This window comes from Lynx rufus, unplaced genomic scaffold (assembly GCF_022079265.1).
Source record: "Lynx rufus isolate CCGP_SWC_20201006 ecotype Redwood Valley unplaced genomic scaffold, mLynRuf1.p SCAF_6, whole genome shotgun sequence".
Classification (NCBI taxonomy): Eukaryota; Metazoa; Chordata; class Mammalia; order Carnivora; family Felidae; genus Lynx; species Lynx rufus.
Window position 1 is genome coordinate 146125499 of NW_025814878.1, and position 72089 is coordinate 146197587.

General features: G+C 40.0%; 4 protein-coding genes and 1 pseudogene across 4 annotated transcripts in view; 4 read left to right on the forward strand and 1 right to left on the reverse strand.

Annotated features, from left to right (window-relative positions):
- Positions 1-5042: 5042 nt before the first annotated feature.
- Positions 5043-5996, forward strand: LOC124529406 (olfactory receptor 12D2-like). The gene has a single exon (XM_047103308.1). The coding sequence runs from the start codon at positions 5043-5045 to the stop codon at positions 5994-5996; it is 954 nt and encodes a 317-aa protein (XP_046959264.1).
- A 14631-nt stretch (positions 5997-20627) lies between these two features.
- On the forward strand, positions 20628-21580 carry LOC124529422 (olfactory receptor 12D2-like; annotated as a pseudogene).
- A 14675-nt stretch (positions 21581-36255) lies between these two features.
- Positions 36256-37209, forward strand: LOC124529428 (olfactory receptor 12D2-like). Its single transcript, XM_047103327.1, has one exon. It carries the CDS (start codon positions 36256-36258, stop codon positions 37207-37209), a length of 954 nt encoding a protein of 317 aa, XP_046959283.1.
- A 12897-nt stretch (positions 37210-50106) lies between these two features.
- On the reverse strand, positions 50107-51054 carry LOC124528189 (olfactory receptor 11A1). Its single transcript, XM_047101623.1, has one exon. The coding sequence runs from the start codon at positions 51052-51054 to the stop codon at positions 50107-50109; it is 948 nt and encodes a 315-aa protein (XP_046957579.1).
- Positions 51055-66856: 15802 nt separating this feature from the next.
- LOC124529255 (olfactory receptor 10C1) overlaps positions 66857-72089 on the forward strand; it is a 21594-nt gene continuing 16361 nt past the window's right edge. Inside the window, 1 exon segment of the mRNA XM_053722213.1 lies at positions 66857-66894. Coding sequence (XP_053578188.1) covers positions 66857-66894 — 38 coding nt within the window.

The window sequence follows — 72089 nt, forward strand, 5'->3', positions numbered from 1 at the left end:
CCCCCAAATAGCCAAAGAAATGTTAAAAAAAGAAACCAAAGCTGGAAGCTTCACAATTCCAGACTTCAAGCTATGTTACAAAACAGTAATCATCAAAAAAGTTTGGTACTGGCACAAGAACAGACACATAGATCAATGGAACAGAATAGAGAACCCAGAAATGGACCAACAAGTATATGATCAACTTTTCTTGACAAAACAGGAAAGAATATCCAATGGAAAAAAAGACAGTCTCTACAACAAATGGTGTTGGGAAAACTAGACGTGATAGACTGAAGAATGAAACTGGACCACTTCCTTACATCATAATCAAAAGTATTTCAGAAATCCTAAAAAAACTAAAAGTGAGTCAGGAAACCACCAAAATCCTAGAGGAGAAAATATAAAGGAACTCTTTGGCATCAGCCACAACAGCTTCCTACTCGACATGTCTCCAGAGGTTGGGATCTCAGCAAGATAAAAGGCTTCTTCACAGCAAAGGAAACAATCAATAAAACTGAAAGGTAAATGATGAAATGGGAGAAGACATTTGCAAATGACCTATCAGATAAAGGGCAAGTATCCAAAATCTATAAACAACTTACCAAACTCAACACCGCCCAAAAAAACAAATAATCCAGTGAAGAAATGGGCAAAAGACATGAACAGACACGTTTCAAAGACATCCAGATGACTAACAGACACATGAAAAGATGCTCAACATCATCATCAGAGAAATACAAATCGAAACCACAATGAGATACCACCTCAAACCTGTCAGAATGGCTAAAATTAACAACTCAGGAAATGACAGATGTTGGCAAGGATGCCGAGAAAGGGGGAACACTTACGCATGTTAGTGGAAACGAAAAACGGTGAAGCCACTCTGGAAGAGAGTATGGGGCTTCCTCAAAAAATTAGAAATAGAACTACCCAGCAATTACACTGCTAGGTATTAACCCAAAGGATACAAAAATGCTGATTCAAAGGGGCCCGTGCACCCCAACATTTACAGCACCACTATTGACAATAGCCAAATTATGGAAAGAACCCAAATGTCCATCGATTTTGAATGGATAAAGAAGATGTGGTTTATATATACAATAGAATACTACTCGATGATCAAAAAGAATGAAACTTTGCCATTTGCAACAATGTGGATGAAACTGGAGTATATTATGCTAAGCAAATCAGAGAAATACATATACCATATCATCTGACTTATATGTGGAATTTAAGAAACAAAACAGGTGAGCATAGGGGAAGGAAAGGAAAAATAAGGAGGAATGCGTGGGTGGCTCACTTGATTGGGCATCCGACTTCAGCTCAGGTCATGATCTCATAGCTCCTGAGTTCAAGCCCCACATCAGAGTCTCTGCTGTCAGCACAGTCACTGCTTTGGACCCTCTGTCTCCTTCACTCTCTCTCACTCTCTCTCTCTCTCTCTCCATCTCTCTGCTGCTCCCCAGCTCATTCTCTCTCTCTCTCTCTCTCTCAAATAAATAAGTAAGTTTTAAAAAAAGAGAGAGGGAAACAATTCATAAGAGACTCTTATATACAGAAAACAAACTGAGGGTTGTTGGAAGGGAGGTTTGTAAGGGGGTTGGCTATAAAGGGTGCTGGGCATTAAGGAGGACACTTGTTGGGATGAGCACTGGATGTTGTATGTAAGTGATGAATCACTAGGTTCTACTCCTCAAACCAATACCACATTGTATGTTAACTAACTTGAATTTAAATGAATACATTAAAATACCAAAAAAAAAAACTTACTGAGAATTTCAAGATGATAAAAAAGCTTTAAATGAGGTGCACAGCCCTGTGTGGGGGCTCCAGTCACATGCACATGAAGCTGACCATATAATAAAAGAATATTGAAGACAATTTCATTTTGACTCGAGAAGAAAAATGACTTATAAACAAGACCTCAGAGAGACAAAGCATAAAGAGAAAATGTACTGGTCATGACTTCATCAAAATATCAGATTTCTAGATATCTGTGGGAACTTTAGATACAATTGAGGTGGGTGGTATTCTGAAAGGATGGAGACCACACTGCAGTTAGCTGTAGAACCGGACCCTTCGTTTGAACACGAGTCGCACAATTTATTGTAAAGCAGGAACATTCAATGGCAGTGAAATAAGCTGACAGTACACTCTGAGCATTTTCTCCACACACAGGTGTCAACAATGTGAGACAATGGAAGCATTCATAAACTGCATGGTGGTGGTCATTCCAATACATATATGGAAGTCAAATCACACTGTACACTTGAAACATATACAACTGTACTTGTCAATGATTCCTCAGTAACACTGAGGGGGAAACAGAAAATTACATAAATCCTTTGAGCTCCTGTTATGTTGAAAAGTAAATGTGATATCAGTACATCCCTCACTGAATGTCTGGAAAAATTAAATGAACATTTCATGTAAGAAACTCAAAACAATAGCTTCTACAATTAGAACATAATAAATGTTATTTCCGTTCTATTTTTAACATATGCTTGAATGAGGAATATTTTAAGTTTATTTATTTTTTTTTATATTGAGAGACAGAGAAAGAATGTGAGCACAGGAAAGGGAGAGAACGAGGAGAGAGCAAGAAGCCAAAACAGGCTTCCTGTGTGGGCCCAGAACCCAATGTCAGGCTCCATCTCACAAACCATGAGTAAGCGACCTGAGCCAAAATCAACAGTCGGCTGGTTATCTGAATGGCCCACCCAAGCACGCCCTGAAAGAGGAATTTTTATCGTGATTAATATACAATGCATTCGTGCAAAGCAACAATAACGGATCTCAACACAAAGATGGACAGGGTACACATGGTGTTTATAACTGTGATGAGAAAGTTTGCATGCATGTCAGATTGCATATATTCCTGGGATGAGGCTCACAGATTATTCTCACCTAAAGGTTGAAGCAACAAGAGAGGATACACAAGGAGAGACCAGCCTCATTCCTTAGAGAAAGATGTGAGCCTTGGGATGTCTATTTTAAACAAATGTAATGCTATTACCAGCAATGAAGAATCTAATTTGGAATAAATAAAAGCAATCCTACTTCTCCTTGTTCCTCTGTCTTGTTTTCCACAGGACCATAGTAAAAACTATGTGGAATGTTAAAGATTATCATCATCTGTACAGGTCAATGGAACATAACTGGCCTCCATTACTTACCAAACATTACCAAATTTCTTTCATTTTCTCACAAAGTTTTTCAGGGAAGTACCCGTGATGAAAAAGGAAGAAAATGTAATTGCACTAAGAAAACAGAGGAGGCCCCTGACAATTGTGCTGTCCACAATTCTGCAATTAAGGAGGAAAAAGAAAAAAGAAAAATTTAGGTCAGTGGGGGAAAAAAAAAAAAAAGATGGAACTCAAGATAGCAACACCCAAGAGGAATTGTCTTGAATCGCAAGTATGGGAAAATACCCTGTTTATTCTCACAGCGATCCTGCTCACACCCAGGGGACACTCTCTCCGTGTTTATATGTCTAAGGTCTGTGGCTCCTGAGAGGCAGGAAGAATGTCAGAAGGAGACAAAGACGTTTCTGAACATGAAGAGCTCATGCTGCAATCCCAATATGAACACTCACTTCAAATATCTTCCTGACATTCTCAGCTGTGGGGAGTGTAAACCTGCAAAGCTGGGCAGGCTGTGAATCCAACAATCAGGTAAGAGAATGCCTTAGGACTCGGGCTGAGAGGACCCCATATTTTCTGCATGCTTGTTTATATGCAACTAAGTGCCCAGATCTAGATCTGGTTTCCTATTTTATGATGGATTACTGATTCATCATTTGTGGATTGTGAAGGCTCGTCATACACTTTTATTGCCATATCTCATTCTCAACTCAGCAGGCCTGGTTCTCTAAATATTCTCCAGAGTAAATATGCAATCTCTCAGCATTAAAATTGCAGTGAAATAAATGACTGAGTAAGGACAAGTCTGATTAGAAATTGTCTTTAAATGTTAGAAAAAGGTTTCTTCCCCAAGTGAATTTTTGATCCAATTTTGTTTGGTGAGTCAGAGAACCCAAAATTATATTTGCCATAGCATTTGTATCTTACACAGGAGAGGTAGGATTAACAGTGTGCAAAACATACTGTCAAAGAAAGCTACTCTGACCTAGATGAAGCCAGCCTTTTACAGAGGTACAGCACAGATCGGGTATGTTCTCTAAATTTCCTCCAGCTCTATGGACTAGAAACCCCTTCAGGCTATGGAGAAATACTGCCTGATCAACCCACTCCTTTATTCCTCTCACATTAAATCTTTCTATTCTCCTCTCAGGGATTTCCCAGACTTAGAAAGATGTGCCTTTTTAAAAATGTTTACTTATTTTTGAGACAGAGCAGGAGGGAGACAGAGTATGAGGGACAGAGAGAGAGGGAGACACAGAATCTGAAGCAGGCTCCAGGCTTTGAGCTGTCAGCACAGAGCCCCACATGGGACTTGAACTCACAAGCCATGAGATCATTACCTGAGCCAAAGTCAGATCCCAACCAACTGAGCCACCCAGGCACCCAAGATTTGCCTTTTTACAAGAGGTAATCCCACACCTGGATTTTAATTCAGACCTCCTTGCATTGGTGTCATTCTTCCCTTGTCTATTTTTCTTAATTAGAAATCCTTCAGGTGCTTTCTTACAATGTCTGGATATAGCAATCTGGGCAAGTAGTTAATTAGAGTTCATTAGAACCCCCATTAGAGTTCATTAAGGAGATGAGAGGACACTTGTATCAGAAGGTAGATGTGCAGACCCAGAGAAGATGGTAGGTTGGCTATGTGCTCAGAGTCTCTGGGAGAAAGAAACATATTAATGATAATCAAACGAGGGGGAAAAATGGTGGACCAATGGCCCATAACCAACAGTTCACCATAATATCTAATAGTCTAATGAGGCAAATCCTATAAAAGGTCTGATGTGGGAACTGTGTAAAACAACAATGCCCTCCCTCAAAGTACCCATTGTGTAGACAGGAAAATCCTCAACTACAAAGTCTCTGATTCTCAACAGAGGTACGCTCCATAGAGTAATTCATCCTTTCTCTTAAGCGATGCTGAATCAAACCTCAGCCACTGCATTTCTCCTCCTGGGAGTCACAGACATCCAAGCACTGCAGCCTTATCTCTTCGTGGTTTTCCTTGCAATTTACGTGGTCAGTGTGGTTGGCAATGGAGCAGTCCTCCTGGTTGTCGTCTCTGATCCAAGACTCCATTTACCCATGTATTTCTTCCTGGGAAATCTGTCGTGTCTAGATATCTGCTACTCCACGGTGACACTGCCAAAGATGCTGGAGAACTTCTTCTCTACACACAAGGCAATTTCCTTCTTGGGATGCATAAGCCAGCTTCACTTCTTCCACTTCCTGGGCAGCACGGAGGCCATGCTGTTGGCCGTGATGGCCTTTGACCGCTTTGTGGCCATCTGCAGGCCACTGCATTACTCTGTCATCATGAATTACCAGCTCTGTACCCGGATGGCTGTCACGGTCTGGACCATTGGTTTTTTCCATGCCCTGTTGCACTCCATGATGACCTCTCGCTTGAACTTCTGTGGTTCTCATCAGATCCATCACTTCTTCTGTGATGTCAAGCCTTTGCTGGAGTTGGCCTGTGGGAACACGGAGCTCAACCAGTGGCTTCTCAACACGGTTACCGGGACCATTGCCATGGGCCCCTTCTTCCTAACACTTCTCTCCTACTTCTCCATAATCATCTCTCTTTTCTCCAAAACCCACTCCTGTAGTGCGCTCCGCAAAGCACTGTCCACGTGTGCCTCTCACTTCATGGTGGTCATTCTTCTCTATGTTCCTGTTATCTTCACTTACATATCTCCTACCTCAGGCAGCTCCATGGACCAGGACCAGGTCGCTGCCATCATGTACACTGTGGTCACTCCTATGCTGAACCCACTGATCTATACACTAAGGAACAAGGACGTGAAGGCTGCCTTGAGTAGTATCTTCACAAGGAGGGGCCACCTGAACACATCTAGAGCACACTTCTAAGTCAGGAATCAACAGGAGATGATAAAGTTGGTGTGTGAGCTTAGACTGCTTCTCAGATCATGTACAATATGTATAACAGGTCGAGCTGTCCAAAGAAAAGATAAATGGGAAGTCCAGCCTGATTGTGTTAACCAAAGCATTCCTAGGTAACATAATGGAAACATGAGCCCATTGGACACCAACCATGGAATCCTAATGTTCAATTTTTGTTTGGAATATCAGTTAATGAAACTTATTTTTTTTATGTATTCTTATGGATTCTCTAAAGAAGTCAGGAATAGAAATATGCCTATATTAACTGTATGTCAGTACACAAATACTACCCAGGGATGTTTATCTTTTTTTCTTTTTAAGTTTTTATTTATACATGAGAGAGAGACAGAGAGAGAGAGACACAGAGCTTGAGAATGGGAGAGGCAATGAGGCAGAGACAGAATCTGAAGCATGCTACAGGCTCTGAGTTGTCAGCACAGAGCCTGAGGCGGGGCTTGAACATAGGAACAGTGGGATCATGACCTGAGCGGAAGTCAGAGTCTTAATGGATTGAACCACCCAGGTGCCCCAGGGCTATTTATCTTTGTGGTCCTTCTCAGTTAATGTATTTAAATGTGAGCAATAAAATTCTTATGCTGTTATATTTTGAGGAGTTGAATTTAACCACTGATAATAAGAAATGGTAATTTACAAATGAGTTAAAAGGAAGTTTCAACCAGTACATCATGACTTCTTTTTTCCCTAACCTAGAGACAAGTAAGTCCTTAAAACAAATGATTTAAGCACTAACTGACAGGGAGAAAATAGACAATTGCTTATCTAAAGTGTTGTGGATCCTCTATCTCCAGAGATTTTTTAAAGTCAACTAGATAAACTGTACAGGATGGCTATTAAACATTGTTGAAAGTGGGGACAGAATGAAATTAAAATTTCTGAATCCCTCACTAGCTAATCAGTTGGCAATTTTTCCCTCAGTGTTTGCTCATGGAAAATATTGAGTTTCAAAACACTTCCTATTTTTTTTTTTTGGTTTTACTATTTCTATGACAATTTCCAGTGACTGTTATGATGCAATATGACATAATACTGATGAAATGTGCAGAATTTATCAAAATGTTGTCTTGTTTTCCTTACTTGTCACCAAACCCAAATGTAACAAAAACAACTAAGTCATAATTGCTGAGACATTTCTGGAGCTAATGTCGGGAGGCACTGTGTTCCCCATTTTCTAAATCCCAGGGGTGGTTTCTGTGCATGAGGGATGGTGGGAGAAGCATTTATGACTATTTATAGATGCAGGTGAAGACTGTGACAGGCCTTGATGAGCTCAGGGACTGACTGTTCAAATTCTCTGCATCCACTTTTGTGAACACAAACAATGTGGTTTGATCTCATCCACTGTTTTTAGTCCCCAAATTCTACTTTTGTTTATAAAAAAAAAAAATAAAATGTGTCTGTGGAGAAGACATTTCTACCCTGAACTGTCTCAGCCCCTCATTTCTGTTGATCAGAATTGTTTACAAAATCCAAGCTCCACGCAGGCCGTGAACCAGAGAAGAACACGTCATTATCTGGTTGGCTACTGCTGCCTAACACACTAGCATCCCCAAACACAGAAGCTGAAGACACCTACACCAGGAAGTTGCATTCTTCTGAGGCTCGGAATTGACAAGAACAGAGCAGGGCAGGGCTGGTTCTCCTCGATCATGTTTGTGCCGTGGCTGAGCTGACGTGAGCATCCTCGCATGGAAGAGCTGAGAGCTGGCAAAGTCTCTGTCTGGGTCTCCCTTGGTCCACTCTCTCCATGTGGCTGTTCTGTGCTTTTGCAGCATGGAGGCCTCAGGCTTGACACTCTACGTGGGGGCCAACAGACCACGGCAAAAGCTGCCAGTCATCTCTCCAACAAACCCAAGAACCAGTATTGACATCACCTGTACTATTCTCTCTTGGACAAAATGGTCACAGGTCTAACAAACTTTATAGAGAAGAAATCCCTACCTTTCATGGGAAAGAACATCAAAAAAAAATTTGTGGACATATTTAATCCACTCTAGTCCAACTCTAATAATTAACATTGTCTCCACATACAAATCACACGTACTCTCCCTCCAAATAATACTAAAATCTCATCCCGTTGCAGTATTAGTCAGAGTCTATGTCTTTTCACCTACATTGGGTCAAGGTACAGATGAGGCTTGTTGGGTCCAGTTTCTCAAGCTTCATTCCTTTTTTATCTCAAGAACTTCAAACTGATGCGTCCAATTATCTGCCCTAGGTAGACACAGACATACATTTGGGTATGTTATGGAATGTTTTTCAGTCGTGAGAAAAAAAGGAAGTCTCACCATTTGTGAGAATAAAGACAGACCTTGAAGCTCCTTGCTAAATGAAATAAGCAGAGAAAGACAAATACCATATATTTCACGTATACGTGGAATCTAAAAACAGAAAACAAAGAACTGAAACACAAACTGAAAGAGACTCATAGCCATGGAGAACAAACTGGTGGTTGCCAGAGGGCAGGAAGGTGGGTGGATGGGTGCAATAGAAGAAGGGGATTAAGGATACAAACTTCCAGTATAAAACAAATAAATCACAGAGGTTAAAAGTACAGCAGAGGGAATATAGTCAATCATATTTAATAATGTTGTATAGTGACTATACTAACTGTGGTAAACATTCCAAAATGTATATAAATGTTGAATCACAGCGTGACTCCACAGCATGAAATGAATGAGGTATGTGGAAGTGAATTGTGAAGGAGAAAAACGGCAGTGCCTTGGAAGGGAGGGAACCCATTCCATGGAGAGACAAAAGGGAGAGAAAGAGAGAGGGGTTGAGAAAGTGCAGCAGTGAGTTCACACCAGAGCAAAACCTCTCCAGACCACACACTGGGGAGCAACAAATACTGAGTGTCCCAGTTCTTTTTTGCAAACAGCTGTGGAGCTCAAATTCTGAGGTTTTTAAAGTGGGTGACTCTCAGGAGCTGAGCTGTGGTACGTGCTCCTGGGGAGAGGGGAGCTGGCCCCGGAGTGCACAGTGTGGTGTAGGGATCACCAAAGAGCACTGGGAGAGAACAGTCCCCCTCCTGGAGTTCCTGAGAAGAGGGTATGTTGCCTCCCCATGGACAAAAGACCCTGAAAGTGCTACTAAAATGTCTTTCATCAGCAGGGGACAGAGGCACATGCAGAGGGAACATAAACTTTTCTGTGTTTAGTGGTACTACACCGTAGATCCCCTGCACTGTGCAGGCGTGGAACAGTTTTCCAGGGACAAAGGACTTCGTGCAGTGAGGAGAATCTCTATTCCAGTGGAGAGAAACGGGTCTGTGCAGTGCAAGGTCCTTTAAAACTTGAAATAATGAATCCCAGCTCCACGCCAAAGAAACAACATAGGGGAATTGTGGTGCAGGGTGAACTGAAGGCTCTCGCTATTCTGTGAAGGCTTTCTGAAGGCTCTCCAGTCTAGTACCGGAGATTGGTGTGGCACCATTTTCCCCACAAAACCAAAAGGGTGGAACTTCAGAGTGCAGCACAGTAACCCCATGGAGGTAGGACCCACCTACCCAACACCACCCGTCTCCTTTCCAGGTGCCTGCTAACTGCTTATACTGTGGCAGGACTGAGTCTGAGCCAACACTGCCAGCCTCTATCTAGAATGGCACGGGCAGGACCCCACATGACCAAGTGCACTACAAATAGTGAGTCAAAATGACACCTGCAGTTATGGAGGAGATATGACCATCCTTAGCTTTTTTTCTTTCTTATTTTTTACTTTTGTAATCATGCTCATAATTTCTTGTTTGTTTGTTTTTTATTTGCTTTTCTATATTTTGTACAATGAGCCTTATTCTTTTCTATTTCTTTCTTTTTTCTTGACTTCTTTTGTTTTTTACTTTTGTTTTCTTTGGAATCAGCCTTATAATTTTCTGATTATCGGTTGGTTGTTTTCTTTAGGTTTTTCGTTGTGTGTGTGTGTGTGTTCCCTTTCTTGTTTTATTTTTTTAGGGGATGAAGGTTTCTTTATTTTTCCCTTTTTCCAGACTTATTATGAAAACCAAAGCAAAGCACATCTAGTTAAAGTTCCAAACACTCCCCACTGCAAGCAAGGAAGATCTCTGCACAAGGCTGACCAATGGGAAGGAGCAGCCAAAACACAACAGCAGAGAGCACACAGAATACACCAAGAACACTTCCTAAAGGACAGGTCCTGGACAGTGTATGATCCTTTTTACTATAATAGTACACTAGGGGAGAAAACATAACAAGCTTTTAAAACATGCAAGACAAAAACATGGCCAAAATGACAAGACAGAAGTATTCATCCCAAAACACAGGTCAAAAATAAATCACAGCAAGGGACTCGCTCAAAACAGATATAAATAATATATCTGAACAGAAATTTAGAAGAACAGTCATAAGACCACTAACTCAGCTTTAAAAAAGCATAGAAAACACCAGAGAATCCTTTGCTGCAGATCAAAGACCTAGGAATAATCAGGATGAATTTTTAAAATGCTATAACAGTATAGAGGTCCCTCAAAAAACTACAACTAGCGCTTCATAGTTTCACTTCTAGAGGAAACTGGATTTAATTTCAATTGTATTTCATTCTATTTGCAAGTCCATCTATTCATTTTTTTCCTTTTTCTTCATGAATACAGAAAAAGAAAAAAATTATTTTCTGTTTTAACAAAAAAGATTTTTTTCTCCTATATTTTTCATTTTTGTAAACTTTTAAAATTCTATTTTACTTCCATCATTTCATTTTATTCTTTCTTGTATACACTTTTTTTAAATTTTCAAACACTTTCCTTATTTTTTTTCTATCCTTTTTTTCTCTATTCGTCAAGCTTCTTTCAACAACGTGAACAAAACATATCTAAGATCTAGAATCCTTTATTTGTTTTTTGTGTTGTTATTAATTTTTATTTTCATTTTTTTACTTTTAAATTCCTTTTCTTCCTTGAAAATGATAAAATGAAGGAATTCACCCCAAAAGAAAGAAAAGGAAGCAATGACAGAAGGGGACTTAGTCAACAAAGATACAAGCCAGATGTCTGAACCAGAACTTAGAATCCAATCCAATCGTAAGAATACTAGCTGGGGTTGAAAATACAAAAGAATCCCTTTCTGCAGAAATAAAAGAAATAAAATGTAGTCAGAATGAAATAAAAAATGTTGTAACTGAGCTGCAATCTCAAATGTATGCCACAGCAGAAAGGATGACTGAGGCAGAGGAGTGAATCAAGCGACAGAGAAGACAAACTTATGGAGAAAAATGAAGCAGAAAAAAAGAGGGACACTAAGGCAAAAGAGCACAATATAAAATTAGAGAACTCAGTGATTCATTAAAAAAGGAATAACATCCAAATCATAGGGGTCCCAGGAGATGAAGAGAGAGAAAAGGGCATAGAAGGTTTATGTCAACAAAATAGAGTAGAAAACTCTCCTAACCTGGGGAAAGATACAGACATCAAAATCCAGGAAGCACACAGAACTCCCATTAGATTCAACAAAAAACGACCATCAACAAAGCATATTATACTGAAATTCACAAAATACTCAGCCTAGGAAAGAATTATAAAAGCAGGAAGGGAAAAAAAGTCCTTAAACTATAAGAGAAGACAGATCAGGTTTGCAGCAGACCTATTCCCATGAACTTGGCAAGCTAGAAAGGAGTGGCAGGATATATCCACTGTGCTAAATCAGAAAACTATGCAGCCAAGAATTCTTTATCCAGCAAGGTTATCATTCAAAATAGAAGGAGAGGTAAAAAGTTTCCCAGACAAATAAAAATTACAGGAGTTTGTGACCACTAAATCAGCCCTGCAAGAAATATTAAAGGGGGCTTTATGAGGCGACAAAAGATGAAAAAATAAAAATAAAAAAGACCAAAAGCAACAAAGACTGTAAAGGACCAGAGAACACCGCCAGAAGTTCAATCTACAGGCAACGTAATGGCAATAAATTCACACCTTTCAGGACTCATTCTAAATATCAATGGACTAAACGCTCCAATCAAAAGACATAGGATAACAGAGTGGATAAGAAAACAAGACCCATCTATATGCTGTTTACAACAGACCCATTTTAGATCTAAAGGCACCTACGGATTGAAAGTAAGGGATAGAGAACCATCTATCATGCTAATCGTCTCCAAAAGAAAGCCAGAGTAGCCATACTTTTGTCAGAAAATCTAGATTTTAAAATAAACACTGTAACAAGAGATGAGGAAGGGCATTATATCATAATTAAGGGGTCTATCCAATAAGAAGATCTAACAATTGTAAAAATTTATGCTCCAAAAGTGGCAGTGGCCAAATATTTAAATCAATTAATCACAAACATAAAGAAACTCATCAATAGTAATACCATAATAGGAGGGTATTTCAACACCCCACTTACAACAATGGACAGATCATCTAAACAGAAAATCAACAAGGAAATAATAGCTTTGAATGACACACTGGGCCACATGGACTTCACAGATATATTCAGAACATTTCATCCTAAAGCAGAATATTCTTCTCCGGTGGACATGGAACATTCTCCAAAATAGGTCACACACTGGGACACAAAACAGTCCTCAAGAAGTACCAAAGATTGAGATCATACTGTGCATATTTTCAGACCACAATGCTATGAAACTCGAAATCAAACATAAGAAAAAATTTGGAAAGAAAACAAATACTTGGAGACCAAACAACATCCTACTAAGGAATGAATGACTAACCAGGAAGTTAAAGAGGAAATTAAAAAGTACATGGAAGCCAAAGGAAATGATAACACCACAGCCTAAAACCTCTGAGATGCAGCAAAGATGGTCATAAGAGGGAAGTATATACCAATTGAGGCCATCCTAAAGAAGAAAAAAAGGTCGCAGATATACAACCTAACCATACACCTCAAACACCTGGGAAAAAAACAGCAAATAAAACCCCAAACCAGCAGAAGACATGAAATAATAAAGATTAAAGCAGAAATCAATACTATTTAAAAAAAAAAAACAGTAGAAGGGATCAATCAAACCAGGAGCTAGTTCTTTCAAAGAATTAACAAAAATTGATAAACCCCTAGCCAGTTTGATCAAAAAGAAAAAGGGAAGGACCCAAATAAATAAAATCAAGAAAGAAAGAAGAGAGATTACAACCAACACTGCAGAAACACAAACAATAATAGGAGAATATTATGAGAAATTATACACCAAAACAATTAGCAATCTGGAAGAAAGGGACAAATTCCTAGAAACATAAACTACCAAAACTGAAACAAAAAGAAATAGAAAAGTGGAACAGACCCATACCAGTAAAGGAATCGAATCAGTAATCAAAAATCTCCCAACAAGCAAGAGTCCAGGGCCAGATGGCTTTCCAGGGGAATTCTACCAAACATTTAAAGATTTAACACACCTGTTCTTTTGGGGCTGTTTCAAAAAATAGACATGGAAGGAAACTCATTCTACAAGGCCAGCATTACCTTGATTCCAAAGCCGGACAGAGACCCCACTAAAACGGATAACTACAGACCAATTTCCCTGATGAACATGGAGGAAAGAATCCTTAACAAGTTACTAGCCAACTGGATCCAACAATACATTAAAAGAATTATTCACAATGACCAAGTGGGATTTACGCCTGGGATGCAGGGCTGGTTCAATATCTGCAAAACAATCAATGTGATACATCACATTAATAAAAGAAAGGACAAGAACCACATGATCCTCTCAATAGACGCAGAGAAAGCATTGGACAAAATACAGCACCTTTTCTTGATAAAAACCCTCAAGAAAGTAGCGTTAGAAGGATCATACCTCAAGATCATAAAGCCATATATGAAAGACCCACCGCTAATATCTTCATCAAAACCTGAGAGCTTTCCCCCTAAGGTCAGGAACACGACAGGGATGCCCTCTCTCACCACTGTTATTCAACATAGTGTTGGAAATCCTAGCCTCAGCAGTCAGACAACACAAAGGAATAAAAGGCATCCAAATAGGCAAGGAGGAATTCAGACTTGCACTCTTCACAGATGACATGATACTCTATGGAAAACCCAAAAGATCCCACCAAAAAAAAAAAACTGCTAGAGTGGATCCATGAATTTAGCAAAGTCATAGGATATAAAATCAATGCACAGAAATCAGTTGCATTCCTACACACCACAATGAAGCAACAGAAAGAGAAATCAAGGAATTGACCTCATTGACAATTGAACCAAAAACCATAAAATACCTAGGAATAAATCTAACCAAAGAGGTGAAAAATCTATAAACTGAAACCTATAGAAAGCTTTGAAATAAATTGAAGACACCAAAAAATGGAAAAATATTCCATGCTCCTGGACTGTAGAACAAATTTTGTTAAAATGTCAATGCTACCGAAAATAATCTATGTACTCAATGCAATACCTATCAAAATAACACCAGCATTCTTCACAGAGCTAGAAAAAACAATCCTAAAATTTGTATCAAACTAGAAAAGACCCTGAATAGCCAAAGCAATCTTGAAAAAGAAAATGAAAGCAGGAGGCATCACAATCCTGGACGTCAAGATGTATTAGAAAGCTGCAATCAAGACAGTATGGTATTGGCAAAAAAACAGACACTCAGATCAATGGAGCAGAATAGAGAACCCAGAAATGGACCCACAAACATATGGCCAACTAATTTTGTCAAAGAAAGAAAGAATATCCAATGGAATAAAGACAGTCTCTTCAGCAAGTGGTGCTGGGAAAACTTGACAGTGACAAGCAGAAAAATGAACCTGGACCACTTTGGTACACCAGACACAAAAATAAATTCAAAATAGATGAAATGCCTAAATGTAAGACAGGAAGACATCAAAATCCAAGAAAAGAAAGCAGGCAAAAACCTCTTTGACCTTGGCTGCAGCAACTTCTTACTCAACACATCTCCAGAGGCAAGGGAAACAAAAGCAAAAATGAACTATTGGGACCTCATCAAATAAAAAGATTCTGCACAGCAAGGGAAACAATCAGCAAAATCTAAAGGCAACCAACAGAATGGGAGAAGATATTTGCAAATGACATATCAGATAAAGGGTTAGTATCCAAAATATATAAAGAACTTATCAAACTCAACTCCCAAAAAACAAATAACCCAGTTAAGAAAACGGCAGAAGACATAAATAGACACTTCTTCAAAGAAGACATCCAGATGACTAACAGACCCATGAAAAAAGATTCAACATCACTCATCATAAAGGGAAATACAAACTAAACCCACAATGAGATACCACCTCACACCAGTCAGAATGACTGAAATTAACAACTCAGGCAACAACAGATGTTGGCAAGGATGTGGAGAAAGAGGATCCCTTTTGCATTGCTGGTGAGAATGCAGTCTGGTGCATCTGCTCTGGAAAACAGTATAGAGGTTCCTCAAAAAATTAAAAATAGAACTATCCAATGACCCAGCAATTGTATTACTAGGTATTTATCAAAGGGATATAGGTGGGCTATTTCAAAGGAGCACATTCACCCCAAGGTTTTTGGCAACTCTATGGACAATAGCCAATGTGTGGAAAGAGCACAAAGCCCATCAACAGATGAATGGATAAAGAAGATGTGGTATATATACACTATGGAGTATTACTAGGCAATGAAAAAGAATGAAATCTTGCTATTTGCAGCTATATGGATGGGACTAGAGGGTATTATGCTAAATGAAATTAGTCACTCAGAGAAACACAAATATCATATGAATTCAGTCATATGAGGAATTTAAGATACAAAACAGAGGAACATAAGGGATGGGAAGCAAAAATAATATAAAAAGAGGGTGGGGGCAACACATAAGAGACTCTTACATATAGAGAACAAACAGAGGGTTGTTGGAGGAGTTGTGGGGGCGGGGGCAGGCTACATGGGTAAGGGGCATTAAGGAAGACATTTGTTGGGAGGAGCACTGGGTGTTATAAACAGAGGATGAATCACTGGAATCTACTCCTGAAATCATTGTCACACTATATGCTAACTACGTTGGATGTACATTTAATTAATTAATTAATTAATATATATATAGGTGCAGTTATAAGAATGGTACTGTCAAATTGCCTTCCATAAATATTGGAGGGCAATTCCTACCATAAATATATGAATGCCTTTGTCATTGTCTTGCCAATATGTCAACCTTTGATATTTGTCAAGCTGACAGCTGAAAAATAGTATTTAATTTTATTTTTAATTTACATTTCCCTTAGTAGGAAGTTTTAAAAATTTTCGTGTTTAAGACACATTTGTATTTTTATTTTTTGTGAATTGTTTACTCATAAATTATGTTGATTCTTAAAAAACAAACAAAAAACTACAACTAGAATGACCCTATCACCCAGCAAATGCAACACTAGGTATTCATCCTAAGGATACAAAAATGCTACTTCAATGGGGTAATTGCACCCCAATGTTTATAGCAGCACTACCAACAATAGCCAAATTATGGCAAGAACCCAAAAGTCCATCGAATGTCGAGTGAATAAAGAAGATGTGGTATATATATGCAAGGGAATATTACTTGGCGATCCAAAAGAATGAAATCTTGCCATTTGCAACAAGGTGGATGGAATTAGAGGGTATTATACTAAGCAAACTAAGTCAGAGAAAGACGAACATCATATGATTTCACTCATAAGTGGGTTTTCAGGGTAAAATGGTGACCATATGGGAAGGAAAAAAAAATAGAAAGGGAAACACACGACAAGAGACTCTTAATGATAGAGAACAAACTGAGGGTTGCTGGAGGGGAGGTTTGTGGAGGTATGGGCTAATTGGGCAAGGGGCATTAAGGACGGCACTTGTTAGGCTGAGCACTGGGTGTTGTATACAGGTGATGAATCACTAAATTCTACTCCTGAAACCATTATTACACTGTATGTTAACTAACTTCTATTTAAATAAATATAAAATAAAAATCAGAGAGGGAGGCAAACCATAAAAGACTCTTAACTACAGTAACAAACTGAGGAGGTGGGTAGGGGATGGGCTAAATGGGGGATGGGAATTAAGGAGGTTACTTGTTGGGATGAGCACCGGGTATCATATGTAAGTGATGTATCACTGGGTTCTACTCATGAAACCCATACTACACTGTATGTTAACAAACTTGAATTTAAATGAATACATTAAAATATATTAAAAAAAAAAAACAAAGTTACTGAGAATTTCAAGATGATAAGAAAAAAGCTTTAAATGTGTGGGGACTGCAGTCACATGCCCATGAAGATGACCATATAATAAAAGAATATTGAGGAAAATTTTGTTTTGACTTGAGGAGGAAAATAACTTATAAACAAGACCTCAGAGAGACAAAACATAAAGAGAAAATGTGCTAGGCATGACTTCATCAAAATATCAGATTTCTAGACATCTGTGGGAATTGTAGATAAAATTGAGGTGGGCAGTATTTTGAAAGAATGGATCGGGGCACCTGGGTGGCTCAGTCGGTTAAGCGTCTGACTTCAGCTCAGGTCACGATCTCACGGTCCGTGAGTTCAAGCCCCGCGTCGGGCTCTGGGCTGATGATGGCCCAGAGCCTGGAGCCTGCTTCCGATTCTGTGTCTCCCTCTCTCTCTGACCCTCCCCCGTTCATGCTCTGTCTCTCTCTGTCTCAAAAATAAATAAACGTTAAAAAAAAAATTAAAAAAAAAAAAAAAAGAATGGACCACACTGCAGTTAGCTGCAGAACTGGACTCTTAGTTTGAACACCAGTCACACAATTTATTACAAAGCAGGGACATTCAATGGCAGGGAAATAAGTTGACAGTACACTCTGAGCATTCTCTCCACACTCAAGTGTCAACAATGTGAGACAAAGGAAGCATTCATGATATTCATAGTGGTGGCCATCCCACCACATATATGAAAGTCAAATCACACTGTACACTTGAAACATATACAACTATACTTGTCAATGATTCCTCAGTAACATTGGGAGAAAACAGCAAAATTACTTAAATCATTTAAGCTCCCCTTTTCTTATAACGAGGAATGATTTTAGTACTTCTCATGCTGGGTGTTTGGAAGAAAAAAATGAGCTAATGCCTGTAAGGAACTCAGAAAAACGAGCACAGAGTAAGTGTTTTTTCCATTCTATTTATAGCATATACTTGAACAAGGAATATTATTTTTAAGTTTATTTGTTTATTTTGAAAGAGAGAGAAAGAACACGAGCATGGGGAGGGCAGAGAGAGAGGAGAGAGAGAGAATCGAAAGTGGGCTTTGATCTGTTAGTGTAGAGCTCAAAGCAGGGCTCCATCTCACAAACTATGAGTTAGGGACCTCAGTCAAATTCAAGAGACGATTGCTTTCACAAATACACACAGGCATTCTTTGAGCAAGGAATTTTTAATGTGTGAGTCATACAATGAATTTCTTCAAAGAAACAATAATGGATCTCAACACAAAGCCGGACAGGGTACATGGTGTTTATAACTGTTATAAGAAAGTTTGCATGGATGTCAGATTGCATATATTCCTGGGATGAGGCTCACAGAATATTCTCACTTAAAGGTTGCAGCAAGAAGTGAGGACACACAAGGAGAGACCAGCCTCATTCCTTAGAGAAAGATGTGAGCCTTGGGATGTCTATTTTAAACAAACAAATTTAACACTATTACCAGCAATGAAGAATCTAATTTGGAATAAATAAAAGCAATCCTACTTCTCCTTGTTCCTCTGTCTTGTTTTCCACAGGACCATAGTAAAAATTATGTGGAATGTTAAAGATTATCATCATCTGTACAGGTCAATGGAACATAACTGGCCTCCATTCCTTACCAAACATTGCCAAATTGTTTTCAATTTTTCACAGTTGTTTTTTTTAATTTTTTTTAATGTTTATTTATTTTTGAGACAGAGAGAGACAGAGCATGAACGGGAGAGGCTCAGAGAGAGAGGGAGATACGGAATCCCAAGCAGACTCCAGGCTCCAAGCTGTCAGCACAGAGCCCGAGGCGGGGCTCGAACTCACAGACCGCGAGATCATGACCTGAGCCGAAGTCGGATGCTTAACCGACAGAGCCACCCAGGCGCCCCTCTCACAAAGTTTTTCAGGGAAGTACCCATGATGACAAAGGAAGAAAAGGTAGTTGAACTAAGAAAACATAGAAGGCCCCTGACAATCCTGCTGTCCACGACTCTGCAAATAATGAAGAAACATAGAAAAGAAAAAGTTGGAGCAGTGGGGGCAAAAAAAAAAAAAAAATGGAACTCAAGATAGCAACACCCAAGAGGAATTGTCTTGAATCGCAAGTATGGGAAAATACCCTGTTTATTCTCACAGCGATCCTGCTCACACCCAGGGGACACTCTCTCCGTGTTTATATGTCTAAGGTCTGTGGCTCCTGAGAGGCAGGAAGAATGTCAGAAGGAGACAAAGACGTTTCTGAACATGAAGAGCTCATGCTGCAATCCCAATATGAACAGTCACTTCAAATATCTTCCTGCCATTTTCAGCTGTTGGGAGTGTAAACCTGCAAAGCTGGGCAGGCTGTGAATCCGACAATCAGGTAAGAGAATGCCTTAGGACTCGGGCTGAGAGGACCCCATATTTTCTGCATGCTTGTTTATATGCAAGTAAGCGCCCAGATCTAGAGCTGGTTTCCTATTTTATGATGGATTCCCCATTGCATTTGTGGATTGTGAAGGCTCTTTATACACTTCTTTGCCATATCTCATTCTCAACTCAGCAGGCCTGGTTCTCTAAATATTCTCCAGAGTAAATATGTAATCTCTCAGCGTTAAAATTGCAGTGAAATAAATGACTGAGTAAGGAAAAGTCTGATTAGAAATTGTCTTTAATGTTAGAAAAAGGTTTCTTCCCCAAATGAATTTTTGATCCAATTTTGTTTGGTGAGTCAGAGAACCCAAAATGATATTTGCCATAACATTTGTATCTTACATAGGAAAGGTAAGATTAACAGGGTGCAAAACATACTGTCAAAGAAAGCTACTCTGACCTGCATGAAGCCAGCCTTTTACGGAGGTACAGCACAGATCGGGTATGTTCTTTAAATTCCTTCAACTCTACGGCCTAGAATCCTCCAAGCTATGGAGAAGTACTGCCTCATTAACCCACTCCTTTATTCCTCTCACATCAAATCTTTCTATTCTCCTCTCAGGGATTTCCCAAGCTTAGAAAAAAAATTCCCCTTTTTGTAGGAGGCACCCCATGTCTGCATCTCCATTCAGATTTCCTTCCATTGTTTTCATTCTCTCCTTGTCTATATTCCTTAGTTAAAACCCTTCAGGGGCTTTCTTACAAGGTCTGGAGGTAGCAGTCTGGACACCCATTCAAGTTTTCTCAGAAGGTAGATGTGCAGACCCAGAGAAGATGGTAGGTTGGCTATGTGCTCTGAGTCTCTGGGAGAAAGAAACATATTAATGATAATCAAATGAGGGGGAAAAATGGTGGACCAATGGCCCATAACCAACAGTTCACCATAATATCTAATAGTCTAATGAGGCAAATCCTATAAAAGGTCTGATGTGGGAACTGTGTAAAACAACAATGCCCTCCCTCAAAGTACCCATTGTGTAGACAGGAAAATCCTCAACTACAAAGTCTCTGATTCTCAACAGAGGTACGCTCCATAGAGTAATTCATCCTTTCTCTTAAGTGATGCTGAATCAAACCTCAGTCACTGCATTTCTCCTCCTGGGAGTCACAGACATCCAAGCACTGCAGCCTTATCTCTTCGTGGTTTTCCTTGCAATTTACGTGGTCAGTGTGGTTGGCAATGGAGCAGTCCTCCTGGTTGTGTCTCTGATCCAAGACTCCATTTACCCATGTATTTCTTCCTGGGAAATCTGTCGTGTCTAGATATCTGCTACTCCACGGTGACACTGCCAAAGATGCTGGAGAACTTCTTCTCTACACACAAGGCAATTTCCTTCTTGGGATGCATAAGCCAGCTTCACTTCTTCCACTTCCTGGGCAGCACGGAGGCCATGCTGTTGGCCGTGATGGCCTTTGACCGCTTTGTGGCCATCTGCAGGCCACTGCATTACTCTGTCATCATGAATTACCAGCTCTGTACCCGGATGGCTGTCACGGTCTGGACCATTGGTTTTTTCCATGCCCTGTTGCACTCCATGATGACCTCTCGCTTGAACTTCTGTGGTTCTCATCAGATCCATCACTTCTTCTGTGATGTCAAGCCTTTGCTGGAGTTGGCCTGCGGGAACACGGAGCTCAACCAGTGGCTTCTCAACACGGTTACCGGGACCATTGCCATGGGCCCCTTCTTCCTAACACTTCTCTCCTACTTCTCCATAATCATCTCTCTTTTCTCCAAGACCCACTCCTGTAGTGCGCTCCGCAAAGCACTGTCCACGTGTGCCTCTCACTTCATGGTGGTCATTGTTTTCTATGCTCCTGTTATCTTCATTTACATCCGCCCAGTCTCAGGCAGCTCCATGGACCAGGACCAGGTCGCTGCCATCATGTACACTGTGGTCACTCCTATGCTGAACCCACTGATCTATACACTGAGGAACAAGGACGTGAAGGCTGCCTTGAGTAGTGTCTTCACAAGGAGGGGTGACCTGAACACATCTAGAGCACACTTCTAAGACAGGAAGCAATAGGCGATGATGAAGTTGGTGTGTGAGGTTAGACTGCTTCTCAGATCATGTACAGTATGTATAACAGGTCGAGCTGTCCAAAGAAAAAATAATGGGAAAATCTAGCCTGATTATGTTAAATAAAGCATGCCTAGGTAGCGTAATGGAAACATGAAACCATGGGACACCAGCCATAGAATCCTCATGTTCAATTTGTTTTCAGGATGTCACTTCTAAAACTGATTTATGTATTCTTATGAATTCCCTAATAAAATCAAGGATAGAAATACGTCTACATTACCCATATATTGGGTACATGACTACTACTTAGAGCTGTTTATCTGTTTAGTTCTTCTAAGTTAATGTATTTTAAGGTGAGGAATAAAATTCTTATCCTGTTGTATTTTGAGGTATTGAATTTGAACCACAGTTAATAGGATGAGCAATGGTAATTTACAAAAGAATTAAGGGAATTTTTAATCAGTATGTATCTCTCCAAGCAGGAGGCAAGTAAGTGGTTAAAACAAATGATTTAAGCACTGATAAACATGGATAAATTAGCCAATGGTTTTTCTATGAGTCTTGGAACCTCTATCTCCAGAGATGTTTTTAAGTCAACTGGACAAATGATAAAGGAATGCTCTTAAATATTTCTGAGTGTGGGAACAGACTAGAAAAAAAAACTCAGAATCCCTCTCTAGCTAATTAGTAATTTTATTTTTACCACAATCTTAGTCACAACAAAGGATGAGTTTCAAAACCCTACCTATTTTTCTATTTTCTTTTCCTATTTCTATGATTTTTTCACAGATTATAAATAATGCCGTATGATGTAATACTGGGGAAACGTTCAGAATTCATCAAAATGTTGTGTTTTCCGTACTTGTCACCAAGCCAATACATAGCAAAAGACACTAAGTCATAATTGCTGAGGCATTTCTGGAGTTAATGTTGGGAGGCACTATGTTCCCTACCTTCTAAGTCCTGGGAGCGGCCACTGGGCCTGGGGGATGGTGGGAGAAGCATTTATGACCCAGAAGCTGAAGACACCTATACCAGGAAGTTGCATGCTTCTGAGGCTCAGGAATTGGCAAGAACACAGCAGGGAAGGGCTGGTTCTCCTCGATTATGCTTGTGCCGTGGCTGAGCTGACGTGAGCATCTTCACGTGGAAGAGCTGAGAGCTGGCAAAGTCTCTGTCTGGGTCTCCCTTGGTCCACTCTCTCCATGTGGCTGTTCTGTGCTTTTGCAGCACGGAGGCCTCAGGCTTGACACTCTACGTGGGGGCCAACAGACCACCGCAAAAGCTGCCAGTCATCTCTCCAACAAACTCAAGAACCAGTATTGACATCACCTCTACCATTCTCTCTTGGACAAAATAGTCACAGGCCTAACAAATCAGGAAGAGGAAATCCCCACCTTTAACTGGAAAAAACAAGAAAGATTTTGCAGATATTCTTAATCCACCATAGTCCCAACTCTGACTTCTAATAATTAACATTGTCCCCACATACTTACCCTCCCTCCAAATAATCCTAAAATCTCTTCCCATTACAACATCAGTCAGAATCTGTCTTTTCACCTACATTGGGTCAAGGTATAGATGGGGCTTTTCGGGTACAGTTCCTCAAGTATGTTTGCTTTTGATCTAAAGAACTTCACACTAAAGGGTCAAATTATCTGCCCTAGGTAGAGACAGACATAGATTTAGGTATATTATAGAATATTTTTCACTTGTGAGAAAAAGAGGAAATGCTGGCATTTGTGACAATGTGGATACACCTTCAGGGTATAATGCCAAATGAAATAAGTCAGTCAGAGAAAGAGAAATACCATATCTTTCACTTATGTGTGGAATCTGAAAACACAAAATAAAGAAAAACAAACAAACAAACAGACAGACATACACATAAACAAAGAGAACAAACTGGTGTTTGCCAGAGGGCAGGGAGGTGGGTGGATGGGTGCAATAGGAGAAGGGGATTAAGGGATACACACTCCCAATTATAGAGAAAATAAGTCACAGAGATTTAAAGTACAGTAGAAGGAATACAGTCAACAATATTATAATAACTTCATATGGTGACATATAGTAACTGCAATAATCGTGGTAGGAAATTCCATAATGCATATTTATGTTGAATCACAGTGTAATTCCACAGTGTGAAAGGTATGAGCTGCATGGAAATAAACGGAGGGAGAAAAAACAGCAGTGCTTTGGAGGGGAGGGAACCCATTCTGTGGGGAGACAAAGGGGAGAGAAAGTGAGAGGGGTTGAGAAAGTGTTGCATTTAGTTCATACTAGAAGAAAACCTCTCTGGATACGCACTGGGGAGTGAGAAGTACTGGGTGTCCCAGTTCTTTTTTTGCAGTATGTGGATTTCAAATTCTGAGATTTTGGAAGTGGGTGACTTTCTCAGGAGCGGAGTTGTGGCATCTGCTCCTGGGGAGAAGGAAACTGGCTCATAGTGCATAGTGTGGTGTAGCAATCTCTGGGGTGAACCGGAAAAGAGTAGTCCTCTTCCTGGAGTGCTTGGAAAGAGGGTATATTGCCTCACCAAGGACAAAAGGCTCTGCAAGTGCCAGTAAAAGGTCTTTCATCAGAAGGGGACAGAGGCTCACCTTGGAGGAAAATAACCTTTGCTGCATTTAGCAGTAGTACCCCCAAATATTCCATGCCATGCACAGGTGTGGGACAGTTTTTCAGGGACAAAGGAATTCATATAGTGTGGACAGTCTCTACTCCAAGGTAGAGAAGTGTGTCCGTGCAGTGCAAGGTCCTTTAAATCTTCAAATATTGAATCCCAGCTGTACAGGTAACACAATGGCACTAAATTCATAACTTTCTATAATCACTCTGCATGTAAATGGACTAAATACTCCAATTAGAGACAGGGTTGAATGGATGAAAAAACAAAAACAACATGCATCTATATGCTGCCTACAAGAGACTCACTTTAGCCCTAAGGACATCTGCAGATTGAAAGTGAGGGGATGGAGAACCATCCATCATGCTAAGGACAAAAAGAACTTTGGAGTAGCCATATCTGTATCAGAAAAAAACAGACCTTATTTTTTTTTAATGTTTCTATATTAATTTTTGAGAGAGAGGGAGCACAAGCAGAGGGGTGGGACAGAAAGAGAGACACACAGAAATTGAAGCAGGCTCCAGGCTTTGAGCTATCAGCACAAAGCCCAATGTGAGGTTCAAACCCACAGACTGTAAGATCATGACCCCAGCTGAAGTCAGATGCCCAATCAACTGGGCCACCCAGGATCCTAAAACAAACAAGATTTTAAAACAACTGTAACATGAGATGAAGGGCATTAGATCACAATTAAGGGGACTATCCAGCAAGAAGATCTGACAATTATAAATATTTATGTCTCCAACTTGGTACACCTAAATATATAAATCAATTAATCACAAACATAAAGAAACTCATTGATAATAATACAAAAAAGTAGGGACCTTAATACCACACTTAAATCAATGGACAGAATATCTAAGCAGATAACCAACAAAGAAACAATGCCTTTGAATGACCTATTGAGCATGTATATATATATATATTGACATATATATTCAGAACATTTCATCCTAAAGCAACAGAATACAATTCTTCTCAAGGGCACATGGATAGATCACATACTGGGTCACAAATCAGCCCTCAATAGGTACAAAAAGATCAAGATCATACTATGCATTTTTTAAGAATACAGTACCATGAATCTTGAGATCAACCACAAGTAAAAAATTGGAAACAAGCCCTTAAATACATGGAGGTTAAACAACATCCCACTAAAGAATGAATAGGTTACTTGGGAAATTAAAGAAGAAATTAAAAAAATACATGGTAGCAAATGAAAATGAAAACACAACAGTCCAAACCCTTGGGATACCTCAAAGGCAGTCCTAAGAGGAAAGTATATTGCAATTCAGGCCTATATCAAGAAGCAAGAAAGGCCTCAAAGACACAACCTAACATTACATCTAAAGGAGCTAGAAAAGGAGCAGCAAGTCTAGAGTCAGCCGAAAAAGGGAAACAATAAAGATTTGAGCATAAATAAGTGATATACATCACACAAAAAGAAATATAACAGATAAGTGAAACTAAATGTTGCTTCATTAAAAGAATAAAATTGATAAACCCCTAGTCAACTTTTCAAAAAGAAAAAAAAGAACACAAATTGATAAAATCACGAATAAAAGAGGAGAGATCACAACCAGCACAGCAGAACAAGCAATCATACGAGAACACTAAGAAAATTTAGATGCCAATAAACTACGCAGTCTGGAAGAAATGGACAAATTTCTAGAAACTCATACAACACCAAAACTCAAACAGGAAAAAATAGAAAATTTGAAGGGACCCATAATCAGTGAATAAATTGAACTGGTTATCAAAAATCACCCAACAAACAAGAGTCCTGGGCCAGATGGCTTCCCAGGGTATTTCTACAAGACACTTAAAAAAGAGTTCACACCCATGGTGGAACAGCATGGAAGGTTTTTGTTTTTGTTTTCATTTTTTGGCATCTCTCATCCCTAACATGCAGCCAGATCAACACTAAACCATCTTCCACACCTAGAAAACTGATATGAGGATTCACACACAATCTGCACAACCTGAACCACAGATCTTGGCAGGTACGCAGCACAGAGAGGTGAACTGGGGGAGAGAGAAGCCATAGAGGGCAAGGAGCTGTTTTTGCTTGTGGAGAGAGGACACAGACTAGGGGGAGAATACAGGAAAAGCACCCCCCACCCAAAGCAACTGGAGAGAAAGTGGAAAAGTGGAAACAGCTGCAGGGAATGACCTAAAAAGAGAGAAAGGAGAAAGTAGAGGGTTTAAATTCCAGTAAGACTCTATAAACAGGGGGAACGCAGAGACTGAAACTCCACAGCTTGATACCTGGCAGTACTCTAGTGGGAAGGGCAAATCGCCAGGAGGAGGGTGGAATCCAGGGGTTTTCAGGTCACATGGGGAGAGGCAGTTCCCCTGCTGGGAGGACACTGGGTAGAGGCTGTGCAGTCACCCCACAGGAAAAGGTCCCAGCAGACCCCAGAGAACATCCACATTCGCTTGTGCTGGAACAAGGTTGTTAAGGGTGAATCCTGGTGCCAGATGTATTGTGATTTATTATAAACCCTGAAACACTACTGCTACACAATGACGTGAACTTTTTCTGGGGCGGGCTGACACCCATTCACAATCTCCGGGCATTAGCAGCAGCATGGTCCTGTGAACATTCCTGGGGGCAGGCCACACATGGCCATTGCTCGGTGAAACCCTCTTCTACAGGATTTAAGTGGGTAAAAGCCTCAGTCACTCAGAAGTGAGGGGTTGGGAATCACAGCCGCATCTGAGATAAAACTCAGGAGGGAGATGCCGTGTGTCAGCCCTATGGTTTGATCACGAATAGTGCAGAAGCAGGGAGAGACAGAAGCCTGAGACAAAGGAGGGGTGCTTGACTGCTGGTCAGGGAGAGCACAGAGTTCTGATACTAGAGATTGGATAGCTGGGTGACGCCATTTCACCCCTCCCGTGCATGTGCATACATGCCTACAAGCACCACAAAATTCCACCCCAGTAAGCTAAACAATGCCATCTAGTGGAGAATGGAGCCTTTACACTAAGCCCCACCCAACTGGGCCAACTGCGCTCTTGAGGAACAAAACAAGTCAACCCACCTGCAGTTTTATTCAGACTATGAACCTCTTCATAGTTTGACTTCTAGGGGAAACCAGAGGTAATTTCAATAATATTTCATTCTCTTCACAGGTCCATCTATATATTTTTTTCTTTTTCTTTTCTCATTCTTGAATACAGAATGAGAAAAAATTATTTTTATTTTCCATTTTAATAAAAAAGATTTTTCTATAATTTTTCTACTATAGTTTTTACATTATTGTAACTTTTTAAAATTCTATCTACTATCATTTCATTTTATTCTATTTTATTGCATTCATTTTTCAAATTTTCAAAAGTTTTCTTTTTCTCTTTTTTCTTTTCTATCTGTCCCTTTTTTCTCTAATCTATCAAGTTTCCTTCGACAACCAGACCAAACACACCTAGGATCCCTCCTTTGATTTTTTTGTGTTTTTAATTTCTTTTTTTTTACTGTTTTCTTTCCCTTTCTTTCTTCAAAATGATAAAGCAAAGGAATTCACCCCAAAAGAAAGAACAAGAGAAAATGACAACCAATGACTTAATCAAAAAAGATACAAGCAAGATGTCTGAACCAGAATTTAGAATCACAATAGTAAGAATACTAGCTAGGGTTGAAAATGTATTAGAATCCCTTTCTGCAGAGATAAAAGTAAAAGCTAGTCAGAATGAAATAAAAAATGCTATAACTAGCTGCATTTTCAAGTGGGTGCCACAGCGGCAAGGATGGATGAAACAGAGGAGCGAATCAATGAGAGAGAAGACAAACTTATGGAGAATAATGAAGCAGGAAAAAAAGAGGCACACTAAGGCAAAAGAGCACAATATAAAATTAGAGAACTCAGTGACTCATTAAAAAAGGAATAATATCTGAATCATAGGGGTCCCAGGAGATGAAGAGAGAGAAAAGGGTGTAGAAGGTTTATGTGAACAAATCATAGTAGAAAACTTTGCTAACCTGGGGAAAGAACAGACCTCAAAATCCAGGAAGCACAGAGGACTCCCATTAGATTCAACAAAAACCAACCATCAAAAAGGCATATCATAGTCAAATTCACAAAATACTAAGGCTAGCAAAAAATCATGAAGCATAAAGGGAAAAGGAGTCCTTAAACTACAAGTGAAGACAGATTAGGTTTGCAGCAGACCTATCCACACACTCTAAGCATGCCAGAAAGAAGCAGCAGGATATATTCAATGTACTGAATCAGAAAAATGTACAACCAAGAATTCTTTATCCAGGCAGGCTGTCATTCAAAATACAAGAAGAGATTTTTAAAAAAAAGTTTCTCAAACAAATAAAAATTAAAGGAGTTAATGACCACTAATCCAGCCCTGCAAGAAATTTTAAGGGTGACTCTATGAGGGGAGAAAAGATGAAAAATAAAAATAAAAAGAGGGGCGCCTGGGTGGCTCAGTTGGACATCCAACTTCGGCTCAGGTCATGATCTCACAGTCCATGAGTTCAAGCCCCACGTCGGGCTCTCTGCTGACACTTCAGAGTCTGGAGCCTGCTTCAGATTCTGTGTCTCCCTCTCTCTCTGCCCCTCCCCTGCTCATGCTCTGTGTCTCTCTGTCTCAAAAATAAATAAAAACATTTAAAAATTTTTTAATAAAAAATAAATAAAAAGACCAAAAGCAACAAAGAATATAAAGGACCAGAGAAGACCACCAAAAACTCAAAACCTACAGGTAACATAATGGCAACAAATTCATATCGTTCAGGACTCACTCTAAACACCAGTGGACTGAACACTCCAAGCAAAAGACATAGGATAACAGATTGATAAGAAAATAAGACCCATCTTTATGCTGTTTATAAGATACCCGTTTTAGACCTAAAGACACTTACAGATTGAAAGTAAGGGGATGGAGAACCATCTTTCATGATAATGATTTCCAAAACAAAGCCAGAGTAGCCATACTTTTGTCAAAGAATCTAGATTTTAAAAGAAAGGCTATAACAAGAGATGAGGAAGGGCATTATATCATAATTAAGGGGTCTATCCACCAAGAAGATCTAACAATTGTAAACATTTATGCTCCAAACATGAGACACCAAAACATATAAATCACTTAATCAAAACCATAAACTCACTGACAATAATACCATAACAGTAGGGGTCTCAACACCCCACTTATAGCACTGGACAGATCATCTAAACAACAAGGAAATAATGGGTTTGAATGACACACTGAGCCAGATGGACTTCACAGATATATTCAGAATATTTCATCCTAAAGCAGAAAACACATTCTTCTCGAGTGCACATGAAACATTCTCCACAATAGATCACATACTGGGACACAAATAAGCCCTCAACAAGTACTAAAAGATCGAGATCATGCCATGCATATTTTCAGACCAAAACGCCATTAAACTCGAAATCAAACCACAAGAAAAAATTTGGAAAGATAAAATACTTGGAGACTAAAGAACATCCTACTAAAGAATGAATGACTAACCAAGAAGTTAAAGAGGAAATTAAAAAGTACATGGAAGTCAATGGAAATGACTTCCCAATGGAAATGACAGCCCAAAACCTAGGGGACACAACAAAGTTGGTCATAAGAGGTAAATATATAGCAATCTGGGCCTTCCTATAGAAGGAAGAAAGATTTCAAATACACAACCTAACCTTACATCTTAAAAGCTGGAAAAAGAACAGCAAATAAAACGCCAAACCAGTAGAAAACAGGACATAATAAAGATTAGAGCAGAAATCAATGCTATTAAAAAAAAAACAACAGGGGCGCCTGGGTGGCGCAGTCGGTTAAGCGTCCGACTTCAGCCAGGTCACGATCTCGCGGTCCGGGAGTTCGAGCCCCGCGTCGGGCTCTGGGCTGATGGCTCGGAGCCTGGAGCCTGTTTCCGATTCTGTGTCTCCCTCTCTCTCTGCCCCTCCCCCGTTCATGCTCTGTCTCTCTCTGTCCCAAAAATAAATAAACGTTGAAAAAAAATTAAAAAAAAAAACAAACAAACAAACGGTAGAATGGATCAATGAAACCAGAAGTTGGTTCTTTGAAAGAATTAACAAAATTGATAAACCTCTAGCCAGTTTGACCACAAAGAAAAAGGGAAGGACCCAAATAAATAAAATCAAGAAGGAAAGAAGAGAGATTGCAACCAACACTGCAGAAACACAAACAATAATAGGAGAATATTATGAGAAATTATACACCAAAAATATTAGAAATCTGGAAGAAAGGGACAAATTCCTGGAAACATATAAACTACCAAAACTGAAACAAAAAGAAATAGAAAAGTGGAACAGACCCATACCAGTAAAGGAATCGAATCAGTAATCAAAAATCTCCCAACAAACAAGAGTCCAGGGCCAGATAGCTTTCCAGGGGAATTCTACCAAACATTTAAAGAAAAGTTAACACCTATTATTTTGGAGCTGTTTCAAAAAATAGACATGGAAGGAAACTCATTTTATGAGGCCAGAATTACCTTGATTCCAAAGCCAGACAGAGACCCCACTAAAAAGGAGAACTACAGACCAATTTCCCTGATGGATGCAAGAATCCTTAAGTTACTAGCCAACCGGATCCAACAATACATTAAAAGAATTATTCACAATGACTAAGTGGGATTTATGCCTGGGATGCAGGGCTGGTTCAATATCCACAAAATAATCAATGTGATACATCACATTAATAAAAGAAAGGACAAGAACCACATGATCCTCTCAATAGATGCAGAGAAAGCATTGGACAAAATATAGCATCTTTTCTTGATAAAAACCCTCAAGAAAGTACGGTTAGAAGGGTATCTCAAGATCATAAAGCCATATGTGAAAGACCCACCGCTAATATCTTCATCAAAAACAGAGAGCTTTCCCCCTAAGGTCAGGAACACGACAGGGATGCCCTCTCTCACCACTGTTATTCAACATAGTATTGGAAATCCTAGCCTCAGCAGTCAGACAACACAAAGGAATAAAAGGCATCCAAATAGGCAAGGAGGAATTCAGACTTGCACTCTTCACAGATGACATGATACTCTATGGAAAACCCAAAAGATCCCACCAAAAAAAAAAAACTGCTAGAGTGGATCCATGAATTTAGCAAAGTCATAGGATATAAAATCAATGCACAGAAATCAGTTGCATTCCTACACACCACAATGAAGCAACAGAAAGAGAAATCAAGGAATTGACCCCATTGACAATTGAACCAAAAACCATAAAATACCTAGGAATAAATCTAACCAAAGAGGTGAAAAATCTATAAACCGAAAACTATAGAAAGCTTTGAAATAAATTGAAAACACCAAAAAATGGAAAAATATTCCATGCTCCTCAATTGGAAGAACAAATTTTGTTTAATGTCACTACTACCCAAAGCAATCTATATATTCAAAGCAATCACTGTCAAAATAACACCAGCATTCTTCACAGAGCTAGAACAAACAATCCTAAAAGTTGTATGGAACCACAAAAGACCCCAAATAGCCAAAGTATTCATGAAAAAGAAAACAAAAGCTGAAGGCATCACAATCCCAGACACCAAGACATATTACAAAGCTGTAATCATCAAGACAGTATGGCATTGACACAAAAACAGACACTCAGATCAATGGAATAGAACAGAGAACCCAGAGATGGACCCACAAATGTATGGCCAACTAATCTTTGACAAAGCAGGAAGAATATCCAATAGAATAAAGACAGTCTCTTCAGCAAGTGGTGCTGGGAAAACTGGACAGTGACACACAGAAGAATGAACCTGGACCTCTTTCTTACACCATACACAAAAATAAACTCAAAATGGATGAAACACCTAAAGAAAGCCTTCAAAATCCTAGAGGAGAAAGCAGACAAAAACCTCTGACCTCAGCTGCACCAACTTCTCACTCAACACGTCTCTGAGGGAAAGGAAAGCAAAAGCAAAAATGAACTATTGAGACCTCATAAAAATAAAAAACTTCTTCACAGCGAAGGAAACAATCAGCAAAAGTAAAAGGCAACCGACAGAATGGGAGGACATATTTGCAAATGACATATCAGATAAACGGTTAGTATCCAAAATATATAAAGAACTTATCAAACTCAACACCCCTCAAAAGAACAAATAATGCAGTGAAGAAATGGGCAAAAGACATGAATAGACACTTCTCTAAAGACATCCAGATGGCTAACAGACACATAAGAAAATGCTCAACATCACTCATCATCAGGGAAATAGAAATCAAAACCACACTGAGATACCACCTCACACCTGTCAGAATGGCTAACATTAACAACTCAGGCAACAACAGATATTGGCAAGGATGCGGAGAGAGATCTCTTTTGCACTGCTGGTGGGAACGCAGACTAGTGCATCCGCTCTGGAAAACAGTATGGAGGTTCCTCAAAAAATTAAAAATAGAACTACCCTATGATGTAGCAATTGCACTATTAGGTATTTATCCAAGGGATACAGGTGTGATGTTTCAAAGGAGCACATGCACCCCAATGTATACAGCACCACCATCAACAATGGCCAAAGTATGGAAAGAGCCAAAATGTCCTCTGATAGATGAATGGATAAAAAAGATGTGGTATATATATACAATGGAGTATTATTCAGCAATAAAAAAGAATGCAATCTTGCCATTTGCAACAATGTGGATGGAACTAAAGGGAATTATGCTAAGCAAAATTAGTCAGAGGAAGACAAATATCATATGACTTCACTCATATGAGGAATTTGAGATACAAAACCGATGAACATATGGGAAGGGAAGCAAAAATAATATAAAAACAGAAAGGGGGACAAAACATAAGAGACTCTTAAATACAGAGGACAAACTTGAGGGTGGCTGGAGGGGTTGTGAGTGGGGGGATGGGCTAAATGAATAAGAAGCATTAAGGACGACACTTGTTGGAATGAGTACTGGGTGTTATACATAGGGGATGAATCACTGTTATCTACTCCTGAAATCATTGTTGTACTATATGCTAGTGAACTTGGATGTAAATTTAAAAATAAAATAATTAAAAATTTAAAATATGAAACGTATACAAATATACTTGTCAATTATTCCTCAATAACACGGGGGCAAACAGCCAAATTACTTAAATCCTTTTAGCTGCCATTATCTTGTAAAGTAAATATGATGTTAGCTCATCCCTCCCTGGATATTTGGAAGAAATAAATGAGTACTTGCACATAAGGAACTCAGAACAATAGTTTCTACAATGAGATTCTTTTTATTTCTATGATATGTTTACAATATGCTTGAACAAGGAATATTTTTCTGCAGTTTATTTGTTTATTTTGAAAGAGAGGAAAGAAAGTGGGTACAGGAAGGGGAGAGAGAGGAGAGAGTGAGAATCCAAAGCAGGCTTCCTGTGTGGGTCCGGAGCCCATTGCCAGGCTCCATCCACAAACCATGAGTAAGCCACCTGAGCCAAAATCAAGAGCTGGCTGCTTATCTGAAGGGCCCACCCAGGCACGCCCTGAAAGAGGAAGTTTTATCCTGATTAATATACAATGCATTCGTGCAAAGCAACAATAATGGATGTCACCACAAAGATGGATGTTTATAACTGTTATCAGAAAGTTTGTATGGATGTCAGATTGCATATATTCCTGGGATGAGGCTCACAGAATATTCTCACCTCGAGGTTGCAGCAACAAGAGAGGATACACAAGGAGAGACCTCATTCCTTAGAGAAAGATGTGAGCCTTGGGATGTCTATTTTAAACAAACAAATTTAACACTATTACCAGCAATGAAGAATCTAATTTGGAATAAATAAAAGCAATCCTACTTCTCCTTGTTCCTCTGTCTTGTTTTCCACAGGACCATAGTAAAAACTATGTGGAATGTTAAAGATTATCATCATCTGTACAGGTCAATGGAACACAACTGGCCTCCATTCCTTACCAAACATTGCCAGTTTTTTCTTTTTTCAGTTTTTCACAGTTTTTTTATTTATTTTTTTTAATGTTTATTTATTTTTCAGACAGACAGAGACAGAGCATGAACAGGGAAGGGTCAGAGAGAGAGAGAAACACAAAGTCCAAAACAGGCTCCAGGCTCCAGGCTGTCAGCACAGAGCCCGACGTGGGGCTCGAACTCCCCTACCGTGAGATCACGACCTGAGCCGAAGTCGGATGCTTAACCGACTGCGCCACCCAGGCGCCCCTCTCACAAAGTTTTTCAGGGAAGTTCACATGATGACAAGGGAAGAAAAGGTAATTGAACTAAGAAAACATAGAAGGCCCCTGACAATCCTGCTGTCCACGACTCTGCAAATAAGGAAGAAACATAGAAAAGAAAAACTTGGAGCAGTTGGGGGCAAAAAAAAAAAAAAAAAGATGGAACTCAAGATAGCAACACCCAAGAGGAATTGTCTTGAATCGCAAGTATGGGAAAATACCCTGTTTATTCTCACAGCGATCCTGCTCACACCCAGGGGACACTCTCTCCGTGTTTATATGCCTAAGGTCTGTGGCTCCTGAGAGGCAGGAAGAATGTCAGAAGGAGACAAAGACGTTTCTGAACATGAAGAGCTCATGCTGCAATCCCAATATGAACACTCACTGCAAATATCTTCCTGCCATTTTCAGCTGTTGGGAGTGTAAACCTGCAAAGCTGGGCAGGCTGTGAATCCGACAATCAGGTAAGAGAATGCCTTAGGACTCGGGCTGAGAGGACCCCATATTTTCTGCATGCTTGTTTATATGCAAGTAAGCGCCCAGATCTAGAGCTGGTTTCCTATTTTATGATGGATTCCCCATTGCATTTGTGGATTGTGAAAGCTCTTTATATACTTTTATTGCCATATACATTCTGAATTCAGCATGCCTGGTTTCCTAATTTTTCTCCAGATAAATATGCAATCTCTCACTATTAAAATTGCAGTGAAATAAATCACTGAATAAGAACAAGTCTGATTGGAAATTTGCCTTAAGTATTAGACACAGGTCTCTTCCCTAAATGGATTTTTGATACAATTTAGTTTGATGAGTCAGAGAACTCAAAATGATATTTGCCATATCATATGTATCTTACACAGGAGAGGTAGGATTAACACTGTGCAGAACACACATGGTCATCAAAGCAAACTACTCTGACCTGCATGGAGCCAGCCTTTCACAGAGGCCCAGCACAGATTGGGTATATTCTCTAAATTCCTCCATCTCTATGGCCTAGAATCCCAAAGGCTATGGAGAAGTGGTCCCTCATTAACCCACTCCAATTCCTCTCACATCAAATCTTTCTATGGTCCTCTAGGGATTTCCCCCAAACTTAGAATGATGTGCCTTTTTAAAAATTTTTTTCATGTGTATTTATTTTTGAGACACAGAGAGACACAGTGAGAGTAGGGGAGGGGTAGAGAGAGAGGGAGACACAGAATCTGAAGCAGGCTCCAGGCTCTGAGCGGTAGAACACAGCCCCACATGGGACTTGAACTCACAAGCCATGAGATCATGACCTGAGCCAAAGTCGGACCCCAACCAACTGAGCCACTCAGGTGCTCCAAGATTTGCCTTTTTACAAGAGGCAATCCCACATCTGGATATTAATTCAGACCTCCTTGCATTGGTGTAATTCTTTCCTTGTCTATTTTTCTTAATTAAAAATCCTTCAGGTGCTTTCTTACAAGGTCTGGATATAGCAATCTGGGCAAGTAGTTAATTAGAGTTCATTAGAACCCCCATTAGAGTTCATTAAGGAGATGAGAGGACACTTGTATCAGAAGGTAGATGTGCAGACCCAGAGAAGATGGTAGGTTGGCTATGTGCTCAGAGTCTCTGGGAGAAAGAAACATATTAATGACAATCAAACGAGGGGGAAAAATGGTGGACCAATGGCCCATAACCAACAGTTCACCATAATATCTAATAGTCTAATGAGGCAAATCCTATAAAAGGTCTGATGTGGGAACTGTGTAAAACAACAATGCCCTCCCTCAAAGTACCCATTGTGTAGACAGGAAAATCCTCAACTACAAAGTCTCTGATTCTCAACAGAGGTACGCTCCATAGAGTAATTCATCCTTTCTCTTAAGCGATGCTGAATGAAACCTCAGTCACTGCATTTCTCCTCCTGGGAGTCACAGACATCCAAGCACTGCAGCCTTATCTCTTCGTGGTTTTCCTTGCAATTTACATGGTCAGTGTGGTTGGCAATGGAGCAGTCCTCCTGGTTGTCGTCTCTGATCCAAGACTCCATTTACCCATGTATTTCTTCCTGGGAAATCTGTCGTGTCTAGATATCTGCTACTCCACGGTGACACTGCCAAAGATGCTGGAGAACTTCTTCTCTACACACAAGGCAATTTCCTTCTTGGGATGCATAAGCCAGCTTCACTTCTTCCACTTCCTGGGCAGCACGGAGGCCATGCTGTTGGCCGTGATGGCCTTTGACCGCTTTGTGGCCATCTGCAGGCCACTGCATTACTCTGTCATCATGAATTACCAGCTCTGTACCCGGATGGCTGTCACGGTCTGGACCATTGGTTTTTTCCATGCCCTGTTGCACTCCATGATGACCTCTCGCTTGAACTTCTGTGGTTCTCATCAGATCCATCACTTCTTCTGTGATGTCAAGCCTTTGCTGGAGTTGGCCTGCGGGAACACGGAGCTCAACCAGTGGCTTCTCAACACGGTTACCGGGACCATTGCCATGGGCCCCTTCTTCCTAACACTTCTCTCCTACTTCTCCATAATCATCTCTCTTTTCTCCAAGACCCACTCCTGTAGTGCACTCCGCAAAGCACTGTCCACGTGTGCCTCTCACTTCATGGTGGTCATTCTTCTCTATGCTCCTGTTATCTTCACTTACATATCTCCTACTTCAGGCAGCTCCATGGACCAGGATCAGGTCGCTGCCATCATGTACACTGTGGTCACTCCTATGCTGAACCCACTGATCTATACACTGAGGAACAAGGACGTGAAGGCTGCCTTGAGTAGTGTCTTCACAAGGAGGGGCGACCTGAACACATCTAGAGCACACTTCTAAGACAGGAAGCAATAGGCGATGATGAAGTTGGTGTGTGAGGTTAGACTGCTTCTGAGATCATGTACAATATGTATAACAGGTGTAGTCTGAAGAAAAGATAAATGAGAAAGTCCAGATTGTGTTAAATAATGCATTCTTAGGTAGCAAAATGGAAACCTGAACCCATGGGACATCAGCCATAGAATCCTAATGTTCGGTTTTTGTTCAGGATATCACTTCATAAAACTGATTTTTTATGTATTCTTATGGATTCTCTAATGACATCGGGGATAGAAATATGCCTATATCACTCACATATTGGGTACATGAATACTACTTAGGGCTGTTTATCTGTGTGCTTCTTCTAAGTTAATGTATTTTAAGGTGAGCAATAAAATTCTTATGCTGTTATATTTTGAGGAATTGAATTTGAACATTTAATAGGATAAGAAATGGTAATTCATAAATGAGAATGAGTTAAGAGGAACTTTTAACCGTTACGTTTGATTTCTTTTTTCCCTAAGCTGGAGGCAAATAAATGATTGAAACAAATGATTTAAGCACTAATTGACAGGGATAAAATAGCCAATGGTTTATCTAAGTGCTGTGGATCCTCTATCTCCAGAGATTTTTTTAAAGTCAACCAGATGAATGGTAAAAGAGTCCTGTTAAATCTTGTTGAAAGTGGGGACAGAATGAAATTAAAATCTCAGAGTCCCTCTCTAGCTAATTAATAGGTAATTTTTCCCTCAGTGTTTGGTCATGGAAAATGTTGAGTTTCAAAATACTTCCTATTTTTTGTTTGGTTTTACTATTCCTATGATAATTTCCAGTGACTGTCATGATGCAATATGACATAATACTGATGAAATGTGCAGAATTTATCAAAATGTTGTCTTGTTTTCCTTACTTGTCACCAAACCCAAATGTAACAAAAACAACTAAGTCATAATTGCTGAGACATTTCTGGAGCTAATGTCGGGAGGCACTGTGTTCCCTATTTTCTAAATCCCAGGGGTGGTTTCTGTGCATGAGGGATGGTGGGAGAAACATTTATGACTATTTATAGATGCAGGTGAAGACTGTGACAGGCCTTGATGAGCTCAGGGACTGACTGTTCAAATTCTCTGCATCCACTTTTGTGAACACAAACACTGTGGTTTGATCTCATCCACTGTTTTTGGTCCCCCAATTCTACTTTTGTTTATAAAAAAAAATAAAATGTGTCTGTGGAGAAGACATTTCTACCCTGAACTGTCTCCAGCCCATCATTTCTGTTGATCAGAATTGTTTACAAAATCCAAGCTCCACGCAGGCCGTGAACCAGAGAAGAACACGTCATTATCTGGTTGGCTACTGCTGCCTAACACACTAGCATCCCCAAACACAGAAGCTGAAGACACCTACACCAGGAAGTTGCATTCTTCTGAGGCTTGGGAATTGGCAAGAACACAGCAGGGAAGGGCTGGTTCTCCTCGATTATGCTTGTGCCGTGGCTGAGCTGACGTGAGCATCTTCACGTGGAAGAGCTGAGAGCTGGCAAAGTCTCTGTCTGGGTCTCCCTTGGTCCACTCTCTCCATGTGGCTGTTCTGTGCTTTTGCAGCATGGAGGCCTCAGGCTTGACACTCTACGTGGGGGCCAACAGACCACGGCAAAAGCTGCCAGTCATCTCTCCAACAAACCCAAGAACCAGTATTGACATCACCTCTACTATTCTCTCTTGGACAAAATGGTCACAGGCCTAACAAACTTTATAGAGAAGAAATCCCTACCTTTCATGGGAAAGAACATCAAAAAAATTTTGTGGACATCTTTAATCCACTCTAGTCCAACTGTAATAATTAACATTGTCCCCACATACAAATCACACTTACTCTCCCTCCAAATAATACTAAAATCTCATCCCATTGCAGTATTAGTCAGAGTCTATGTCTTTTCACCTACATTGGGTCAAGGTGCAGATGAGGCTTGTTGGGTCCAGTTTCTCAAGCTTGGTTCCTTTTTTACCTCAAGAACTTCAAACTGATGCATCCAGTTATCTGCCCTAGGTAGACACAGACATACATTTGGGTTTATATATGGAATATTTTTCAGTCGTGAGAAAAAAAGGAAATCCTGCCATTTGTGACTATGTGAATGGACCTGGAGGATATAATGCTAAATGAAATAAGTCAGATAAAGACAAACACCATATTATTTTTTTTTATTTGTATAATTTAAGAAACCAAACAAATGAACAAAGAGAAGAAAAGAAAAAAAAAACAGACTCTTAGGTACAGAAAATGAGCTGGTAGTTGACAGAGGGGACGTGGGTAGGAGATGGTGGAAATTGGTGAAAATGATTAAGAGTACACTTATCCTCCCAAAATAAAATTAAAAAAAAAAAGAGTATACTTATCCTGATGAGCACTGAGTCATTTATAGAATTGTTCAATCGTTATACTGTACACCTGAAACTAATATAACACTATGTGTTAATTAATCATAATTTTCCAAAGGGAATTATGTTTAAAGAATTAAATAATTTTAGGCATACATCATGAATGGATTATAAAATTATTAGGTGAGGGGAGCCCGGGTAACATTCGGTTGAGCATCCAACTTCGGCTCAGGTCATGATCTTGCAGTTTGCAGTTGAAACCCTGCATCGGGCTCTGTGCTGACAGCTTGGAGCCTGGAGCCTGCTTCAGATTCTGTGTCTCCCTCTCTCTCTGCCCCTCCCCTGTTTGCTCACTCTCTCTCTGTCTCTCTCAAAAATAAATAAAAACATTAAAAAATAAAATTATAATATAATATAACAAATAAACTAATATAATATGGTTAAAGATGATTGGAAATTGAATAATACATGGAACAGACTGACACCACCTGACCCCACTGGTCAATAATATAAATAGCATCACTAAAAGTAGGACAAGCACTGTCTCATGAGATGCTATAACAGAAATAAAACAGCAACTTGGAGATATTCTGCCTCAAAGTTATCAAAGATCTAATCAAGCTTCTATCTCAGTATCAGTTTTGTAGTTTAAGTGCTAGCAGGTTTTTTTATTGTAAGGTAGGTGCCTGACATTAAGCTCTTTGTTGCTGAGACATCCATTTCAAAGTTAGCCACCTGGAATAAACATATCGCCAAATACATAACTACATAAGGAGCAGAGCGCCCCACCCATGCAGTTCCCCTTTGAGAGAGTCCTGGTAACACAAATAGCTGATCACTCGAGTGACCCATGCAGTTCCCCTTTGAGAGAACCCTGGTGACACAGACAGCTGGTCACTTGAGTGACCCTGCTTTTCCCTTCCTGTGCTTTAATTACTGCTCTTATGTTTTAAATTCAGCAAAGAAGAGTAAATGCCCAATACCCTAGACACTCCTCCCCTGATCCCAACACAGGCAGAGCCCCAGGCCCCTGTGCTCTCTCCCTTTCCCCAAGCCCTGTGTGGCCTCAGCAGTACTGTGTACCCACAGGACTGAGTGATAAATCTTGCCTTTTCAAAGCTCCCTGATGGTTGTTGCTGGAGTGTGTCTTGCAATTATAATAACAATCATAACAGGTGGCCTAGCCACAACATTGACTCCCAACAGGGAAATGTCAGTGAGGGCCCAGGAGAGTGCCCCAGCCATTCCTAGCTGAATGTATCACTCAACAGGTGGAGACCAATCAAAACGAGTCTATATAGGATATAGGAATAGAAGTTAAGACTATAAATAAGCAGTAAGTCTAATTTAGAATATGGAACACGTATAGGACAGATAATCAGATTTCTCCAGTAGGTCAATTACATGATAAAAAGGGGGGGGGGTGCTATGAAATAAGGGAATAAGAAACATAAAACAAGATACATTGTAAGAACCTTTCTCAAATCCTAAGTCTAAGAATTTACTGAAAGATAATTGGAAAAATTGAACATGGCTTGTGTATTAAATGACATTGAGGAGATTCTGATCATAGTGTAAGTGTCATAATGGCACTGTCAGTGTGTTTGTTTTTGTTAATTTATATTCTAGTTAACAACAGTGTAGTCTTGGCTTCAGAAGTAGAAGCCGGTGATTCATCACTTACATATGACACCCAGTGCTCATCCTAACAAGTGCCCTCCTAATACCTATCACCCTTTTGGCCCGCCCCCACCCACCACCCTCCATCACCCTCGGTTTGTTCTCTTGCTGTGGTTTGGTCCTGTTACTTCATTTAAGACATATTTCTCTCCCGCCTCATTTTTTCTAACTCTACCTGTGTCTGTCTCTGTGTGTTAGAGAAGGCAGTTATGTCTCTTGTTCTTGACGGTAATGGCCTTATAAAGAAAAGGTCTTGAAATGCCCTGCAGTGCTGTGTCCTCTTTGCCCGGGACCTGGCACTTCAGGGAGTGTCTCTGACATGTTCTTTTCTGCTTTCCCCTTCAGTTCCGTTATCTACAGTGGCCTTTTTTCCTGTGTGGGCAGTGTTTGGTCCCTGCCAGGTGTGGGTGGGTATTAACAGGTACACATTGGTGGTGTGCTTGCTAATTGACACCTGTGGACGCCACTGCCAGGATGGCCAACTTAAGGGGATCTGCAGTGGGCATATGAGTGGGTCCCTCATTTTTAATAAGGTGGACCTCGGGCTTCTGCTGCCACAGTGCATCCCCCACCACAGCAACCAAGACTGAGGCCCCACACAAGGTGAAGGTCAGGAGATACAGTGCTTGTGAGGTTCACGTTGGTGTACTGGGGGAGGAGCCTGCAGTTCTAGGACTGAGGCAAGTGTGACTGGAAAGGCTGGATCGGGAAGCATGTGGGGGTGGGGCTTGGTGCAAGCAAGTTAGGAAGCAAGTGTGGAGGCAGTGTTGGTTCCCACAAGTGGCCACGTACTTATGCATGGGTGTGGGGGAGGGAAATAACACTGGCCAGTTCCTTTGTTCCTGGAGGACTCTTTTTGAGATCCATATCTCTCCAAACATGCTCTGTGATGAGTAAATCCTCCTGTCTCTCCTGGTGTTTTTCAAACTACTGGCTCTATGCTATACCTGCTAGAGCTGTTTGCTGTGCTGTAGCTTTAAGGGCTCAGACTCTGCTTCCTAATGCCTTCAGGGCTCTCCCAGAGACAGGCAGGCTGATTTTAAGAATTCCAGGCTGTAAGTCTAGGCTGTTTGTGAGACCTCATGAAATTTGACTCCTCTGGCTTTCAAAGCCAAATGTTTTGGGGGTTCATCTTCCCTGTGCTGGTCCCCAGTGGGATCATCTGTTTTTTGACCTTCACCGTGCTCTTGGTTTCTTCTGGTCCACAGATGGCCACAGTCCTTTTAGGTCTCAAATTGCATCTCTGCCTTTCCAACCTTCTTCCTTGTGGCCTCTTCTCTACCCTTGGTTGTGGAGTTTGTTCTGCCAGTCATTGGATCTTTTTCTGGGATATTTAAGCTGATGTGAGTGTTATCTCATTGTATCTGTGCATTGAGGTGAGTTTAGAATCCTGACAATCCACCATCTTCTCAGCCTCATCCATAAAGACATTTTAAAAAACATTCAGGCCACGGGTGCCTGAGTGATTCAGTTGGTCAAGCATCTGACTTCAGCTCAGGTCATGATCTCGCAGTTTGTGAGTTCGAGCCCCATGTCGGGACCTGGAGCCAGCCTCTGATTCTGCATCTCCCACTCTCTCTCTCTCCGCCACTCCACTGCTCATGCTCTGTCTCTCTCTCTCAAAAAATTAATAAACATTAAAAAAATTAAAAAAAAAACATTCAGGCCTATCCGAAGGAGCAAGAAAGGCCCCAAATATACAACCTAATCTTGCACCTAAAGGAGCTAGAAAAGGAGCAGCAAATAAAGCCCAAAGCCAGCAGAATAAGGGAAACACTAAAGATTACAGTGGAAATAAATGGTATAGAATCCAAAAAAAGCAACAGAACAGATCAATGAATCGAAGAGCTGGTTTTTTGTTTATTTGTTTGTTTTTTCATGTTTATTTACTTTTGAGGGAGAGACAGAGACAGAGTGCAAGCAGGGGAGGGGCAGAGAGAGAAAGAGGAAGACACGGAATCTGAAGTAGGCTCCAGGCTATGAGCCATCAGCACAGAGCCCAACAGGGGGCTTGAACTCACAGACCATGAGATCATGAGCTGAGCCAAAGTTGGATGCTTAAATGACTGAGCCACCCAGGTGCCCCTAAGAGCTGTTTTTTTGAAAGAATAAACAAAATTGATAACCCCCTAGCCAGACTTCTTAAAAAGAAAAGAGAGAGGACCCAAATAAATAAAATCATGAATAAAAGAGGAGAGATCACAACCAATACCACAGAAATACAATTATAAGAGAATACCATGAAAAACTATATGCCAACAAACTGGACAATCTGGAAGAAATGGACAAACACCCAGGCACTAACACAGTACCAAAAATCAAACAGGAAAAAATAGAACATTTGAACAGGAGGGTGGGCCCATAACAAGCAAAAAAAAATTAACTTCGTTTTTTTTTTTAATTTTTTTTAACATTCATTTATTTTTGAGAGAGAGAATAGGCAAGAGAGAGTGCAAGCAGGGGAGGGGAAGAGAGGGAGGGAGACACAAGATCTGAAGCAGGCTCCAGGCTCTGAGCTGTCAGCACAGAGCCTGATGTGGGGCTTGAACCCACAAACTGCGAGATCATGACCTGAGCCGAAGTTGGATGCTCAACCGACTGAGCCACCCATGTGCCCCAAAATCGACTCAGTTTTTAAAAGTATCCCCATAAGTAAAAGTCCTGGGCCAGATGGTTTCCCAGGGGAATGCTTCTAGACATTTAAAGAAGACTTAATACCTATTCTCCTCAAACTGTTCCAAAGAATAGAAATGGAAGGAAAGCTTCCAAATTCATTCTGTGAAACCAGCATTACCTTGATTCCTAAACCAGACAAAGACCTCACTAAAAGGAGAATTACAGGCCAATTTTTGATGAACATGGATGCAAAAATTCTCAACAAGATATTATCAAATCGAATCTAACAGTACATTAAAAGAACTATTCACCACGATCAAGTGGGATTCGTTTCTGGGCTGCAGGGCTGGTTGAAGATTTGCAAATCAATCAACATGATACACCATATTAATAAAAGAAGGGATAGGAACCATATGATCCTTTCAATAGATGCAGAAAAAGCATTTGACAAAATACAGAGTCTTTCTTGATAAAAACCCTCAAGAAAGTAGGGATAGAAGGAACATGCCTCAAGATCATAGAAGTAGTATATGAAAGACCCAGAGCTAATATCATCCTCAATGGGGAAAAACTGAGAACTTCCCCCCTAAGATCAGGAACATGACAGAGATGTCCACTCTCACCAGTGTTGTGCAACATAGTACTGGAAGACCTATTCTCAGCAATCAGGCAACAAAAAGAAGTAAGAGGCATACAAATCAGCAAGGAAGAAGTCAAACTTTCACTCTTCACAAATAACCTGATACTCTACCTGGAAAACCCAAAGACTCTACAAAAGAACTGCTAGAACTGATACATGAATTCAGCAAAGTCACAGGATATAAAATCAATGTACAGAGATCGGTTGCATTTCTGTACAATGAAGCAGCAGAAAGACATATCACAGAATTGATCCCATTTATAATTGCACTAAAAACTATAAGATGCCTAGGAATAAACCTAACCAAGGAGGTAAAAGATGTATATGCTGAACACTATAGAAAGTTCATGAACAAAATTGAAGAAGACATGGAAAAACATGCCATGCTCATGGATTGGGAGAACAAATATTGTTAAAATGTTGCTGCTACCCAAAGCAATCTACACATTCAATGCAAGCCCTATCAAAACAACACCAGCACTCTTCACAGAGCTAGAACAAACAATCTAAAATTTTTATGGGGACACAAAAGACCCCTAATAGACAAAATAATGTTGAAAAAGAAAACCAAAGCTGGAGACATCACAATTCCAGACTTCAAACTCTATTACAAAGCTGTAATCATCAAGACAGTATGGTATTGGCAAAAAATAGACACACAGATCAGTGGAATAGAATAAAGAACCCAGAAATGGACCAACAAATATATGGCCAACTAACCTTGACAAAGAAGAAAAGAATATCCAATGGAAAAAACAAAAACAAAACAATCTCTTTCAGAAATGGTGCTGGGAGAACTGGACAGCAACATGCAAAAGAATGAAACTGCACCACTTTCTTACACCATACACAAAAATAAATTCAAAATGGATGAAAGACAAATGTAAGACAGGAAACCATCAAAATCCTATGGGAGAAAACAGGCAGTACCTCTGTAGCTTCAGCCACAGCAACTTCTTACTAGACATGTCTCTGGAGGCAAGGTAAATAAAAATAAAAATGAATTATTGAGACCTCAACAAGATCAAAACAGACTTAAGTAATATGCCTGATATAAAATTTAAGTAATGATCATAAAGATACTCATTGGACTTGAGAAAGAAGCTGAGGACATCAGTGAGTCCCTTAACAAGGAGATAAAAAAAAAAAACAGAGGTGAAAAACACAATAAATGAAATAAAAATACTCTTGAGGGAATAAATAACAGCCTAGATGAAGCAGAGGAATGAATTAATGATCTGGAAGACAGAGTAATGGATAGTAATCAAGCAAAAGAGAGAAAAAAATTATGCAAATAGACTTAGGGAACTCAGTGACTCCATCAAGCATAATAACGTCAATATTATAAGGATCCCAGAAGAAGAAACGAAAAGGGGGCAGAAAAATTTTTTTAAGAAATAATAGTTTAAAACTTCCTTCTGGGGGTAAGAAACAGAAATCCAGATCCAAAAAATTGACCCAACGATGTCCATGCCAAGACACACAGTAATTGTAATTAAAATGGCAAAAAGTAGTTAAAAGAGAGAATTTTAAAAGCAGCAGGAGAAAAGAAACCAGTTATATACAAAGGAAACCCCAGAAGGTTATCAGAGGATTTTTCAGCAGAAATTCTGCAAACCAGAAGGGATTAGCATGACATATTCAAAGTGCTGAATGGAAAAAATCTGCAGCCAAATATACTCTATCAAGCAAGGCTATCATTCAGATATGGAAGGAGAGATAAAAACTTTCTCAGACAAACAAAAACAAAAGAAGTTTGTGACCACTAAACCAGCCCTGCAAGAAATATTAAAGAGGAATCTTTGAGTGGAAACATCATAAATGAGAGTATGAAAAATAAATATATCTATAAAAATCAGTCAAAACATTCACAAAATAAAAGGATGTTAACATATGACACCATATACCTAAAATTAGGGTGGGGTGGAGTAAAGAATGCATTCAAACTTAAGCAACCATCAGTTTAATACAGACTATTATATGCAGAAGATGTTATATACAAACCTAATAGTAATGACAAATCAAAAGGCACTTAAAGATAAGCAAAGAATAAACAGAAAAGAATTCAAGAATATCACTAAAGAAAACCAGTAAACCATGAAAGAGAGCAAGAGAAGAAAAGGCCAGAGAAAAACTATAGAAACAACCACAAAACAAGGAACAAAATGGCAATAAATAGACATCTATCAATAATTCCTTTGAATGTAAATGAACTAAACACACCAATCAAAGGACATAGGTTAACAGAATTGATTTTTTTTAACTTATGTATATGCTTCCTTCAAGAGATGCATTTCAGAATTAAACACACCTGAAGATTGAAAGTGAGGGGATAGGGAAACATTATCATCCAAATGGGTCTCAAAAGAAAGCTGGGGTAGCAATACTTATACCAGAAAAAACAGACTTTAAACCAAAGACTGTAACAAGAGACAAAGAAGGATAATACATAATAATAATTGGATTATTACAATCCAACAAGAAGATAAAATAATTATAAATATTTATGGACCCAACATGAGGGCACTCAAACACATGCAATTAATAACAAGCATAAAGGAAATAGTCGATAGTAATACAGTAATAGTAGGGGACTTTAACACATCAATGGACAGATTATCCAAATGGAAAATCAACATGAGAACAATGGCTTTGAAAGACATACTAGACCAGATGGATTTAACAAATTTATTCGAAACATTCCATTGTAACACAGCAGAATATACATTCTTACCACATGCACATGAAATGAACACTCTCTAGAACAGATCACATATTAGGCCACAAGAGAAGTCTCAACAAATTCAAAAAGATCAGTCATACCATGCATCTTTTCTGATCACAACACTCTGAAACTAGAAATCAACCGCAAGAAAAATTCTGGAAAGACCATGAATACATTGAGGCCAAATAACATGCTACTAAACAGTGAATGGGTCAACCAAGAAATCAAAGAAGAAATCAAAACTACATGGAAACAAATAGAAATGAAAACACAATGCTCCAAAACTTTTGGGATGCAGCAAAAAGTGGTTCTAAGAGGGAAGTTTAGACCAACACAGGTCTACCTCAAGAAGCAAGAAAAAGTTCAAATAAACAACCTCATCTTACACCTAAAGGAGAAATAAATACATAGATAGATAGATAGATAGATAGATAGATAGATAGATAGATAGATAGATAGATAGATAGAAGATAGATAGATAGGGGCGCCTGGGTGGCTCAGTCAGTTGAGCGTCCGACTTCCGCGCTTAGGTCATGATCTCACGGTCCATGAGTTTGAGCCCCGCGTTGGGCTCTGTGCTGACAGCTTGGAGCCTGGAGCCTGCTTCAGATTCTGTGTCTCCCTCTCTCTCTGACCCTCCCTCATTCATGCTCTGTCTCTGTCTCAAAAATAAATAAATGTTAAATAAATAAATAAATAAATAAATAAATAAATAAAACAAAATAAGACAAAACCCAAAACCTGCAGAAGGAAGGAAATAATAAAGATTAGAGCAGAAATAAATGGTATAGGCCCTGAAAAAAACAATAGAACAGATCAATAAACCCAGGAGTTGGTTCACTGAAAAAATAGCAAAATTGATAAGCCTCTAGCTACACTCATCAAGGAAAAAAGAGAAGGGACTTAAATAAGTAAAATCACAAATGAGAGGAAATTAACAACCATCACCACAGAAATACAAACAATTGTAAGATTGTATTATGAAAAATTATATGCCAACAAATCGGAAAACCCAGAAAAAAAAAATGGCTAAATTCCTAGGAACATATAAACTACCAAAACTGAAAAGAAGAAATAGAAAATGTGAACAGATCAATTACTAGTAAGGAAATTGAATCAGTATTTTTAAAACTCCTAACAAACAAAAGTCCAGTACCAGATAGCTTCACAGAGGAATTCTACCAAACATTTAAAGAAGAGTTACTGCTATCACCCATCATCAGAGAAATACAAATCAAAACCACAATGAGATACCAATTCACGCCTGTCAGAATGGCTAAAATGAACAACTCAGGAAACAACAGATGTTGGTGAGGACATGGAGAAAGGGGAACTCTCTTACACTACTGGCAGGAATGCAAACTGGCGAAGCCACTGTGGGAAACAGTATGGAGGTTCCCCAAAAAGTTAAAAATAGAACTACCCTATGACCCAGCAATTGCACTACTATGTATTTACCAAAAGAATGTGAAAACACTAATTCAAAGAATACGTACACCCCTATTTTTATTGCAGCATTGTTTATAATAGCCAAATTATGGAAGCAGCTCAAGTGTCCATCAACTGATTAATGGATAAAGATGTGGTATACATACACAATGGAATATTACTCCATCATAAAAAGTATGAAATTTTTCCATTTGTAATGACAAGGATGAAACTAGAGAGTGTAATGCTAAGCAAAATAAGTCAGTCAGAGAAAGACAAATACCCTATGATTTCACCCATATGTGGAATTTAAGAAACAAAACAAATGAGCACCAGGAAAAAGAGAGAGGCAAACCACGAAACAGATGCTCAACTGCAGAAAACAAACTGATGGTCACCAGAAAGGAAGTGGGTGGTGGGATGGGGGAAACAGGTGATGGGTATCAAGGAGTGCACATGCTGTGATGAGCACTGGGTGTTATATGGAAGTACTGAATCACTTTAGTGTACTCCTAAAACTAATATTACATGGTATGGTAACTATATGTAATTGAAGTTAAAACAATTTAAAAATGCCTTTACCAAAGAGCACACAGAATATTTGTATGTGGAATATGTACTTATACAATGCACACAACTGAAAGTCGCTCGAAAATCCTGCAGAAAAAAAGGAGCCATTGACTCCAAAAAGGAGTCATTGAAATAGGGTTGACAAATGTAGATAATGAAGCTGGATGATGGCTACATGGGGTTATTAGAATTTTCTCACTACTTTCATATATGTTTAAAATTTTCTACAATAAAAAAACTTTAAAAAAAGCAAATGCATTCACCTTTAAATGTTAAAAAATATTGTATACCCTTAGACTGGGCAGTTTAAGTCCTAAGGATTTATTATAGGAAAATCTGGATGTAAACTATGTTTGCATGGTGAAAGAATTGCATACAACTAAAAAATCCCATAAGCGAAGATTAAACAAGCCATGTTTAACCATCCTAAAAGCCCAGAAGAATGAATAACTACATACTCGTTGAAAAAGAAAGATGTTTAAGACATAGTGTCTAGTGAAAAACCAGATTACAGTTTCACAATCCAAGTTGTTTTATACATATGTGTGTGTATACACACATGCACACACACACACACACACACACACACACACGTACGCACCTATTACAAGTAGCCAATATTTTTGCTTTCTGTTTCTGTTTCTGTGTATCTACTTTCTATATCAAATATTCATAGCCTATTTTAAAAAGAATAATAAAAGATAAATGTAAATTTTAAGTTAACACTTGAAATTGGTGCTCATTTTTAGAGTAACTACAGAATGTTTTACAGAGAGAAAGGTCAAAATAGAACAAAGTTCTTCCTCCCCAACCAGTCCTGAAGGACACCCCAATGGAGACATGCAAAGTCCAAATAAAATCCTCACCACCGTTCTCCCTCAACTGAGTGTTTTGGTGAGCTTAATGTACAGAAGTCTCCGCAATGCATGATGAACCTCCTTGTTCCTCAGGGTGTAGATCACAGGATTGAGAAGAGGGGTGACCACAGTGTAGAGCAGGGCGAAGACCTTGGAGACAAGTTGGGAATGGACAGCAGAGGGTGCAATGTACAAGACCATGAGAGTTCCATAGAAGGTGGACACCACCACCAGGTGGGAGGAGCAGGTGGAGAAAACCTTTAGCCTCTGGGCCCCAGCAGGGACTTTGAGCACAGTTACCACGATCCGGGCATAAGATGTCAGAATCAGCCCGAAGGGGACAGTGAGGCAGACCACAGACAGAATGAATGTTGTCATCTGGGCCACACTGGGATCCGAGCAGGCCAGGCCCATCAAGGGCATGAAGTCACAGTAAAAGTGGTCAATGTGGTTGGGGCCACAGAACCTCAGCTGGCCCATTAGGGCCACAACCAGTCCATCTACCATGAAGCCAGAGAGCCAAGCTATGACCACCAGCCCCAAGCACCCCCTGGGTCCCATCAGGAGTGGGTAGCGGAGTGGATAGCAGATTGCCAGGTAGCGATCATAGGCCATGACAGCCAGCATGAAGCACTCAGCCGTGGCTAGAGAACCGAAGATAAAGAACTGCAGCAAGCAACCAGCCACAGAGATGGCCGCTTCCTGCAAGAAGCCCTCTAGCATTTTGGGCACCACTGTGGAGGTGTAGAGGATCTCCAGGAAGGACAGGTTAGCCAGGAAGAAATACATGGGTGTGTGGAGCCTCCGTGAGCTAACCACCGCCACGACGATCAGCACATTCCCCATGACGATGGACACGTAGACAATGGTGAGCACAACAAAGAAAACGAGACGCAGCTCAGCTACATCATGGAAACCAAGGAGGACAAATTCAGTGATAGTTTGGTTTTCCAGAGCAACCGTTTCCATGGGGATCGTCCAAGTTCCTGCCTGACAGAGATTAAGGGAGAGATTTTAGGGCATCTCCATCTCCAACACCAACTCCAAGACAAGGAAGGCTAAAGCGAAAAGAAGAGGGTGAGTCACCCGCACAAATGTCCCTTGCACATCCTGATCTGTCCCCCTATAGTGGCTTCCTCCTGCAACTCTGTTCCCCTGACCATCCTTAACTGTGTATGTTCTTCATGGCTCAGGAGAGTTCGTCCAAACACAAACGTAGTCTTCAGGACCCTTTACCCTATTAATTCAACCCAGTGTTTCTGTGACAAAATGAATCCACCAGCCTCATGTGTAGAGCCAGCCACACAGTCGTCCTCCTGAACAGCAGACTAATACCCTCCAAATGCCTGCGAGACACTCCCTACCCTCAGCTCAAAATCAGCAGGATCAAACACAAATCCTCATATCTTTCCCAGCCACAACCAACTGGACAGGTAGTGTGAAATTCTGCTTTGATCCCAAGCTTACCATATCATTGCCATTTCAGCTGAATGCCCTCTCCCATTCCCAACCTCCAGTCAGTAAAATCCCACTGGTTGTTCCTTGGAAAGTTCTTACACATTCCCTCCTCCCCACACACCAACTTCACAGCCTCTTCATGACTCTCTTAGCAGTCACCTCTGTGTGATCTTAGCAGTTACAACTGTGTGGACTCCTTGTCCCCTCTCATGTATCGAAACAATCTTCTTTAGATCCTGGTTTCATCAAGTCATTCAAGATTTTATAGGGGAAATGTGATAAATGTGGGAACAGAGGGACCAAATGCAGAGGGAGTGGAGGGGGCATGACAGTCCAGCCAGGGAAGGTGGTTGTAGGCTCAGTCTTGAAGTACAGGGAAGAGCTGGTCAGGCAACAGGTGCTGAAGATTCTAGGTCAAATAAAACCATTCCATACACTCAACAGCTTACCATCTTGTGGAGAAAATGGACACATCAACAAATAATCGCAATACGCTAAAAGAGAGCTCATGAATCCAACCTGCAAGAAACCCTCCTGGGTGGAAATAACCCTGGACTGATGGGATTGCTAAGGAGAAAGGAAGGTGTGGAGTGAGGGCATTTCAGGTAAAAGGAAAATGAAGAGTAGAAACTGAGGCAAGAAACAGCACACAGTGTGAGGAGGGGAAGAGGGTGTCAGGGAGAAAGCAACCAAGGGCAATTAAAAGAAATTCACTTCTGAAGAAGCGTTAGGATTGAGGCAAAGAGTGTGGAAGGTAGGGATGCAGATGTGGGCCCAGACCAGAGCATGGGGGTCCTGTCCTGTTGTGAGGAGAGCTGGGGCTTTGTCCTGTAGGCAGGAGGGAGCACAGAGGTGACACGGTCCACCTGCACCTGGCTGGTACTGAGGAAGCTGGGCCCAAGGTAGCTGGAGTGGGGGACGGGCGATTCCACATCCCAGCTGCATCCTGGGGAGCAGGTGCACTGCCTTGAGGTGACCACTCATTGCTCTGTTATGTGCACTCTCTCCTCCATGGAAATCTCTCCTCTGTGCAAAGACTGCCAGCTCATCTATCACAGATATTAGTATTTATATCCACACTCAACAAAGTTCTCAACAAAGATGAAGGGTCAGTAAACCCTGATGTTTAAAACTGCCTGTCCCACAACCAAAGCCCACGTGAAGTGATTAGGAGTGTTTTGTGCTCCATGGACTTAGGAACCCCAGAGGTTCTGTTAATGTCTATTCCTTACCCTCCGTGTCGGTGCTCTTCCTTGGGGTCCAAATTTGACCTTCCTCTGGACCTCCTGTAGCCCCTAGATTACTTATGCATCCCAAACCCACTCTGAGGCTGGGGTTCTTTCTACACACTGGTCTCTCAGAAGTAGAGGCAGGCCAGGACCTCCAGGAATAAATAGCTCCCCACTATCACCACCCCAGAAATCAGCACCAGAACTTGATCATACTGACTCAGCCATTTATCCCTACAGCGACAAGATTTGCATTCCTACAGATTCCACTCATTCACTCTCCAGATCGTAAATGAAACGCAATCCTTCTCTCCTAGGGCGGCACTGAGCCAGCTGAAACCAGAGAGAGGTGTAGTGGAGGCTAGCATGTCGAGGACAAACATAAGGTTAGCGATCTTGCTGTGAAACCAACATGTACCTATTACAATCTATTTCATGACTTTGTCCAAAGGAACAAGGTATTATTTTCCTCACTCCAACTATGTGGGAGAGGCTACTTCAGGGAAGGCAGACTGAGGGCGGGAGCAAGTCAGAGAGCACAGCAGCTGAGGGTGGGTGCAAGTACAAGAGAGTACAGCAGCTGCAGCACTCAGAGCACATGTCCCCAGGTGGCAACCTCTAGGGCACCATCAAGACCTCAGTCGTGGCAAAATCAAGCCCCCCACACCCACAATATGAGAAGACAGCAAACATGTTACAGTGTCCTGGGGCACCACTTACCTTCATTATACCAGGGAACAAATGCTAAACAACGCTGACTTACCCAGGGATGTGGTTAGAGGGTGAAAACAAAGGGTGAGATATGAATATTAAGGGAAACTCAGGGGATAAGCCATTTTCAAAAGAAGCCAAGGTGCTGTGACTCAGGACACAGGAGCTGGAGCCAAAGAAAATTTCCACTTTCCATCCCCAGAGGAACACCTAATTTAAGTAAACGTGTGTGTGGTCACAGAATCTGCTGGAAGCGTTCCCGGAAACATGGATGTATCCTATTGTTGCATCCACATGACTCCTGAAACAGAATGCTGTGGGCACCAGTGACAGTCACAGCAAAGTTTATTGCAACGAGAGGCAAGGCCAACCGATTGGGACCAACATTTTTGATCAGAGTGCAGCCTCGAACAGCCGGGGTACAGAGTTTTTATAGCCGACCACATTGTCTTATCATCACCTGGGAACAGAACAAAGAAATAGTTCCCAGATGAGGTGGAAACAGTTCCTGGATGGGGTGATTATTTTAGACTTTCTGCCGTTAAGTCGCAACCAGTTGATCTCCTTAACCCTGCCTCTGGCGCCACTTTTCTTTGAACTTTTGTTCCCTTAATTGGTGAAGCCTAATTTACAAGAGTATGAAGTGTAATTTACAAGAGTAAAGCAAGGCTGTTATCTCTTAACCTTCAGTGTCAAAACAAAGCTGTTCTCTCTAAAGCTATATGTTAGCCCTACACTACAATTTAACACTTACACTATCTCCCAAACCAGATTGTTCTCAGTACTGTTTTAAAAGCTCATTCACAGGGGTGCCTGGGTGGCTCAGTCAGTTAAGCAACTGACTGCAGCTCAGGTTATGATCCCACAGTTCATGGGTTCAAGCCCCACGTCAGGCTCTGTGCTGACAGCTCAGAGCCTGGAGCCTGCTTCAGATCCTGTAGTCTCCCTCTCTCTCTGTCCCTCCCCTGCTCACTCTCTGTCTCTCAAAAATAAATAAATGTTAAAAAAATTAGTAAATAAATAAAAATAGGGGCGCCTGGGTGGCGCAGTCGGTTAAGCGTCCGACTTCAGCCAGGTCACGATCTCGCGGTCCGTGAGTTCGAGCCCCGCATCGGGCTCTGGGCTGATGGCTCAGAGCCTGGAGCCTGTTTCCGATTCTGTGTCTCCCTCTCTCTCTGCCCCTCCCCCGTTCATGCTCTGTCTCTCTCTGTCCCAAAAATAAATAAACGTTGAAAAAAAAATTAAAAAAAAAATAAATAAAAATAAATTTAAAAGTAAATAAAGTTCTTTCTTGTGAAAATGAGTTTTATATCATAAGAGAACCCTGGCTTTTCGGACCACCACGTTCCAGCCCTGTTTTTCAAGGGGTTAGGGGACTGGGGGTGCAAGAGGAAAGCCAAGGAGTGTGGGTTGTGCACAAGGCCACCTGCAGGAGAGGCCACAGCCCCTCAGAAGCAGAGAGGGGCCGCTGAGTAGGGAAGGAGCTCAATTTCATGCTCCAAGACTGCTTTCTAACTGGGACGGAAATGACTATAGTGTAAAATATCTACTGTTTCTCTGAAAAACACACAATCACAGACTCAACCCTGTACAGATACAAGTCATAACTGGGAGTCCTCAGTTAAAACTATCACCATTTATGGAAATGCAAACTGTGGGTTTTAGTTTATCTTTAGAAAATGAGGAAAATTTATCCTCATATATTTTACAGTGTGTGCTAACCTTGTTATTTTTATAAACATAAAACAAATTAATTACATTTTAATTTAGTTTGAATTTTTAATTGGTTAACTCTTTAATTCTCTTCGGCATTTACTCCATAATAAAGCAGAAAATATACTAATTTTTTTTTTAAGAAGACAGCGTGACTTCGGGCATATCTCAGTTATCCCACAAGAAAGAGGATAAATTTCCATCATGAGCAAAATTGGGGTAAAGACCCCAGTCCACCTCCAGGAGACAAGGAGATGAGCTGGGTGCACAGGGAAGACTGAAAACCTGCGTTCTAAGATCCCAACGACAGAAGCTGCAACAACACGATTCTGAAGGAAGGCCATGGGATTTCCTTAAAGGCCTTTGAAAAAGTTTTTGACTCTGGGTTAATGGAAAGGTCTTATTGGTTAGTGGAGAAAACTGCAAACACCAATTCTTTAGCTTTCTAAAAGCATCTGTGAACCAAGCTGCAAAGAATTCTACAAAAACAGGGAGCTCACCTGAATAGCAATCCCACAGGAAAGCCGTGAAGAGAAGGAAGCCTAAGACGTGCGGAGGGCCTGGGAACCCTGGTGCCTCCTGCCCCGGGCATTCTCCCTCCCACTCTCCCTCCTGGAGCTCACGCTGAAGCCAAGAAGGGCTCTGATTAGGACCAGCTCCCGGGTAGTGCCCTCTCCCCCCTCCATCGCCTCTGCCAGATCCTAGTCCTGGTCTTACCACTGGAAAGCTGACAATTGCCTGAGGGGAGAGCCCCTGAGAGCCAATTACAGATTTCCTGGAGAGCAGCCCTAAATGAACACCAAAGACCAGCCTCCTGAGACACTAGTTTCTTTCCAGAGGAATCTCCTGAACTGTTGGCTTGACCAGACATGGAGTGGAAACCAGGAATCCCCGCGGGGACTGATGGTCTCCCCACAGCAGCTCAGGCTGTTGCACAGAACTCGCAAAGTTCCCCTGAGTTCTCCACTCATCCCTCCACAAGTTCCCAACAGCTCCCAAAGGGGTCCTCCCTCCCATGCCACCTCCAGGCCGATCATCCCAGACAGCTGACCCTTGAACAGATGTGGGGGTCAGAGTCACTGACCCCCCAGGGAGCCCAAAACCCACATATAACTTTGACTCCCCCAAAATTTAGTTACTAATAGCCTACTGCTGACCAGAAGCCTCACCAACAACATACACTATTAGCACATATTCTGTATGTTATATGTATTATATATGGTGTTCTTACAGTAAGAAAATGCTATTAAAATCATAAGGAAGAAAAAATACGTATACAGGTCTGTGCTTTGTTTAGTAAAAAAAAAAAATCTGCATATAAGTGCCCATGTTGTTCAAGAGTCAACTGTGTTTTAGTAGAGACAACCCTTAAGAGTGTTTTGTGTGGATCAAAGCCAAGGCTGGGCTTGCTTTCAGGGAGGGAATCTCTCATGTTGCTACAAAGTAACGTCCAAATACAACAGTCCTGCAATCTGTCAAAGGGTGACCTTGCTTCAAAATTATGCACCCCTTGCTTGCTGACCCACGTCCCTCAGTCTGTAGCAGAAATAACCTACTTCCCTTGAGGTTTGCAGACCACTGGCCTTGGGGAGTGAAGGGCCACACCTTCACAGAGGATATGGCCTGACCGCACCGGAAAACAGCTGCATCGGGTGCCAGAGAGTCTGTTCAGGGTCATGTCCACCCGTGACTACCCACCCAGCCACCTGCTCCTCCCAAATGCAGCCCCCTCCCTTTCCCCCATGTCTTCCCCTTTAATGTCTCCAGCTTCCCCAGGACAGAGAAGATGACCTTTGAGACATTAGTCCACCATCTTCCCAGGCTGCTGGCCCTCTGAGTAAAGAGATCTTTCCTTTCCCACCATCTCTTGTCTCCAAGTATTGATTTTTGAGCAGCGAGCAGCCAATCTGAGCAGGGAACCAATTCTCAGTAACACAAAGGTTATATGGCCTTTCAATAACCTCTGTGCGGAATGCCTGCCCTATATATCTACTGTTTTATAAGCAGTACACACCCATGAGGTACATAAAGGTTATTGACCTTAAACATTACCAGCTAAACCAGGTTTATTTGGGATGAGTGGAGAATTGCAATTCAGGACATGAAAGTCACCACATTTTGAAATCTCAACACCTAGGAGAGTTCTCCACACCCGAGAACCTGGCATGTGAACCCAGACAAACCCGAATTCAGTCAGGACTCCCAACCTCTACCCCCACAAAGCACAGATTTAAAGGGTCTTGTTGTCAAGGTCCGGATTCGGGAACACACCATGTCTTGGGCATTTTATACTCTCCCATCAGTGCCTATATTCTGTATGTTTCTCATGCTGTTTTCGTGGTTGACTTAAGGGACACTAATCATCGTGAACAAAACAATTTGTACATAATCCAAACTGAAGGAAGTTCACAACTGCTGACAGTCATTTCATGACCCTGACTTCCAACAAGTCTGCTCCAATGATGAAGTTGATGGGCAAACATCACTTCAGACAGGAGTCAAGTTTACCATGGAGAGTCTGAATCATCTTACTCTGAGAGGTTTTTCACAAACGTTTTTGTCAAAATACTTTCTATTGTCCAGACTATAATCCCATGGTGGGAAGCAAAGATCATTTGTGGCAGTAGACGTGGGTATCATCCTAGTAAGAGATTAATCCTGGGCCAGAAAATGAGGCCCCCAAAATTGGGTGTGATATTAGCAAGAAAAACATATTTCTCCCTTCTTTGGTGTGCTGGGGTCAGCTTGGCCCAGCCTGGGAGATGTGAAAAGGTCATGAGCAGTCAGAGACGTGGTATCTATACTGTTGGCAAGAAGAATTACCATGGACAAGGACATCCAGGTACATGGGGGACAGTATGATAGCAAATAGTTACCTGCATCATATTTAGCTCCCATTAAACTACAGCTACAGCAGATTCTCCTATAGCTACAACTTGATCTGAGCTGCACAAAGGAGGATTCCAAAATGGCCTGTTCCCTTGTTTGGGGCCAGCAGTCACTTTCCCCACAGCCAGGGTGGGGAAGGAGAGACCAACCATGCAGAGAATGTCTAAGCAGAGGGAGGCAGTCAGCACCATCACAGAGCAGGATTGTGAAGGCACGGGGAGGGACTGGGCAGGAAGGACCAGAGAAGCCCGGTCCTGAACACATCTTGCCAACTCTCAGAATGGACTATGGGGCAGTTCAAGGTGGGGTTAATATCAGGCTCAAGCCTGACAACTTACATCATTGCTGTTTTGGTCACATATACACCCCACTTTGCATCAGCAATTCCACTTGGAAAAGAAGTGCACATTCCCATAGGGCCCCATGTCCCTAGGATATCTCACAAGCCAGAGCTCAGTACCATTGCCTGAGCAGTAGTCCCCTGGCCCCGTGCATGGCACCTTATGCAACTTCTATCCAAGAAGCTTTTAAAAACAGTGTCTCTTGGACCTAACTGGAAATACTGTCTTATCCCATACCTTCCACAGCTTCTTGAGATTAGCAATTCATTTTCTTTATTTTTTTAAGTTTATTTCTTTATTTTAATGAGGGAGAGGACAGAGAGAAGCCCAAGTAGGCTCCACACTGTCAGTACAGAGCCCGATGTAGAGCTCAAACTCATGAACTCTCTCTCTGCCCCACCCCCACTCATGTCATGTCTCTGTCTCTCAAAAATAAGTAAACATCAAAAAAAAACCCATAAATTTGATTAACATGGAATAGTGAAAAAAATGCAAGTTCATAAATGAGAAAGAAGTCATAAACCACATATGTAGAAAAGATTTATTTTTATTATTATTATTTATTATACTTGGTAAAACTCTAAAAGTAATTTTGAAAATATAGATGTGATGGATAACTTTCTGTATTATTATATCTGTATCATCTGTATAATAGTACAATTTCTGTGAAATATAACTAGAAAATTTGAACAAGGATCCTGGAAAAGTTAAATCAATCTCAACTGGGAAGATGAAGATCTATCACCAATAATAATAATAATAATAATAATAATACAGCACTAATAACAGAAAGCTTCACAGAGTTAGCTAAGCATTTAAAATAGATGACTCAAATTATTTAAATTAATTTAAGGCATAGAAAAAGAAAATTCCATAATTGATTCTATAAAGTCAATATCACCTACATGTGCAACCCTGATAAAGAATTTTTTAATTTTTTAATGTTTATTTACATTTGAGAGAGAGACAGAGACACAACAGGAGAGGGGCAGAGAGAAAGGGAGACACAGAATCTGAAGCAGGTTTCAGGCTCTGAGCTGTCAGCACAGAGCCCAACGCAGGGCTCAAACTCATGAACCATGAGATCATGACCTGAGCCAAAGTGCGACACTTAACCGACTGAGCCACCCAGGCCCCCAAGATTTTTTTAATGTACATAAATCTCACTTGTGAACATATAAAATGTTTGTAAGTTTAGAAGTTAAATGTTTATAAAATAAAATTTTTATTGAAAAAACTAGCAGGGTATCAAAAGAATGCATCATGACCAAATGAATTCAGGATATCAAAAAATCTTTCAATATAAGAATTACATCAACAAAGAAGAGTGCCATATGATATCAATAGATGCAAAAAATTAGACAAAATGTTTGTCATTAGACAAAATTCACAGGTCACTTATCCAATAAAACCTTGAAGTACAATAGCAATGAGAGTAGCCTACTTAATGATGAAAATGTTATTGACCTAAAAATGTGAATCTCAATGGTAAAATGCTAAAAGATATGTCCATTACAATTGGACTTCTTGCCTACAACTACTGCCAATATTACCAATATTGCTATAGAAGTTTAACAAATGCAGTAAGAAAAAGATAATCAGTATGATATTTGGAGAAAATATAAACTTAATTGTAGTCTGATACTATTATTTTTCACTGGATTTTATAATTAGAAAGCTTAAAGTTTATTGGAAATACTAGAATTAAGTGCCTTTGGCAGATGTTTGGATATAAGATAAATATACAAACTAATTGCTCTGTGTTTTTCCTCGGAACCAGTCAGAAGCGAAATGAGGGAGGATACCACTCAAATTTCAAATGAAAACATCGAAAATTTAAGGAAAAGTGAAACACCTATCTAAAAAATACTGTGAAATTATTAAAGCCCATTTGGACAAATGAAAAGATATACTATGTTCCTGAGGAGAACACTTAATACAACAGAAATATAAGTTCTCCAAAGTTAACATATATTTAATACAAAAAAAAAATCCCAAGTCAGATACTTTAAAATTGGACAAAATAATAGTAAAATATGTCTAGAGTACTGTTCTCAGGAAATTCAAGAGAATTGTACAAAAGAGAACAGAGGGAGAAGAGAGCTTGACATAACAGATAATAGAGTATACTATACATTTACATAGTCTACAAGAGACTCACTTTATTTTTTTAATATGAAATTTATTGTCAAATTGGTTTCCATACAACACCCAGTGCTCATCCCAACAGGTGCCCTCCTCAATGCCCATCACCCACTTTCCCCTCCCTCCCACCCCCCATCAACTCTCAGTTTACTGTCAGTTTTTAAGAGTCTTTTATGCTTTGGCTCCCTCCCTCTCTAACTTTTTTTCCCCCTCCCCTCCCCCATGGCCTTCTGTTAAGTTTCTCAGGATCCACATAAGAGTGAAAACATATGGTATCTGTCTTTCTCTGTATGACTTATTTCACTTAGCATAACACTCTCCAGTTCCATCCACGATGCTACAAAAGGCCATATTTCATTCTTTCTCATTGCCAATTAGTATTCCATTGTATATATAAACCACAACTTCTTTATCCATTCATCAGTTGATGGACATTTAGGCTCTTTCCACAATTTGGCTATTGTTGAAAGTGCTGCTATAAACATTGGGGTACAAGTGCCCCTATGCATCAGCACTCCTGTATCCCTTGGGTCAATTCCTAGCAGTGCTATTGCTGGGTCATAGAAGAGACTCACTTTAGATTTAAAGATGCGTAGAAGCTGAAAGTAAAGGAATGAGAAAGATATTTCATGAAAATGGTAATCAAAAGAAAATAAATGTAGCTACACCTACATCAGACAAAATAGACTTTAAGTCAAAAACTGTCTCAATAGAAAAAGAAGGCCGTTATATAATGATGAAAGGGTCAATTCAACAGGAAAACATAACAATTATAAATATACTTGCACCCAACATCAGAGCACCTAAAAATGTAAAGCAAATATTGACAGATCTGAAGGGAGAAATAGACAACAATACAATATTGTGGGGGACTTCATTACCCTACTTTCAACAGTGAATAAGTTGGGGCACCTGGGTGACTCAGTTAAGTGTCCAACTTTGAGTTAGGTCATGATCTCACAGTTCAAGAGTTCGAGCCCCACGTTGGGCTCTGTGCTGACAGCTCAGAGCCTGGAGACTGCTTCTGATCCTGTGTTTCTCTCTCTCTGCCCCTCCCCCACTCATGCTCTGTCTCTCTCTCTCTCTCAAAAATAAATAAACATTTAAAATGTTTAAAAAAGAAAACAATGGATAACTCATCCAGATAGGAAATCAGTAAGGAAATACTAGACTTGAACTATACTTTAGATCACGCAAACACATACAGATCATTCCATCCAATAGCAGAAGAATATGCATTCATCCCAAATGCACATGGAACATTCTCCAGTATAGATTCCACTATAGATAACACAAAACAAGTGTTAACAAATTTAAGAAGATTTAGAATTTTTTTAATGTTTATTTGTTTTTGAGAGAGAGACAGAGTGCAAGCAGGAAAGGGGCAGAGAGAGAGGGAGACACAGAATCAGAAGAAGGCTCCAGGCTCTGAGCTGTCAGCACAGAGCCCAATGCAGGGCTTGAACTCACGAACCATGAGATCATGACCAGAGCTGAAGTTGTACACTGAACTGACTGAGCCACCCAGGTGCCCCTAAATTTAATAAGATTTAAATAATTTCAAGGGTTTTTCTCACCCCAATATAATGAAACTGGACATCAAAAAGAGCAAGAAAATGGAAAAAATTACAACTACACAGAAGCTAAAAAAAAAATTTATTTAAAGTAGGCCCTACACCCAGTGCAGGACTTGAACTAACAACCCCCAGATCAAGAGTCACACACTCCACCAACTGAGCCAGTTGGCACCCCTAAAAAACATAATCTTTAACAACATTAGGTCAAACAGGAAATCAAAAGGGAACTTAAAAAGTATCTTAAGACAAATGAAAAAAGAAACACAACACGCCAAAACATAACTGATGCAGCAAAATCCATACTAGGAGGGAAAAATATAGCAATAAACATCTACATTAAAAAAGAAAGAGCTCAGGGGCACCTGGGTGGCTCAGTCAGTTAGGTGTCCGACTTCAGCTCAGGTCATGATCTCATGGTTTGTGAGTTGGAGCCCCATGTGGGGCTCTGTGCTGACAGCTCAGAGCCTGGAGCCTGCTTTGGATTCTCTGTCTCCTTCTCTCTCTGCCCCTCCCTGACTTGTGCTGTCTCTCTCTGTCTCTCAAAAATAAATAAATGTAAAAAAAAATTTAGTAAAAAATAAATAAAATAAAATAAAATAAAATAAAATAAAAAAGGGAAGAGCTCAAACAACCAAACCTTAAACTAGAAAAAGAACAAACAAAACACAAATTTAGCAGAAGGCAGGAAATAATAAAGATTAGAACACAAATAAATCAAATTAAGAATTTTTAGCAATAGAAAAATTCAATAGAACTAATAAGTGGTGTTTTCAAAATATAAAATCAACAAGCCTTTACCTAGACAAACTAAAAAACAAAAGAGGGAAGACTCAAAATCAGAAATGAAAGAAGAGACATTACAATGAATGTCTCAGGGGAAAAAAAGAATCATAAGGAAATATTATGGATAATTATATGCCAACAAACTGGATAATCTAGAAGACCTGAATAAATTCCTAGAAATATCTAGCCTGCCAAAACTGAATCAAGAAAAACCAGAAAACCTGAAAAGACCAATAACCAATAAGAAGATTGGATCAGTAATCAAAACATCCCAAAAGAGAAAAGCTCAGGACTAATTGGACTCATGGGTAAATTCTACCATTCAAAGAAGAATTAAACCAATCCTGTTTAAACTCTTTCAAAAAATAGAAGAGAGAATAATTTCAAACTTATTTTATGAGACCAGCTTTACCACGATACCAAAACCAGAAAGACACTACAGGAAAAGCATAGGCCAACATCACTGGTGAACATAAATGCAAAAATCCTCAACAAAACACTAGCAAACCAAGCTCAACAGCACACTAAAAGGATCTTACACCATAACCAAGCAAGATTTATACCTGAGATGCAAGGAAGTTTCAACACACACAAATTAATCAAAGTGATTCACCCCATTAACAAAATGAAAGAAAAAGAAACCACATGATCATCTCAATAGACGCAGAAAACATTTTTGAAAAAAAATTCAGCATCCGGTTGTGATTAAAACTGAACAATATAGGGGTGCCTGGGTGGCTTGGTCGGTTGAGCATCCGACTCTTGATTTCAGCTCAGGTCATGATCCCAGCGTCATAAGATCAAGCCCCTTGTCAGGCTCTGCACTGAGTGTGGAGCCTGCTGAGGAGTCTGTCTGTCTGTCTGTCTCTCTCTCTGCCCCTCTCCCACCATCTCTAAAAAAAATAAAAACTTTATTTTTTTAATGTTTATTTATTTTTGAGAGACAGAGACAGAGCGCAAGCATGGGAGTGGCAGAGAGAAAAGGAGACACAGAATCTGAGCTGTCAGCACAGAGCCAGACGTGGGGCTCAAACCCATGAACCACGAGATTACGACCTAAGCCAAAGTTGAATACTTAACCAACTGAGCCACCCAGGTGCCACAAAAAATAAAAACTTTAAAAAATGCAACAAAATAGAATTAGAAGGAACATACTTCAACACAATTAAGATGACAATAATAGTAATAAAGGCTTTATATGAAAAATCCCTGGCGTATTGAGGAGGGCACCTTTTGGGATGAGCACTGGGTGTTGTATGGAAACCAATTTGTCAATAAATTTCATATATATATATATATATAAAGAAAAAATCCCTGGCTGGTATTGTAATCAATTGTGAAAAACTGAAAACTTTTCCACTAAGATCTGGAACAAGGCAAGGATGCCCATTCTCACCACCTCATTAAACAGAAATGGAGGGGCGCCTGGGTGGCGCAGTCGGTTAAGCGTCCGACTTCAGCCAGGTCACGATCTCGCGGCCCGTGAGTTCGAGCCCCGCGTCGGGCTCTGGGCTGATGGCTCAGAGCCTGGAGCCTGTTTCCGATTCTGTGTCTCCCTCTCTCTCTGCCCCTCCCCTGTTCATGCTCTGTCTCTCTCTGTCCCCCCAAAAATAAATAAACGTTGAAAAAAAAAATTAAAAAAAAAAACAGAAATGGAAGTCATGGCCAGAGCAATTAAACAAGAAAAAGAGGTAGAAGTCATCCAAATCCATAAGAAAGTACAATTATGTCTGCAGATAACGTGATTATATGTGTATAAAACCCTAAAGGTAACCTGTAAGAACTAACAAAGGAACGAAGGTGCAGGGCACAAAACCAACATACAAAAATCAGTAGTATTTTTATACACAGTGACTATCTGAAAGGAAATAAGAAAATAATCCCACTTAAAATAACATCAAAAACAAAAATACTCAGGAATAAATTTAACCCAGGAAGTGAAAGATCTGTACAATTAAAACTATAAAACACTGAAAGAAATTTTAAAAAGACATGAATAAATGAAAAGATATGCTGAGTCCATGGACTGGAATAATTAATATTATCAACATGTGCATACAACCCAAGGTGATATACAAATTCAGTGCAATTCCTATCAAAATTCCAAGGGCTTTTGTCACAGACATAGAAAAAACAATCCCAAATTCCATATAGAATCACAAAAGACCCTGAAGAGCTAAAGCAATCTTGAGCAAGAAGAACAAAACTGGAGACATAACACATTCTGATTTTGAAATATATTTCAAAGCTACCGTAATCTAAACAGTATGGTATTGGCATAGAAACAGACACAGACCAATGGAACAGAGTAGAGAGCCTGAAAATAAACCCACACCTATGTGGTCAACTAATTTTTGACAAGGCACTAAGAACATATGATGAGGAAAAGACAGTCTCTATAATAAAGATTGTTGAAAACTTGGATATGCATATACATGGAAGGAAAGAGGGAAGAAAGGAAGGGAGGGAGGAAGGAAGAGAGAAAGAGGGAAAGAGAAAAAAAGAGAAAGAAAGAAGAAAGGAAAAAGAAATTGGACCCTTATACAACACAAAAAAATTCCTCAAAATGATTAAAGATTTAAATGTACATCCTGAAACCATAAAGCTAGTAGAAGTAAACAAAAGGAACACTCCTTGGTGTTAGTCTTGACAATGATTGTTTTGATTTAACAATCAAAAGCACAGGCAACAAAAGCAAAAATTCACAAATGGGACTACATCAAACTGACAAGCTTTTGCACACAAAATAAGCAATTAAAGTGAAAGGCAACCTATGGAATGGGAGAAAATATTTGCAAACAATATATCAGATAAGGAGTTAGTTTCCAAGATATGTAAGGAACCCATACAACAGCAATAAAACAAACAACCTGATTTTAAGAACAAGCATAGGATCTGAACAGATGTTTTTTTTCAGAGAAGACATACAGATGGCCAAGAGGTATATGAAAAGGTTGTCAACATAACAAATCATAGGGAAATGCAAATCAAAACTACAATGAGATGTCAGCTCACACCTGCTAAGATGCTATTATCAAAAAGACAAAAGTAACAAGTGTTGGAGAGGATGTGGAGCAAAGAAAATTGTTGTAGATTGTCAGTGGGAATGTCAACTGGTACAGCTATTATGGAAAATGGTATGAAGGTTTCTCAAAAATTAACAATAGAACTAACATGATCGAGCAATCCCACTTCTGGATCTACATCCAAACAAAATGAAAACAGGATCTCAAAGAGATATCTGCATTCCCACGCTCACTGCAGTATATTCATAGTTGCTAAGATACGGGAACAGCCTATGTGTGAACAGCTGAATATATATATACTTTTATATTGTTTATGTGTATACTGTATATGTGTGTATATATAGTACATATGTGTGTATATATGTCTATACATAGTGCATATGTGTAAATGTGCATTTATATATGTGTGTGTACATATGTCTATACATAGTACATATGTACATATGTGCATTTATATATGTGTGTATATATGTCTATACATACTGCATATGTGCATATGTGCATTTATATATGTGTGTGTATATATGTCTATACATAGTACATATGTACATATGTGCATTTATATATTATATGTGTGTACATATGTCTATACATACTGCATATGTGCATATGTGCATTTATATATGCGTGTATATATGTCTATACGTAGTGCATATGTGCAGATGTATTTATATAATACATACATAATGGAATATTGTTCAGCCTTAAAAAAGAAGCAGTTCCTGCCATTTGTCACAATATGGATAAACCTGGAGTACTTTATGCTAAGTGAAATAAGCCAAACACAGAAAGACAAATACTGCACGATTTATGTTATATGAAGCCAGGAGTAGTCAAACTCATAAAAGCAGAAAGTAGAGTAGAGGTTTCTAGGGGCTGGGGGCGGGAGCCATGGGGAGATGTTGGCCAACGGCTATGAAGTTCTAGTTTACACAAGGTGAGTATGTTTGGGAGCTCCAGGACACAGCACTGTAACTATGGATAAATTATTGTATTCTACCTTGAAATTTTGTAAGGGGTAGATGTTAAGTATTCTTTTTTTTCTTTTTTTTTTAATATATGAAATTTATTGTCAAATTGGTTTCCATACAACACCCAGTGCTCATCCCAAAAGGTGCCCTCCTCAATACCCATCACCCACTCTCCCCTCCCTCCCACCCTCCATCAACCCTCAGTTTGTTCTCAGTTTTTAACACTATCTTATGCTTTGGCTCTCTCCCACTCTAACCTCTTTTTTTTTTTTTCCTTCCCCTCCACCATGGGTATCTGTTAAGTTTCTCAGGATCCACATAAGAGTGAAACCATATGGTATCTGTCTTTCTCTGTATGGCTTATTTCACTTAGCATCCCACTCTCCAGTTCCATCCACGTTGCTGCAAAGGGCCATATTTCATTCTTTCTCATTGCCACGTAGTACTCCATTGTGTATATAAACCACAATTTCTTTATCCATTCATCAGTTGATGGACATTTAGGCTCTTTCCATACTTTGGCTATTGTTGAGAGTGCTGCTATAAACATTGGGGTACAAGTGCCCCTATGCATCAGTACTCCTGTATCCCTTGGATAAATTCCTAGCAGTGCTATCCCTGGGTCGTAGGGTAGGTCTATTTTTAATTTTCTGAGGAACCTCCACACTGCTTTCCAGAGCGGCTGCACCAATTTGCATTCCCACCAACAGTGCAAGAGGGTTCCCGTTTCTCCACATCCTCTCCAGCATCTATAGTCTCCTGATTTGTTCATTTTGGCCACTCTGACTGGCGTGAGGTGATATCTGAGTGTGATTTTGATTTGTATTTCCCTGATAAGGAGCAACGTTGAACATCTTTTCATGTGCCTGTTGGCCATCCGGATGTCTACCTTAGAGAAGTGTCTATTCATGTTTTCTGCCCATTTCTTCACTGGGTTATTTGTTTTTTGGGTGTGGAGTTTGGTGAGCTCTTTATAGATTTTGGATACTAGCCCTTTGTCCGATATGTCATTTGCAAATATCTTTTCCCATTCCGTTGGTTGCCTTTTAGTTTTGTTGGTTGTTTCCTTTGCTGTGCAGAAGCTTTTTATCTTCATAAGGTCCCAGTAATTCACTTTTGCTTCTAATTCCCCTTTGGGGATGTGTCGAGTAAGAGATTGCTACAGCTGAGGTCAGAGAGGTCTTTTCCTGCTTTCTCCTCTAAGGTTTTGATGGTTTCCTGTCTCACATTCAGGTCCTTTATCCATTTTGAGTTTATTTTTGTGAATGGTGTGAGAAAGTGGTCTAGTTTCAACCTTCTGCATGTTGCTGTCCAGTTCTCCCAGCACCATTTGTTAAAGAGACTGTCTTTTTTCCATTGGATGTTCTTTCCTGCTTTGTCAAAGATGAGTTGGCCATACGTTTGTGGGTCTAGTTCTGGGGTTTCTATTCTATTCCATTGGTCTATGTGTCTGTTTTTGTGCCAATACCATGCTGTCTTGATGATGACAGCTTTGTAGTAGAGGCTGAAGTCTGGGATTGTGATGCCTCCTGCTTTGGTCTTCTTCTTCAAAATTCCTTTGGCTATTCGGGGCCTTTTGTGGTTCCATATGAATTTTAGGATTGCTTGTTCTAGTTTCGAGAAGAATGCTGGTGCAATTTTGATTGGGATTGCATTGAATGTGTAGATAGCTTTGGGTAGTATTGACATTTTGACAATATTTATTCTTCCAATCCATGAGCAGGGAATGTCTTTCCATTTCGTTAAATCTTCTTCAATTACCTTCATAAGTTTTCTATAGTTTTCAGCATACAGATCTTTTACATCTTTGGTTAGATTTATTCCTAGGTATTTTATGCTTCTTGGTGCAATTGTGAATGGGATCAGTTTCTTTACTTGTCTTTCTGTTGCTTCATTGCTAGTGTATACGAATGCAACTGATTTCTGTACATTGATTTTGTATCCTGCAACTTTGCTGAATTCATGTATCAGTTCTAGCAGACTTTTGGTGGAGTCTATCAGATTTTCCATGTATAATATCATGTCATCTGCAAAAAGCGAAAGCTTGACTTCATCTTTGCCAATTTTGATGCCTTTGATTTCCTTTTGTTGTCTGATTGCTGATGCTAGAACTTCCAGCACTGTGTTAAACAACAGTGGTGAGAGTGGGCATCCCTGTCGTGTTCCTGATCTCAGGGAAAAAGCTCTCAGTTTTTCCCCATTGAGGATGATGTTAGCTGTGGGCTTTTCATAAATGGCTTTTATGATCTTTAAGTATGTTCCTTCTATCCCGACTTTCTCAAGGGTTTTTATTAAGAAAGGGTGCTGGATTTTGTCAAAGGCCTTTTCTGCATCGATTGACAGGATCATATGGTTCTTCTCTCTTTTTTTGTTAATGTGATGTATCACGTTGATTGATTTGCAAATGTTGAACCAGCCCTGCATCCCAGGAATGAATCCCACTTGGTCATGGTGAATAATTCTTTTTATATGCCGTTGAATTTGATTGGCTAGTATCTTATTGAGAATTTTTGCATCCATATTCATCAGGGATATTGGCCTTTAGTTCTCTTTTTTTACTGGGTCTCTGTCTGGTTTAGGAATCAAAGTAATCCTGGCTTCATAGAATGAGTCTGGAAGTTTTCCTTCCCCTTCTATTTCTTGGAATAGCTTGAGAAGGATAGGTATTATCTCTGCTTTAAACGTCTGATAGAACTCCCCTGGGAAGCCATCTGGTCCTGGACTCTTATTTGTTGGGAGATTTTTGATAACCGATTCAATTTCTTCGCTGGGTATGGGTCTGTTCAAGTTTTCTCTTTCCTCCTGATTGAGTTTTGGAAGAGTGCGGGTGTTTAGGAATTTGTCCATTTCTTCCAGGTTGTCCAATTTGTTGGCATGTAATTTTTCATAGTATTCCCTGATAATTGTTTGTATCTCTGAGGGATTGGTTGTAATAATTTCATTTTCATTCATGATTTTATCTATTTGGGTCATCTCCCTTTTCTTTTTGAGAAGCCTGGCTAGAGGTTTGTCAATTTTGTTTATTTTTTCAAAAAACCAACTCTTGGTTTCGTTGATCTGCTCTACAGTTTTTTTAGATTCTATATTGTTTATTTCTGCTCTGATCTTTATTATTTCTCTTCTTCTGCTGGGTTTAGGCTGCCTTTGCTGTTCTGCTTCTATTTCCTTTAGGTGTGCTATTAGATTTTGTATTTGGGATTTTTCTTGTTTCTTGAGATAGGCCTGGATTGCAATGTATTTTCCTCTCAGGACTGCCTTCGCTGCGTCCCAAAGCGTTTGGATTGTTGTATTTTCATTTTCGTTTGTTTCCATATATTTTTTAATTTCTTCCCTAATTGCCTGGTTGACCCACTCATTCGTTAGTAGGGTGTTCTTTAACCTCCATGCTTTTGGAGGTTTTCCAGACTTTTTCCTGTGGTTGATTTCAAGCTTCATAGCATTGTGGTCTGAAAGTATGCATGGTATAATTTCAATTCTTGTATACTTATGAAGGGCTGTTTTGTGACCCAGTATATGATCTATCTTGGAGAATGTTCCATGTGCACTCGAGAAGAAAGTATATTCTGTTGCTTTGGGATGCAGAGTTCTAAATAGATCTGTCAAGTCCATCTGATCCAATGTCTCATTCAGGGCCCTTGTTTCTTTATTGACCGTGTGTCTAGATGATCTATCCATTTCTGTAAGTGGGGTGTTAAAGTCTCCAGCAATTACCACATTCTTATCAATAAGGTTGCTTCTGTTTATGAGTAATTGTTTTATATATTTGGGGCTCCGGTATTCGGCGCATAGACATTTATAATTGTTAGCTCTTCCTGATGGATAGACCCTGTAATTATTATATAATGTCCTTCTTCATCTCTTGTTACAGCCTTTAATTTAAAGTCTAGTTTGTCTGATATAAGTATGGCTACTCCAGCTTTCTTTTGGCTTCTAGTAGCATGATAAATAGTTCTCCATCCCCTCACTCTCAATCTAAAGGTGTCCTCAGGTCTAAAATGAGTCTCTTGTAGACAGCAAATAGATGGGTCTTGTTTTTTTATCCATTCTGATACCCTATGTCTTTTGGTTGGCGCATTTAATCCATTTACATTCAGTGTTGTTAAAGAAAGATACGGGTTTAGAGTCATTGTGATGTCTGTATGTTTTATGCTTGTAGTGATGTCTCTGGTACTTTGTCTCACAGGGTCCCCCTTAGGATCTCTTGTAGGGCTGGTTTAGTGGTGACAAATTCCTTCAGTTTTTGTTTGTTTGGGAAGACCTTTATCTCTCCTTCTATTCTAAATGACAGACTTGCTGGATAAAGGATTCTCGGCTGCATATTTTTCCTGTTTAGCATACTGAAGATCTCGTGCCAATTCTTTCCGGCCTGCCAAGTTTCAAAAGAGAGATCAGTCACGAGTCTTATAGGTCTCCCTTTATATGTGAGGGCACGTTTACCCCTTGCTGCTTTCAGAATTTTCTCTTTATCCTTGTATTTTGCCAGTTTCACTATGATATGTCATGCAGAAGATCGATTCAAGTTACATCTGAAGGGAGTTCTCTGTGCCTCTTGGATTTCAATGCCTTTTTCCTTCCCCAGTTCAGGGAAGTTCTCAGCTATAATTTCTTCAAGTACCCCTTCAGCACCTTTCCCTCTCTCTTCCTCCTCTGGGATACCAATTATGCATATATTATTCCTTTTTAGTGTATCACTTAGTTCTCTAATTTTCCCCTCATACTCCTGGATTTTTTTATCTCTCTTTCTCTCAGCTTCCTCTTTTTCCATAACTTTATCTTCTAGTTCACCTATTCTCTCCTCTGCCTCTTCAATCCGAGCCATCGTCGTTTCCATTTTGTTTTGCATTTCGTTTAAAGCGCTTTTCAGCTCCTCGTGACTGTTCCTTAGTCCCTTGATCTCTGTAGCAAGAGATTCTCTGCTGTCCTCTATACTGTTTTCAAGCCCAGCGATTAATTTTATGACTATTATTCTAAATTCACTTTCTGTTATATTATTTAAATCCTTTTTGATCAGTTCGTTAGCTGTTTTTATTTCCTGGAGATTCTTCTGAGGGGAATTCTTCCGCTTGGTCATTTTGGATAGTCCCTGGCATGGTGAGGACCTGCAGGGCACTTCCCCTGTGCTGTGGTGTATAACTGGAGTTGGTGGGCGGGGCCGCAGTCC

Bases quoted from the DNA above. Each gene is read 5' to 3' on its own strand.
- LOC124529406 (XM_047103308.1), top strand. From the start codon at position 5,043: ATGCTGAATCAAACCTCAGCCACTGCATTTCTCCTCCTGGGAGTCACA.
- LOC124529428 (XM_047103327.1), top strand. From the start codon at position 36,256: ATGCTGAATGAAACCTCAGTCACTGCATTTCTCCTCCTGGGAGTCACA.
- LOC124528189 (XM_047101623.1), bottom strand. From the start codon at position 51,054: ATGGAAACGGTTGCTCTGGAAAACCAAACTATCACTGAATTTGTCCTC.